Below are 72089 nucleotides of genomic sequence, written 5' to 3'. Positions count from 1 at the left end.
GCGACGAATGTTCATAAGCGGTATGCGTGGAGCAGCCATCCGTTCTCCCACGTCGTTTAAGCGAGGTGGGTATTCAAAGCCATTCGTAGAGCTAAATAGCGGTAACTTGCCTTTGAGAAGCGAGTCACGGCAAGACTTACACACCTTCATCTCGTTGTGGTCGGTAGCATCGGGGGAGGCTTCGCGAACCACTTGTAAGGACAAACTCCGCTGTTGAAAGTTGCGCACAAGGTTCATGGTAGACAAGTTCACGTCGAACCAAAGTCGGTCATGGATGCGACAGCTGTGCCCAAACTCCGTGCCCAGAAATTCGCGTTGGAATCGGCCGTTCGCACGCCCCATGTCTCAGCGGGCTTGACGCTGGAAGTTTTCGAGCAGTCGCAGGCCGGGATCGCTTTCTCGGCGACTTCGAACGTTCAGGCGCCGACTCTCGCGTTCCCAGGGCTGAAACTAGGGATCCTCGACTCGGCGTCCCCTATTCTAAGCGGCAGCTTCGGCGCGGTGTTCCCGATCAGCTCGGTGGCGATGCGTCGCTTCTCGCTTGACAGTACGGCGCTCCCCTTCCTTCCTCTCTCCTTCTTCCAGACTTCGGTCTTCCCATCGCAGCAGAACGTACGCACTGAGCAGAGGACATGATAGGTGTGCCGCCGCGCCTGCTGTTCCGAGATTTTCTGTGGCGTCACGACTCCACCCTGTGGGCGTGGGGTGGAGGAGGTTACGGGTTTGGTGCTCTCGCAGGTGGTTCGAGCAAAAGCCAGGAGTTTGGCAAGGAACAGCCAGCCATACAAGAGAACCTGGGGCATAGGTGGCATTTGGAAGTGAGTTGGCGCGGCTATCCTTCTACCGCAGTTGTTCTTGCAATGTAAAGGTGCGCGCAAGCTGGCGGCAATTTTCAGCTTGTCGGGCTGCTTCGTACACATGTAAGCACTCGGAAGCGTCATGACGGTATGGATGGAGAGTGTCAATTGTGTGCGAAGGCTAGCGTCCATAGAGGAGGAAGGAAGGCGAAAATTCCATAGTGCTGTGGCGACACACTCCGCGCATATTTCTGCGCACCCTCCATTTTCTTATCATCTGGCCCAGCATAACACAGCTGCACGCTGGACTGCATGTTCCATAAAACAGCGCCACCGCCACGTCACCCGAGGTATGTGTCACCGACGGTGGCTATAAAAACAGGCTGCCTGGGTGAGAAAGCAGGCCTTCTACCTTCCGCTACTGGGACGAACGTAGCGTTGGTATGCCCGTCCGCTGCCATCGTTAGTCGAATAAAGAAGGGTTACGTTTTTATGTTTGGATTCGTCCTTCGGCAGACACGACATCCCACATCTGGTGACCCGGACAACGAACAAGAACGCATCGCCATGGACGAACAAGACGCCCTTGAATCCGGCTGCTGCTTGCTGTTCGTCCTCCCACTTCGGCATACACGTGCCAGGTGCCCAGTTTTCCCGCACGTAAAGCATTGTGCTTGAGAGAACTGGCACTGTGAAGGGGAGTGGGCACCACCACAGCGACCGCAGGTACTGCCCTTTGTCGCGAATTTGTTGACCGCCGCTTCCGCCGACGGTGAGCCAGTCGCACGGGAAATCTCGCCGGCGTCCTTGGCGGCAGCTTCCATTGCCAGCGCTGCCTTCACGGCGTCGTCCAGCGACGGGTCGGGAAGCTCCAGGAGTCGCGTCTGCATGGCGGGGTTGTTGATTCCGCAAACGAAACGGTCCCGGAGCAGCGAGTCCAGTTGGTCCCCGAAGGCGCAGGCACTCGCTAACCCTCGTAGCGCAGCAACGAATTGCCCGAGGGTCTCTCCTTCCCGGGGGCTCCGGTTGTTGAAACGGAAACGCTCCATTAGCGCGGACGGTGCTGGGTTAAAATGCGAGCGCAGTATGGCAAGCAGCTCACCCAGCGTCTTAACGTGCGGCGTGGCTGGCTTCAGAAGGTCGAGCAAGAGGCTGAAGACGCGGGTCCCGCAGCTGGCCAGGAAAATGTCCCGCTGTTTGGCCTCGGGTGTGTCGTTTGCCCGGAAGAACACGTGGACTTGCTCCTCGTAAATTTGCCAGGCGGACCCATCTCCCTCGAACGGCTCGAGCCTTCCGTACAGCGGCATGGCGACAGCAACGGGGGGCGGTGTTTCGCCACTCGCGGCGGCGTGCGACGCTCCCTAGGTACTCGTCGCCAGCTTCGTCGCTAGAGTCACGAGGATCCCATCCTCGTCGCCAGTGTCACGATCCACCCCGGGTCGTGAACAAGGGAGGGCTTCTCAGCGTGGTGGTGCTGAAAGATTACTGACCGGCGAGCTGCCGTGCTCGTCGGTGTTTATTGTGGCTCGGCGACCAATGTTGCCTGCCGAGCTTTAGCAGGCCACCGAGCTTGGCGGGCTAACCAAGATTATGTCCGAGGGGGCGTCACATACTTGCTACAAGCTGAAACTTCTCAACAGACAGCTTCACGCGCAGCAAGAGGTGATCCAGAAGCAAGAGCAACAGCTTCAGGAACGGCACGACCAACCCGATGGTTCCGTGCAGCAGCTTCCTACCGGCTCCGGCGAGGACGTCAGAACCCCGGCAGATGGCATCCCGCACGCTGCCCCGCACGGCGTCTGGCGTGTCGCTGTCAAGCTTCCGCCGTTTCGGGCCGACTCGCCCGAGGTATGTTTCGCCTAAGTCGAGGCCCAGTTCTCCCTCGCGCACATCACACAAGACCGGACCCGCTACAATTATGTCGTCGCCCACCGCGATTCCCGCTACGCCAGCGAGGTCCGGGATATTCTTGCCAACCCACCAACGGCCAACCTTTACGAACAGCTCAAGAAGGAACTCATTCGCCACCTGTCACTCTCGGAAGACCAGAAGGTGCGACAACTTCAGTCCGCAGAACTTGCCGAGCGCAAGCCTTCGCAGCTCCTCCGCCACATGCGTGCTCTCGCGGGCAACATGGAAGTCCAGGATTCCTTACTGCGAGCACTTTGGCTTCAACGACTTCCACCGCACGTCCAGGCAATTCTGCAGGCTCAGCTTACGCTACCTCTCGACCAACTCGCCAGAATCGCTGATTCCGTCATCGACGTCTCTTTGCCGCCGTTGTCACCCACCGTCCAGGCTGTCACCGCACCGCTGAACACCATAGAGCTTGCGTGGCGTATCGACGATATCAACCGACAGCTCAGCTCCATTCAACGACGCCTGGATCAACACTTGCCGACGCGCCACTCGCAAAGCCGTGGCCAGAACACTACCCCGTCGCAGCAGCCTGGTGACGACGACCGGTGTTACTACCATAGACGCTTCGGGGACAGAGCACGGCAATGTCGACCACCCTGCTCCGCTAGAAAACAGGGAAACGCCAACGGCAGCTCGTAGCCACGGCTGCGAGCTGCCGACCAAATTACAAAGCAGCGGTTCCTTGTCGACAGCGGTTCCGACATTTGCTGCTACCCGCGAGCCCACCTTCAAGGTCCCCGTCCTTCTACGTCTTTCGAGCTCAGCGCGGCAAACCGGTCCACTATCAAAACTTACGGCTCGCTCCACCTGCACGTCCAGCTTAAAAACCTACGCCATGACCTTCATTGGAATTTTGTCATCGCCGACGTCACAGAGCCAATCATCGGCTCAGACTTTTTGGCGCACTACAACCTCCTTCCGGACTGCCGCCACGACCGTCTCACCGACGCAACAACGGGACATTCTGCACCAGGACAGCGAACGACTACCCACCAGCGAAGCATCAAAGTACTCAGTGTCGAACATAATTCACCGTACCACGCCATCCTCGCCGAATTTCCCGGTTTGACGCGCCCCAGCGGGTTGCCACGCGACGTGCAGCACACCACCTTGCACTACATCAGGACCACCCCAGGCCCTCCCGTTTTCTGTCGCGCCCGTCGCCTTGCCCGGGACCGCATGCGCATAGCCAAAGCAGAGTTCGAAGCCATGCTCCGGGAGGGCATCGCCCGCCCCTCCGACGGCCCATGGGCCTCGCCACTTCACCTCGTGCCTAAGAAGACCGAAGGCTGGCGGCCCTGTGGGGACTACCGTGCCCTCAACGCCCGCACAATTCCGGACAGGTATCCCGTTCACCACATACAGGACTTCGCCCATTGCATTTGCGGCTGCCACGTTTTTTCCGTGCTAGACTTGGTCAAGGCCTACACGCAGATACCCGTCAATCCGGACGACGTCCCGAAAACTGCAATTATTACTCCTTTCGGCTTGTTCGAGTTTCCCTTCATGAGCTTTGGCCTGAGGAACGCTGGACAAACCTTCGAACGCTTCTTCGACGAAGTCGTCCGCGGCCTCGACTTCTGCTTCGTCTATCTTGACGACATATTGGTCTTTTCCCGCAACACAGACGAACACCAAAGGCACCTTCGTCTACTTTTCCAATGCCTCGATGACCACGGCTTACTCGTCAATGTCCCAAAGAGCACGCTCGGCGCTTCAGTCGTAAAATTCCTCGGCCATGAAGTCTCATCAGAGGGAACTCGACCCTTACCTCAGCGCATCTCAGACATGCAAAATTACACTCAACCAACCACCGCTCAAGACCTTCGCCGTTTCCTCGGCATGCTGAACTTTTACAGGCGTTTCTTGCCACACGCAGCCGACTACCAGGCTCCCCTCCATGATGCCTTGGCTGGTCTACGAGGAAACCAACCCGTCACGTGGACAGCGGCTTTAATGGAACTTTTCGAAAAATGCAAAGCTGATCTTTGCACCACCACACTTCTCTCCCATCCTGTGTTGGACGCTACCTTGGGGCTCTTCACGGACGCCTCTAGCATCGCCGTAGGCGCCGCCCTTATGCAGCACGTAGACAACACCTGGCAACCCTTGGCGTTCTTCTCCGAGAAACTCTCAGCTCGCAAAACGACCCCTTCTGCGGCCAGTCCCACCGACGAAACCACGACCCCTGCGCCGTCGAGTTCGCCAGCTTACTACATAGAACTCCTGGCGATATACGAAGCAGTTCAGCACTTTCGCCACATTTTCGAAGCACAACACTGCACTATCTACACCGACCATAAACCTCTGACCTACGCCTTCTCTCAGCACCGCGACAAACTCCCACCGGTCCAGCAGAACCAGCTCTCGTTCATCGCCCAGTTTACCACCGACATCCAACATGTCAGCGGGAAGGACAACGTGGTCGCCGACGCGCTTTCACGTGTGGCAGCTATTAGCCCTTCGCAGATAACAGCTGATGTCCTCGCCGAGGCTCAGACTACGGACGCTGAACTGCAGGAGCTTCTTAAGGGCGCGTCCTCGCTACAGGTGCAGCAAGTCCCCATACCTGAATCGACAAAGACTACCTACTGCGACATATGAACAGCACGAAGCAGACCTTACGTGCCCCTTTCCCATCGCCGTGGCCTCTTTAACCAGTTACATAATCTCAGCCATCCCAGCATACGCGCCTCTGCACGCCTCGTGGCTGACCGCTATGTCTGGCCCTCCATGCAGCGGGATTGCCGCACCTGGGCGCTGTTGCATCTGGGTCGCAAGCCCCAAGGATAGCGTTGGCCTGGCGGCCTGGGACACAGCTGGAAGCATCCGAAGGTCCTGGCAAAAGATGAGTCGACTGCTAACAGAACAACTTGTTTATTATAGCATCGCAAAAGAGCGGCCGGTCAGGTCGACCGAAGTGGAGAGACGGGAGACTACGTTACTCGACGGAAGAAATCGGAGCCTCTCTCTTGGCGTCCGGGGGCAGCTGCTCTTATACTCTCGGAGTCGAGGGCAAGAAGGAACGGCTCGGGATGAGGCGCACGTGACGGCGACGCACGGACACGTTGAGACGAGAAGTGACGCATCCGCCGGGCCGGCGCCGGTCAGACCTCCTCGCTTCACAGTTGGGGAGCTCCTCTCCCCGGCTGCCGCGCTTTGACAAGCGTGGGCACCAACATGCACACACACACACACGCACACACGAAGACACGTGGCATTGAAACATGCCCGGACGCGCATGGCAGGAGGGTTGCGGCAGCGCTGAACGGGCCAAAATGCCCGCCGCTTTGAACGAAGCCCCGGCGCCCGTTGCATCCGCGCCGGCTATACCGCGCGTCGTAGGCGAAACGTAACAGCGCGCTCCTGCATTCAATGCCAGCGCGCTAAAGTCACCAGGCATGTCACTTCACCACTCGGCGCATTCCCCCAGACCTCTGGTCGGTTTCAACACGTCCACCTTGATATCATAGGGCCCTTGCCTCCAGCTGGACGCTATTGCTACTGCCTCACCGCCATCGATCGGTACACTCGATGGCCTGAGGCATGGCCCCTCGAGGGAGTCACTGCGGAAGGCGTCGTCTCAGCCTTCTTCGCCGGCTGGATTGCCCGCTTCGAGCCCCCTCGCCGCGTCACCACCGACCAAGGACGACAGTTCGAATCGCACCTTTTCCGGCTGCTCGGGCTGACCATCGGGTTCGAACGCTCGCGGACCACCAGCTACCACCCATGCGCCAACGGGATGATCGAACGTTTCCACCGACAGTTCAAATCAGCCATCATGTGCCACCCGGACTCAACCTGGCCTGAAGCCATCCCAGCCGTCACCCTAGGTCTTCGCGCCACCTTCAAGCCCGACATTCAGGCTACACCCGCAGTCAGGCTGCACCCGCAGAGCTCGTCTACGCGGAACCCCTCCGTCTCCAAGGCGAATTTCTCGCTGCACCGCCATCCACCACCGCGACGTCAGATCCCACCGATTTCATCGCCCGGCTCCGACGCACCATCGCTCCCCTCCGCCCGTCACCTGCAGCTCACCGCTGTAAGACCGCCCTCTTCGTCTTCAAGGATCTGGCAACGTGCTCGCACACTTTCCTCCGCGACGACACCGTCCGCCGACCTTTACAGCCACCTTACAGCGGACCCTACCCAGTTCTCCGTCGCGACGACAAAACCTTCACCCTTCGCATTAAACGGAACGCCGTCCGCGTCTCTATCGACCGACACCGATTCCACCGAACCAGGGAATACCAGTACACCCACAGGCGTCCATCAACGACCGCCGACATCGCAGCCTGCTTCTGTCACTACACGCTACAACACTACAAGCCGCTCTCCACTCCGCCGGGGGTTGATATGGCGACACACTCCGCGCATATTTCTGCGCACCCTCCGTTTTCTTATCATCTGGCCCAGCATAACACAGCTGCACGCTGGACTGCATGGTCGATAAAACATAGCGCCACCGCCGCGTCACCCGAGGTATGCGTCACCGACGCTATAAAAACAGGCTGCCTGGCTGAGAAAGACGGTCTTCTACCTTCCGCTACTGGGACGAACGTAGCGTTGGTATGCCCGTCCGCTGCCATCGTTAGTCGAATAAGGAAGGGTTACGTTTTTATGTTGGGATTCGTCCTTCGGCAGACACGACATCCCACAGCGCTTTAGCAGCGGTGTTGTATGCGAACGTTAAAAAACGAAGAACGCGGTCCCATTTACCATGATCAGATGCCGCGTACATCGCGAGCATATCACCGAGAGTGCAGGTAAACCGCTCTGTGAGCCCGTTAGTCTGCGGGTGGTATGCCTTGCTCGTTCGATGAGTAATGTGGCATTCGGAAAGGAGAGCTGCGATGAAAAGAGAGAGAAAGGAGCGACCTCTATCACTAAGAAGTTCTCCAGGTTAGCCATGTCGAAGGATGAAGCGATGTAGGACGAAAGCATCTAGATCCCACACTGTACAATTGCCTAAAGCAGCCGTTTCGACTTAGCTCGCCAAATGGACCACAACAACTGTGATCCACCGATTGCCATCCGGTGTCATTGGAAGTGAGCCGTAGAGGTCAACGCCGACGCGATCGAAGGGTTTGGTTGGGCACGGCACCAGACTCACGTAAAGATGGTAGTTTGCGGTTTTGACACGCAGGGAAGCACCGAATACAGCACGGGATATATGGATTGTCAATGATTCAGAGAGATAGGTGACACGAGGAGTGATCCAGGCGTCACGGCGTTGTTCAGTGTCAATTGAGTCAACATCGAGAGATGACATGGAGTGTGTGCAAGTGGTTCCGCAGGCCAAATCTGGAGGAAGAGGAGAACGGCACAGGGCGTTTGCGTCAGAGTGCTTGCCTCCGCAACGGTATATGACTCGAATATCATACTCCTGGATTCGGGGAGTCCAGCGCGCGAAGCGGCCAGATGGATCTTCCAACGTGGCGAGCCAGCAAAGAGTGCGGTGATCCGTTACTAGGTCGAATGGGCGGCCGTATAATTATGGGCGGAACTTGCCAAGCGCCCATACAAGAGACAAGCACTCTTGTTCAGTTACGCTTTAATTGACCTCTGATTTTGCCAGCGTGCTACTTACATAGGTGACGACGTATCCGGAGTACCCGGGTTTTCGCTACGCGAGGAGGGCGCCAACACTGACCCCGCTGGCGTCTGTATAGCTTGAGTTGCAGTTGTCGGGTCGAAATGGCTAAGAATAGGTGAAAAGGTAAGAAGACGATGCAGCGTAGCGAACGCGATGTCGTATGCAGGGGACCAGCAGGAGAGGTCCGTGCCAGCGCGTACGAGCTGGGTAAAGGGCAGCATGATTGATGCGAGATTGCGAACAAAGCGCCAGAAATAAAGCAAAGGTCCACAAATCAGCGAATTTCTTTGATGTTCGTGGGCTGCTGGAACTCAGCGACTGCATAAAGATTCGCAGTGTCGGGTATAACGCCGTGGTTGGACACGGTATGGCCCAAAATGGTCAGTAGCTGCGCAGCGAAGGGGCACTTTTCGGGCTCGAGTTGCAGGCCAGCGTTGGTTAGACACATAAAAACAAGTATAAGTCGAAGTAAAAGAGTAGTAAAATCAGGAGAGAAAAACCACGCTATCGTCGAGGTAGTATACCTACATATATACCACTTGAGGCCGTGCAGCGTATCATCTATGAGTCGTTCAAACGTGGCATTCGAGTTGCAAAGTCCAAAGGGCATCATGTTGAATTCATATAGGCTGTCATGCGTAATAAATGTATTTTCCAGGCGATCGGCTTCAGTCATCGGGACTTTCCAGTAGCCAGAACGCAAGTGTAGGGACGAACATAATTCTGCTCCTTCGAGGCTGTCAAGGGCGTCGTCGAGGTGCGCCAAAGGATACATGTCCTTGCGCGTCCCCTTGTTTATTTGATGGTAGTCAACGAAAAAGCGAACAGACCCGTCCTTCTTGCGAGTGAGAATGACAGGAGATGCACAGGGATTGTGGAATGATGGAATAACGCCACAGTGTAGGGCGTATCTTCCATTTGGTCATTAAGGACGCGATGCTGTTCAGAAGAGACGCGGTATGCTCTTTGACAAAACGGCTGGTGAAAACCGGTGTCAATGTAGTGCTGCACTTTCGCCGTTCGGTCCAGTTGCGGTTGGGGAACATGCAACGAGTTTCTAAGGTAGTTCAGAAGTTCAAACTAGGAGTATTTCGCAGGGGTTAGGTTATTGGGCGAGAACATATCGAGAACATATCACTCGATGACTCTTCAAGCGTTGAAAGGGCGCGTATTTCGTAGGAGTCAATATGGCAAGATTCGTCTGGAACGGTAACAGAGAACGAAGGTGCTCTACGCGCTCGAGACATTCACCTACAAGCAACGTAACAGACGCAGAAAGTGCATTGTGCATAAAATATTGCTGAGGCTGGCGGTGATGTCAAGCTATGCAAAATGCAGTGAAACAGCTTTGCTACTCATAAAGATGTCATGAAGATGTCAAGAAGACCGTAGCATCGCTGACGACACCGCAGAAGACCGGGACAAGGGTAAGTACCGGACTCTATCAAGGATATAGGAAAGGTATTACGGGCCGCGCCTGACCGCCGACGTCCCCCGTTATGGCAAGACATGACAAGACTGTCAGCGACGCAAGAAACCACCGACAAGGCCAGCGCGATTACTGCAGCCGATTAAGCCTCTTTGCTGACCATTCCAGCAGATCAGGATGGATTTGCAGGGACCCTTTTCGGCGTCAACATCCGGAAATAAGTGGATCGTCGTGGCGACGGTCTACCTCACCCGCTTCGCTGAGACTAAAGCTCTGCCGAAAGGTAGCGCAGCCCAAGTGGCGAAATTCATCGAGAGCACCCTGCTGTGACATGGTGCCCCACAAGTCCTCATCACCGACCGAGAAACGGCCTTTACAGCACAGCTCGCCCAAGCCATTCTGCAATAGAGCCAGGCATGCCACAGGAGGACTACTGCCTACCACCCACAGACGAATGGCCTTACGGAGCGCCTGAACAATGTACGTCGATTCGAGCACAAGACGTGGATGCGCTCCTGCCATACGTAACCTCAGCTTACAACACGGTGGTGGAAGAAACAGCACAGATCACGCCGTTCAAGCTGCTTTACGGCAGGAGCCCTACGAGGACTCTCGACGCCATGTTGCTGCACGTGACTGACGAAGAAAATGTCGATATCGCCGCCTATCTCCAGCACGCCGATGATGCTCGATAGCTCACCCGCCTGCTCATCAAGAACCAGCAGAGGACGGACAACCGGCTATTTCTATCTTCGACGAAGCTACGTGGATTACCAGCCCGGCGACCGTCTTTGCGTTTGGACTCCGATACGGTGACGATGACTTAGCGAGAAGCTTTTACGCCGCTATTTCGGACCCTACAAGATCATCCGACGCACTGGCGCACTCGACTATGAGGTCGTGCCACACGCCATTTCATTATCACAGCGCCCACGCTCACGACCTGAAGTTGTGCGACTTGAGCCATTCTACCAGCGCTAAAAAACTTTGGGACTTTGCATCGCTGAGCTTGCGACTTTCTTTGGACTTTGTTACTTTGGACTTTGTTCCGTTTTTGTTACTTTTGTTAGTATGTGTGCTTTTGTATTTCGTTCTTCTTTTATGTTTACAGCATCGGGACGATGCTTTTTAAGAGGGGGGTATGGATATGTGCACTTGTTTATCGAATGACCGCGTTTCATCGTCTAACAAATGTTATCGCTAAGCGCAGGATGTGCCTGCATGTATCGGAAGTTTCTGGAATGTTATCGATGGTTCTATCCCCTGTCTGTTGTCGCCGAATCTTCTGAAATCTCATAGCATGTATGCGCGACGCGAACGGCGTAGAACTTTCTGGAAGACACGCGGGCACCAGCGATTACCCTGGAACGCTCGATGGCTCATGTACAAAAGCTGACGCGCTTCACCCGCTAATGAGATTTTCGACGATCGCCAACTGTGTTCACCGGTATCGTTGTTCTTTAAGTGTGAGGGCACAGATTCGCCCAATAAAACGCTAGTTGCGTCAATCACAGTTTTGCTGCCTTCTTCACCGTCACTACTATGTGACAACATACAGGTTGTCGAACATAATTTGAGCCAACGTTGTAAAAATGAAAAGTATTTCGGACGCCAGTCGAACTGAATGCATAATGTTGGCACAGGCCTACAGTTATTCAGGGTATTTTTTATTATCCCCTTAACGGAAAAGTTAGGTTTAAGTAATATACTTTTTAAGTATTGGCTGCAGACCCCAAGTGTGACATGCAATGTGGTAGAGCATCTTGGGAAACATCTCAATAAATTGTTTCCAACACAACATATCTCACGTGGTCCTTTCTTCCGCGTTCCAAAGAAAGCCCGCGAAATATGAAAAGATACGATGTGACGGTGCGATTCTGCACTGTTATTGTACTGTTCTCAAGCGTGAGATGGATGAACAAGGCCGGCTGCAGAGAGGCTGGCCCGCGAAAGGGCGTTATGTCTGGTGCCGGTATCTGGGCATGCGGTGTTTGTCGCATGGCGGCGCGAATGCGTGCTGCTGGCCGAGCGTTGCCGAAGCGATAAAGCGTCTAAAGGCACGTCTTCACTTGCGGAAATAAGCGCGCGCTAGGCGCTTTCGCGGCAAGAATTCTCTAGAATAGCAGCTTGGCCTTGTTGGTTTTCCATCCTGGTGTTAACGGCGCAAAACGTAGACGGGACACGAGACGAGAAGACTGCACCACAAGTGCTGCCGAAATAAGCGCGCTGCCTTGCGCACGCTTATTTCCTCAAGTGAGGACTTACTATGTACTATCAGCCAAAAGAGTAACCGGAACGCGGCGTAGGCGGCCGGAGCGGCTGCGGGGCCACACCGGGGCGCTGCTATCTGGCTCAGCGCGCTGACGACGAGAGTGCACACGTGACGCCAAACTTCGTTCTCACTATAGTGCACTAGAATAATGTCCTAGTGGCGCGAGCAAGAGGGAGGGACAATGCCCCGGCTGAAGCAAATGCCAGTAGCCGCCGTCGGTGGCGCTGCTGTGCTTTTTTCTAGCTGCTGGCGCGCGGTCGAGCCGGCTCAGACACCATCAGACACGCTCTGCGGCTGTTTGCTCCGTGTGTTTTCCGAGCCGTGTTACGTTCAACGTGGCCATGCTTGTGAAAAACAGTGGATGATTTGAAAAGAGAAGGCGTATCCCTGCATCTACTGCAGCACAGGAGGTTCGATGCCAAAAAGAAAGACGGACACCCATTGTTACGCTCCGCGCTGCCACAGCGATTATCAGGGGGCTCCGAAAGCGTCATTGTTCGCCGCACCAAGAGAAAATGAACTTCGGAAGAAATGGGAGAGCGCAATCTGCTAACAGTAGACAAGCATCTCGCTGAATCTTCAGCGGTATTTCATTAAAACTTCTTTCTCGGCGAGTTGGTGCGTACTTGACATAAAAATTGCGTGCTTGTGTCTCGTGCTTGTTACTTTGTGGTTGCATGTGTTTGCGATGTTACAATTTTTTTATGTTCAGAAGTATGTGAGCGCCACTTTGAACCTCGATACATTTGGAGGGATTACGTCCACATCATCAATAGCACCGAAATGAGACTTCCACGTGGGAAGCTGTCGCTGGCGCCTGGCGCGGTGCCTATCCTCCTGCCCGACTGTACGTCCTACCTTTCTGTCGCACCTGTTGAAGAGAGGCTAGAAAGGAAGAGGCCAGCATCAGAAAGTGCACCGATGGTAAGCACGAAGCCACATAAGAGCGCACGGACCGCACAGAATGAAGAAAGAGCGGGAGATTGTCAGCTCCGCCAACCACTTCGCGAGATCCTGGTCGAGGCTGCGTAAGATGAAAACGGACAGTTTACGGAGAATGAACTATTCCCAATTAGCTCGCTCCAAGTAGTGAATGTTCCCTCAAGCTCTGGTGCCACTTGCAGTGACTAAACCGTAGTTTTCGCGACAACGTAGGTACAACAGCAAGAAAGGCTCGAGATATTGCATGAAAAAGTTCTGCATTTCAGTGGGCATGAAGACGAAGTCTCTGCTCAACTGTACTTTAGAGGTGCGCTGTGCCAAGACATAGTTGTACGCTCCCTTGCCGCTGCGAACCATTTGCTACAAGACTCTGAGAGCCGCATCATCTGCCAAGGAATAATGCCTGAAATTGACTTTCATGACCTTTCACATGTTTTAACTCGAGGTTGCAGCCTGCTGCTGTGGTATTTGGGACTCCAGCATCCGTGACAGCCGCCTAATTTTCTATATCGCTGGTTGTGGCGAGAAAGTGCATTTTAAAGACATGCTATGACGCCTGCCTGAACTTACTACTGATCACAAAATGGGCAGCAGCAAATTTGAGGCTTGCAGAGTTTACCATATGAAAGACAACGGTGGTTTGTCATATCCTGCTTCCCCTCTGTACAAGTTTATGATCAACTTGGACAAAGACTTCATAGTTTGTTTTAGTCTTCTTGAGTTGCACGCAGACAGTGTTTAAGGTGTTTTAGATGCTGTTAAAGCCAGGCTGCAGCATCAACTTAGCTGCCCTGATCACTTCGAATCCATCACAGCAGAACTCACTGCTTTCTACATCACAACCAGGCTACATTTCTTCACAAAAAGCGTGAATAAGTGCAATGAAAGAAGGCGCCAGGCATCAAAATATATTAAGCTCAGTTGATGTTCCTAGGACTCCATGCTACAAGGTGTTTTTGGTCATGTGTTTTAACAGTAATAGTTACTTATAATGGGATTAGATGCTCGGTGTCTAGGGAAGGTACACTTTAGGGTCCCTTTATAGCTGTGCTATTTTCATTGTGAATAAATAAAAAGAAACACTAACCTGGATTTGTTTTCGAGCGTCACTCTGACAGTATGTGCTGAAGATGCGGCGGATTTCTTAGGAGCCATAATTTCGGGAAAACTGGTGAGTCTGTATGTGCGCAATCGCATAGTCAAAAATGAATTCATTCCGGGGTTTAATGTAAAAACGCCCTAAGATCTAATTATTAGGGACGCAGTAAAGGGGGGGAGGGACACAGGAATAATTTCGACCAACTGGGGTTTTATAACCGGCAACACGGGCATGTTTGCATTTTGCCACCATGAAAGTGCAGCCAAAGAGACCATTATTTTTATCCTACGCCCTCGGGGTTAGCAGCGCAACACCGAAGTCGCTACGCACTTTCCTGTCATTCGCGATAAGCACGCGATTTAAACGGAGTGATAAATATAGCTCCATAGAAGCAAGGCAGGCCCAGATATATTGGGTCTTGAGCAGTAGATGAGCAACAAGAAGCTCGGTGAATTGCCAGCTGACACAGGCGATAGGACGAGCGCAATGAAAGCGCCGGACTGTGCGAGAATACGCTAGCAGACGACATTGTCGATACTAGTCTCGATGTGGCCTTCAAAATCTTCCTTTACACAATACTTTGTTAAATAGAATCATTTTCTGTTATAATGAAAGAACTATATCCGTGAAAAACGCTTAATAATTAAAGACGGACCGCCTCAAAAGCAGCGAATATGAGAGCACCTGGTCTGCTAGAAAAGGTCGCAGTGGCGACACCTGGTGGCGTCAACGAAAAGAGGCACGCGCGCCCCTTTCCGGTCGTGTCACTAGGACATTATTCTAGTACACTATAGTTCTCACCATGGAGGAAGGAAACTCAGGAGAAGCCCTGACGTCATTCTTTGTGAAGCTAAAGTGAAGCCGGAAGTTGGCGTTGCTCGTGGCGTTGCTCCGCCTCTCGTGCCAGCTCTCCTCTCTTGTTTACCTTTTCCGCGAAACCACGCCGCGCTGCGAGCAACCGCGCTGCTCGGATGCGCGCGCTCTGCAGCAATACTAAACAAGATCACGTAATCGCGATGTCTCAATGCATTACCGTTGCCGAAGTCATGTTGAAAGAAGTTTATAATGAACTTCGCAAATTGGGCCGTGAGGTCGAATCGGCATGCTTTTACCGGCTTTTATGAAAATCAACATGCTTTATCAGGCAAGCCAAATGAGCTATTCTCATCAACCGCGGCTACCAGCCGCTGCCCAGTTCTTGCGTGATTTTAAAAAAGGTCACCTTTATCGCTGACTTCTACTTGTCTTTCTCTGCTTGGACTTCCTGGGGCGCTCAGACGATCTTGCGAGCTAGACGTCTGGCGATACGAAAAAAATGTACGCATTCTCACTCCACTGCAAGAACGCACTGGAGACACGTACGTACGACACACGGATCCATTCCGAGTTTATGAGCACAAATACATTCTCGCTTGAGGAATCGTCGTGCTTTATTGAACAAAGTTCGGGTGGCCGCGCATCACTACGACAGCGCGCCGGCGAGGAGGCAGAACGTCATTTCTGACTTCGCGTTTAAATTGATTTACTGCGGCCTGAGGTGCCTTCTTACCACGGTAAGTGAAACATTACGTAACCAAAGTTTTGAGATAGCCGGCGCAAGGTTCAGAACAGTACGCGCGTACAACCGACCGACGTGCGACCACGGAACAGCCGTTTGATGTGTTCGCAGACGTACGTACACGGTCGTCCACTTCCAATTTGAACACGGCTCCGGGCGGCCGGCGAGGCCGGCGCTCCGCGGAGCGCCGCTCGTGGGCGCCGGGGTAACTAACGCGCCGGCGCACTGGCAGCCACAAGCGTGGCCTTAGCCGCGTCGTCTGCTACAGCGCGCCAGCACACACTAGACGACGCGGCTGAGGCCAGACCTGTGGCTGCCAGTACGCCGGCGCGTTAGTTACCCCGGCGCCCACGAGCGGCGTTCCGCGGAGCGCCGGCTTCGCCGGCTGCCCGGAGCCGTGTTCAAATTGGAAGTGGACGACCGTGTACGTTCGGTGGAGCCTTGCCGGCTCTTGCAGCGCATCCGCTAACCTTCACTTCCCTGCGCTTCTCGCGCGCACAGATAAGATACGCCCGCGGTAGGAAGGATTCGTTCCTCAAGTCAAAGCAGCCGCTTCTTTCACATCTTCCAGGATGAAGCGTCGGCTGGCAGGCGCACGGTGCCGAGGGCAGCAAAATGCATATATTCGGCGTAACGCTCTATCAGCACGTGTATTGAGGTACACCTGTGCCGGTGTGCATGAACCTCGAACGCACTCTGCTTAAAGGTCTTCGTGCTGTCGCAAGTACTGCAAGGAACAAGCAACAGTTAAGCAACATGTGTTTTAACATGCACAAAAGCAAGTTGCTACTGAACACGAACTATGTATTCATAACGTACGTCTACGTGCCGCAAATGCACCATATGCGCTGTCAAAAGCTGGAATCACTGGCCTGCAAGGCGTTCATTGTACAGATTCTGAAACGCATCGGTTTCAGCCTGCGATGGCACGTTAGCATGATTCCGTCAAAAAAGCAATATTTCCCACGGATATTCCTTCGTCCGTTGCCATTGCCGTGGCACGGTACATTGCGTACAGCGTTGCGTGCGCGTTCATTTAACGAACTTTCGTTCTTCCTGCCCCACCTGGCCACAGCAACATCCGGGAGAGCACGGTGCAGATAACGCAGTGCAACAAAACACGGAGACCAACGCAAACCTGCCCGCACGGCGCCTTTGCCACGGTACGAAGCCTACGGGGCAACACATGTGAGCGCACAGAACCAAAACAAAGCCGCCATTGTGGCCTGAAAAGCGTGGCCGCTACGGCAATGAAATCAAAAATGAGCAAAAAAGAGGAGAACCTATACGTCATTTCCTCCACACTTTTGTCCTAGCGCGCGGAAGGGGTAGGGCACGGAGGAAGGAAACTAAGGAGAGGCCCTGACGTCACTCTTTGTGAAGCAAAAGTGAAGCCGGAATTTGGCGTTGCTCATGGCGATGCTCCGCCTCTTGGGCCACCCTCCTCTCTTGTTTACATCTTTCGCGAAACCACGCCGCGCTGCGCGTGGTGTCGCGCGCGGAGCGTGCGCGCTCGCGCAACATCTGGCAGAGCACGGTGCAGGTAACACAGCGCAACAAGACACGGTGACTAACGCAAACCCGCCCACTCAGCGCCTTTGCCACGGCCCGAAACCTACCAGAGCAACACGTGTGAGCGCTCAAAACCATAACAACGGCGCCATTGTGGCCCAAATGGCGTGGCCACAAAAAAAAAAAAAAAAGCAGCAAGAAAATGAGAGCCTATACGTCATTTCCGCCACACTTTTCTCCTAGCGCGCGGAGGGGGTAGGGCCTCTCCTTAGTTTCCTTCCTCCGTGGGGTAGGGCCTCTCCTCACTCTCCTTCCTCCATGGCTCTCACTCTCACGCGGGCCTCATCACGCTTCATAAATGTCTAGTGCACCGTTCGGTTGCTCTGCTGTTGATGGTCGCGGCAAAGGGGACCGTGCATCGTCGGTAGTCCAGCACATGGCGCTGTCATGCAGTAGCGGATAGAGTTACTGTATATGCTACCACAGGTAGCATATACAGTAACTCTAGTAGCGGGTAGAGTCACTGGAAAGAATTTCAGAGTGTTGGAAGAGCTTGATACTCGGTAAGACATCGGGTTGAGTGCTTACTGAAGTACAAATACTTTGTGCACGGAGATAATGGTTGCTCATAACGAAAATAAAATGTTATTTTGTGCGAAGTAATGCAGCCGGTAGCTGTTTTGCACGCCGATCGTGTTTACCGCTGGAACTATGCTACGATTGTGGGCAGCAGCTCAGCGCTGCTATCGGGAGCTTATGCACGCGTTTTCTTTCCCCCTTCCGCGGAGCAAGCTACGAAGGAAACATTTCGTCATTTCGAGCCGGAATGAGGCAAGCTTGTGCTTTTGGGCATGAACATCGTGGACCGCCGTCGGCTTCTATTAAATGATTCCAAGCAGGACGAAACTAACATCTGACAGTGTCACAGGCACGTACGTTCATTGTATAATTTCACAAGCTAAATCGGATACATTTAATTTGGTTTGTAAACTGATACCGCGCGTTCTCGATTCTGCCGGGCGACTTCTTCCGCCGTATACGCACGACACACTGCGACTGCCGTGTGCGCACCGGTGTTTGGCCGTGATCGTAAGACGATCTGTGCGCAGCAGGTGTAAAAACCAACTTCAATCACCATTTTGCGCACTAAATTTTGTGGAAGGCCAATATGAGCCATTTGCGTAATTGCAGCAACGTATGTGTACTTCTGTACACTGATAATGAGCGAGAGTTTGCTACATTGCGATTTATGAACGCGGCTGTCTAGTGGGTTCATGAGCGGCTACTCTTCTCAACTTATTTATGACTGCTTTCTTAGACTGCCAAGATTTGCTGCCTGTGTAAAAAAAAAAGAAGCAGGAACGCCTGCTGGTGACGCAGCACTTTTTTTTTCTAAGTTATATAGGCGATACATAAAATTCTTGTGCTTTTAGAGCGGTTTATGTAACATGCATAGTGACAGAGTGAAACTAAAGCTACTGGGTGTTCTGTTGTTTTGTATTTCTTGTTGTGCATCAAGCACAACATTATTTGGGTATGCACCGTAGCATTTCAACATAAAACATGATATGTATGCTGACTTCAGTTCATTGCATGTGCTCGGCTTACAAGCTCAAAATTTGAAGCATGTGTAGCGAATATCACCTGGCCATTGGTTTCAAGCTGGAAATGCGTATGTATAAATGAGCAAAGGATAAGTGCAAAAAAGGAAGTATCATGGGCCTCGCATTGACCATGTTTTTATTGACTGCGATCGTCACGATCTGCTAAAAACAAGTGCCATATGGGTCGAGTGACTCGAGGCGAGAGCGCACTCACGTGCGCGGAGAAATCATGCGAGTACCTGGTTCACGTGAGGACGCGGAATTCTCGCGCGACAAGTGTGCCTTCGCGTGCCACGAGCACGGAATAACCACGTGTGTTGAGCAACAAACCCGTAAACGTGTGCCCGCATCAAGCCTGCAAGACGCGAACGATCCGCGCAATGAACTTCTATTTTCGTAGCATCGCTAACACCGCGTGCACTCCGCTTAAATATCTTTTAAAACAGTGCCGAAAAGCACAATCAAGGTGACCTCGCAGACGCGGGTGTTTTTTGTAGGCTCGAAGTTCTCCCGGCCGATTCTGTTTAACCACGCAGAACGACGGTATCGGTCATTTTTCCCGGTCGCAATCTAGAAAAATGTCTTTCCAGACTCAGTTTAGTTGCTGCATCAGAAGGCGCAGCAGCCAGGCATGATTTCCTTGCAGTCAAATGCGAGCGCGACAATCGAAACACAAAAAACGTAGGGAACCTGCGCTGCCTGCGCTCTAACTCAGCAGGCCCGCCCGGCGCTTGGAAGGTATATGGCACCCCAAAGTCACGTGGTACGGTTCGGCCAATGAACGCGTCGGCGGCGCGGGGAAAACGCATGCGGTATTCCGAAATTTTTTCCAGTGACTCTAGTAGCGGGCGGCCGCAGGACATCAAACCGCGGCTCTGAGGAGGAACAAATACCCGTTCTGATTGTCGTTTTGCTTATATTCACCTTATCTTTCATTTTAGTGCATGTCGCCGTCGTCCACCGCCGCTCGATTTTATGCAAAATGCACACTCTCAAGTTCAACAAATGGCCAGAGAGGGCGAAAAAATCGACCGCGCGGCGCTGCTAACAGAACCAGCATAGTAGAATCACTTCGGGATGCTTACGTTAGTTCGAATATTTCCCGCTAGAGGCGCCGTAATAAACGCAATTTTATTTTACAAACTTTCTCTTACAATTACCGAAGTATCTTTATTACATAAAAAAGAGGGCAAAATTATCATTGCTAATTTGATATTGCACGATTTATTAATAAGTATATTGCTTCTTTGTCACTATATATGCAAATGGCGTTCAGCATCATCGATCTTTCACGTGACCTCTGGCGTGGATTTAAAATTTTTACTGGTATTTTCGAGTGCGCGGCCGCACGGATTCATTCGTTCGTACACTTAAGGCCCGTTTATAATCCGACGTTATCGGCGCGCGGGCGAGCGTCGTTCACGGTCAGTCACGCTACGTCGGTTGCGCTGCGCCAGCCGAGATGCCATCCCCTCTATACTTCAACGCGCGCGCCGTCTACTGCTATCTTCGGAGCATGCGCAGAGCATTCGCCAAGTCGCGCGCCGTCCGCAAAAGCCGTCTGCCGAGTTGTGTTGGCACACGGAGGAAGGAAACTAAGGAGAGGCCCTACCCCCTCCGCGCGCTAGGAGAAAAGTGTGGCGGAAATGACGTGGTAGGTTCTCATTTTTTTGCTGCTTTTTTATTTTTTCTGTTGTATGGCCACGCCTTTTGGGCCACAATGGCGGCGTTGTTATGGTTTTGAGCGCTCACACGTGTTGCTCTGGTAGGTTTCACGCCGCGGCAAAGGCGCTGAGTGGGCGGGTTTGCGTTAGTCACCGTGTCTTGTTGCGCTGTGTTACCTGCACCGTGCTCTGCCAGATGTTGCGCGAGCGCGCGACACCACGCGCAACGCGGCGTGGTTTCGCGAAAGATGTAAACAAGCGAGGAGGGTGGCCCAAAAGGCGGAGCATCGCCATGAGCAACGCCAAATTCCGGCTTCACTTTTGCTTCACAAAGAGTGACGTCAGGGCCTCTCCTTAGTTTCCTTCCTCCGTGTGTTGGCACCTTTTTCTTCGCGCGCAATGCATTGTGGGTCGACGCGGCTGGCGGCGCCGGCGCGCGAATGGAGCAGGAGCCAAAGTTGCGCCGAGCTCGTCGGGGCACGCTGGCAGCCGCCGGTTATGTCGGCGCTGCAGTGCGTCGCCAACGTAACGTAGCGTGCGCCAGCGCGCGCGCGCGCGCGCGTTACGTCGGACTATATTAGACTGGTTGCTTCTTTGTTGCTAGAACTAGTACATTGCGCTTCTATGTCTCGCGTTATTTAACTTGCGGTGAAGTGACGTGTTTGCAAGCGTACATGTAAGACCAAAAGCTAGGTTTCGGTCGTGAGCCATTTGGAACACGGCTGCATCGAAACGGGAGCTGGATTCTGCTGCGACTGACAACGGCAATAACGGTTGGTCGTTTAACACCGCTCCTTGAAACGTTATATAATGTTCGTCTCATTAACTTACAGGCGGTGACACGTTAACGAACTAGATCCTGCATTACATAGGGGCAGTCAGGATCCTCCGTTGCTGTTTCCTAAATAAACCTTTACTTGCGAGGCTGTCGTTATACAGACATAATCAAGAAAGAGAAAGCGATATCGGAACGCGCGTCGCATTTTTCATCTCATTGTAGCCGTGGCCATAGGTGACTGAATAGCCTAATCACTATACATATAAAACTGTTTTTCGAGTCCGCCCGCAACTTCTTTCGTCTACAAAACCGAATAATGCTTTTCTGAAATGAAGTGAAAGTGCATAATTTAATCTATATATTAAACAGTTGGCAAGCATTATAATTATTCACCCATATTTCGTACTTGTTGGCTCCAAATGTTCTTGCTGTTCAGTTTGGTTTACCTCAGGGCATTTATTCTTGCAGTAGTGAAGTGGTCCATCACGTTCGTGCAGAAAAATAATGCATCTGTTCCTATAGCTTCATGACTTTCATGCATTTGCTTGTGGAACCAGCAGTGTGATCTCTTCTAGTGTACAAATGAGCGCACAAATGTTCTCATTTGTGATTTTAATAATACTTCAGCTGTTGACATGCATTGTAGTTAGGCCGACATCAATTTTATGGACAATATCAACATTTATTTAACATGCTGCTTACGCACCCTAGAACAGACAGGGTACATTTGCATGTGTTCTGTAGTCGCAAACAATGACGATATATATGTCACACCTTTTTGCATTTCATACTGCAAAATTGTGCTTTTTCAATTTCTGATTGAGTCAACATTTCTGTTCCAGAAATGCAATAATGAGGATGGCACCAGTATAAAGCAATACACTCCACGCACTAAACAGAAGCTGCTGCCTGCTACAACAAGGCCATTGTGTGGACATTGGCTGCTACTACAAGGTAAACAACACGTGGTTCAGGAATAAATATGCCTGATATATTCTGTATTGGCGTGCTAGTCTAGAGATACATGTCATTTGTTTGCTGCAGAAATGAATTTTGTTCATATTTATGGTTCAGTATAATTGGTTCGAATATAAAAGAAAACACATATCAGTTTGGCTAATCTGTTCTGTATCTACTGTGTCACCGTTCTGCCCCTACAGAGTCTATGCCAAGCATATCTTGGTCATCATAGGAGCTCCTATCTACATTAACAGAAAGGGGCTGGAGACGAATTTGCAAGGCTTTTACACCACTAACAAAGAAGCGCATGCAGAAGAATTTGCATGATATATCAAGTCTGCAGAGCACTGTGTCAAGACTGAAAAGAGCTTCAGCCACCATTCCACCAGCGCGGACAAATTGGCTGAGTCATCCAGGTAACTCAAAAAGGACTTTCTAGAAATTCTTCGTCTTCAGATGCACCTGCAACTTCTGATCAAGCACGGACGACGCTGTCCGAAATAGTTCCGTCAGTTTGCCCTTAATCAGCTTCCTGGCCATGTCAATTCCATTTGTGCCAAATGTAATTTTTCTTCTACAAATGCAAGCTTTTTCATTGCCCATTCTCGTTAGAGGTCATTCATCCTCATCCAAACATAAAGGTCAACCGATTCTTCGCTGATACTTAATACCAGTTACTGCCTAGTAGCATAACATATCTGTAGCAGTAACTTCTATCATGCACAATTCCTCTCCTGAAATAGTTGATGCAGCATCGACATGTGTCTTGCATTAACCTACGCACCGTGTGATATGCACCATTTTACTTTTCTTGATGTTTTTGGCCTTCAATGCTTGCAGAGCAGAGTGGTTTCTCTCTTGAATGCAAGCTTTCTCATTTTCCATATTCCTAGTCTCGCTGATGATTGCTCTTCTTCCTCGATAGCCTGGGTCTTTGCGCAAGCTACACTGAATGATTGATTGCAGAATCTGGTTTTGCTGCCCCACTTGGTTGTGGTCGCTGTGTTACATTTCTCGAATGTGGGGGCCTGGTCAGTTGCAGTGGTAAGCAGTCTCTCGTGGTAAGCATTTGCTCTTGCAGTCCGCACAGCGACATAGACTCCCAGTATACACGCACCGTAACTGGTGCTCCCGTTCGTTCTTTCCTGCTGCATCCATGGGCAAATTGTGCTTGTGGCCTACCTCGGCCATGATTTGCTCAAAACTGAGACCAGCATATGTGCTTACATGGTTCGAAGTGTATGAAGTTGATAGCCGTATGGGTGGAAAGGCCGGCAAAAAGGGCTGCCGAAGGTGATGCCCACGAAAGCGACTTCTCCATATTGAGACAAAGTGGGACACCAAATGTGAGCTACACATTACAGGCCCTCGACAGAAAATAAACGTGCAGGTTGGAAAGGAGTTCACGCTAAAATGCCGCATAGTCCATTTCGCTGTCTTGGTTGCGGCAGCAGATGCCTGCGTCACCTGATTGCTTCGTAATGGAAGCTGCTCATCTTCAACGGCAACTGTCGGTTCAAACAGGTGCGACGCTCTGTTCAATCTGTTTGTACTGCTGGTTGTCGCTCGTTACCAGACCACCACATGCGACGAAGTCAAGCATTATGCCTGTAAGTAGGCGGCTGAATGTATCCTAAGAGACCCGTGTATGTGAATGCCCACTGTTGCCATGTGGTTCGTAGCCAATGTATAATGTATTCTCTGAACCTCATGCGTTGATTGATTGCTGTTTAATTTCACTGTTATCTTACTTGGTTACGGTCGCCGTGTTATGCTTTTCGAATATGGCGGCCAGGTCAGTTGCATTGGTAAGCAGTCTCTCGAAGTACTGCATAACACTAGGAACGCCTTTGCGGGCTACGTGACAGTGCCCACAGAAACAGTTTGTGTGTACGTGCGTGTGTGTGTAGTTTTTTTTTATTATTCCTTCTCTCTCTCACCTATCGCAACCCCTTGCCCCTCCCCCAGTACAGGGTAGCCAACCGGAGATAATCTCTGGTTAACCTCCCTGTCTTTCCTTTTTCCTTTCTCTCTCTCGAAGTAAGCATTTGCTCTTGCAGTCCGCACAGCGACATTGGCTCCCAATTTACACACAGCGTGATTCGTGCTCGTGCTGTCGAGGATGTATGAAAGGAACGGCTTTGTAGGTGTCTGAACACAAGACGCAAGAGCCTTCCTCGCGGCAACCTTGCGGCCAATGAGGTCGTCGAACAGTTCCCGTAGCTTTTATTATAAACTGTCCGAACTGGCTATCTCGCCGTCATGCGTTTGGTGCCACACGCGTGGGGTGCCACCCAGATAAAAGTTGACATAATCGTTGAGCCCCACCTGTTATTAGCACTGGCGTCTTCATAGAGCTTGATTCATTCGTCAACGTCCTGTCCCTCCAGACCAGAGAACATACGAGGGTCTCGATGCTGGGCAACGAACGAGCTAAGAGCCGCGGTATCACACACCACATCACGCGGCTACCCAACACTGCTGCTACGTCGACATGTGAGGGTCGACCGCGCAAGACCGGCACTTGTGACGACGTAACCCGTATTGTTCGCTGCGAGCTCGAGGCCACCTGTTCGCCAGCTTTCTCCGCGACGCCTCCCTATCCGCCAGGAACCACGATTGCGATGATTCAGGCCGTCGTCAGATAGGAATTTGTTATCATGGGTCTCAACTCCGTGTGTTCAACGTCTCAACCCAGCGTTCCCCAGTTCTCTAGCAGCCCTCCTCGCCCCGTCAGTCCGTTTCTGCCACATCTAGCCGCAACCCGACCGAATGGCGTGCCCCTGATGACAAGCCGATCTGCTTCCGCTGCTGTCGCATCGGCCACGTCGCTTGTCACTGCCTCGACCGATGGCCACCACCTCCTCGGACATACGCCACCGCCTATTCCCGCCCCTTTGGACCTTCTGTTTCCTATGCCACCCACCATGAACCCACTGCCGCTGATGCCCCTGTTCCGAACCTTCGCTACAGCCGCTCGCCTTCACCTCGACGCGATCAGTCTCGTTCACCCCAACCTCGTCGCTTCTCTTCGCCGCCTATCGCCTCCTGGATCAAGCCGGAAAACTAGGCACTGCAGCTTCTAAAGGTGAAGCTGAGTTGTCGACCCTGCCCTGAAATCCTCTGCTCACGTTACCTTCGAACCAAAACCTTCTTCACGTTGACGTTTACTGCTATCCTGTCACTGCGCTCATCGATACAGGCACACACCTTTCTATTATGAGTTCTGCTTTCCGACGACGACTCAAAAAGCTCCTCATCCCAGCGTCCGCAAGCGTCGTCAACGTTGCGGATGGCGGTACTGTGCCTATCATCGGCATGTGTACGGCGCGCGTCAGCATCACCGGCCGCCACACTCCTGTCCTTTCACCGTGATTCCTCATTGCCCCCACGACCTAATTTTCCGCCTCGACTTTCTCTCCACGCATTCCGCTCTTATTGACTGCTCTGCCAGTACCTTAGCCTTTCAGTTGTCGATTCTCGCAGAACCTTCTGGCTTACCCTAGTGCCGCTTACGCGCCACCGGCTTTCTTCGCCTGCCGCCAAAGTCAACAGCCTATATTGAAGTGTTGTCTTCCCCACCAGTTCCTGTTGGCAAGTACCTCGTCACTCCTCTGCCCGAAATTCCACTACAGTATGACGTTACCGTGCCCCACAGTATACTTACTACTGCTGCGAACAGCACTCACATGCCAATGTTTAACTTTGGATTGGCAAAGCGAATTCTACCTTAACGTATTTGCCTTGCTAACATTGATTGTCTCGGCGACCATCACGTGGCAGCGTTATCAGCAGGTGGTTCTTGCGAGCTTACCAGGCCCCTTACGCTAACCTCGGGCGCCGACCCCAACATAAAGAACATGGCTGCGACGGACCTGTGCTCTGCGGAGGCTGAACACCTTTGTCAAGTATTGTCATCCTACCGAGATATTTTTGACTTCGACGATCGCCCCTTAGGCCAGACGCTCGCGGTCAAGCATTGGATTCTTATTGGCGATGCTACGCCTATTCACCGACGACCATATTGAGTTTCAGCATCGGAACGACGAGTAATTCAAAGTGTAGTGAACAAAATGCTATATAAAAACATTATTGAGCTTCGAGTCTCCGGGCCGGCGTCACCTGTGGAGTTTGTTAAGAAGAAGAACTATTATGTCAAACACTTGCCTTTGCTTCGAGTTGTTGAAAAAATCGACTTCGCTCTGCCATCTGCTAGCCGCCTGGTTAGCTCAAATGGTAGAGCGGCTGCCCCGGAAAGGCGGTGGTCCCGGGTTCGAGTGCCGGACCAGGACGAATTTTTCTTCAACTGCGACGCTTTTCTTTCGAGGAACCCGTATAGGTTTCCTGTGTAGCAATTGCTACGATTGGGTGGATGTCTCATTTTCGCTTAATGGTTAAGAAGAAGGACGACACATTGCGCTTCTGTGTGGACTACCGTCATCTCAACATTACTAATAAGGACGTCTACCCGCTCCCGCGTATAGACGATGCCCTTGACTGCCTCCATAGTTCCAGCTATTTCTCTTCTATTGATCTTCGTTCTGGATACCAGCAGATTGCTGTTGACGATATGGACCGAGATAAACCGCGTTCATGACACCTGGTGGCCTATACCAATCTAAAGTAATGCCGCTTGGATTATGCAACACCCCTGCCACCTTTGATCGTATGATGGAGCCCTTGCTCCAAGGTTTCAAATGGTCCACATGCATCTGCTACCTCGACGACGGAATCGTCTTCTCGCCAACGTTCGACACTCACCTTGAGCGTCTAATAACTATACTAGATGTATTTCGAAAGGCGAAGCTGCTACTTACTGGTCCAAATGTCCTTTTGGCAACCGCCAAATTATTCTTCTGGGCCAGCGGAGTACAGCGTGATCCCGACAAAACTCGCGTTGTCCAAGGCTTCCTGGTTCCGAAAACAGTGGCAGACGTTCGAAGTTTTGTAGGACTATCGTTTCATCGTTTTTTTTTTTTAAGATCTTGCGGCAGTTGCTGGACCCTTCACTAACCTTTTGAAGAATGGCGTGCAATTCTCATGGGGTAGTTCAGAAGCCGCCGCCTTCTCTCTCGTCATTCTTCAAACCTCACCGCCCATTCTCGCCCACTTCGACCTTGATGCCCCTACAGAATTGCGTACAGATGCCAGCGGTCATAGCGTAGGTGCCGTCGTCTTAGCCCAGCGTTTGCGTGGCCAAGATCGCGTTATTGCTTATTCTAGCCGCCTCCTAGCACCATCGGAGTGCAACTATTTCACTACGGAACGAGAATGCCTTGCTGTTGGCTGGGTGGTTGCGAAGTTCCGTCCCCGTCCTTACCTTTACGATCGCCCTTTTTCCGTAGTCACTGACCATCACGCTCTCTGCTCGCTCTCATCGCTAAAGGATCCTACAGGCTGGCTTGGTCCATTGGCTTCAAGAATGAGTTACAAGAATTTTCATGATGAGGAAATTGCGGTCACTGACCAAATCAAAGTGAAAATAACACAAAGACGTTTCGAGACCCGTATGGGTTCCTTGATCACACTAAAAGCGGGCAAGAGCCACAAGTCGCTTTTATGCCAAAATGTGACGTACAGAACTGGTGTAGTTGGCAGGCAGATTTCCATCAGTCCTGTTAATACTGTTGTCCGTAGTTTGAATAAATATAGATTCTAACAAGAGTCGCGTCATCGGCTTTTAGTATGATCAAGGCACCCGTACGCGTCCCGAAACGCCTCTGTTATTTTCACTTTCACTTGGTCAGTGACCGCAATTTCTTCATCATCATGTTACCTGACAAGACGAACTTTTGTCGAACTCTTGACTGCATTTCCTACAGGATTTTCATATTCCGTCGTGTACAAATCTAGCCTCCTGCACCAAGACGCTGACAGCTTGTCGCGTTACGAGCTGTCAGCGTATTCCAATATTGCCAGTGCCTCCAATATTGCCAGTGCTGCTTGCGTATTCTCTATGTCCCAGCTGCTCCATTTCCCTTACGAGCAACGTCGTGACGCCTACATCAGCGCACTCATCAGCCGTTTTGAACACTCTCCGGCTGATGCTACTCTACGCCTATTCGTCCTCCGCGACGGCACTCAGTACCGTCGTAACCTTTATCCGGACGGCTCTGAGTTCCTACTCGACATACCTAAACCCCTCCACTCAACCATTCTTGAAGAGCTTCACGACGCACCAACAGCCGCACACCTCCGCGTATCTCGAACCTATGACCATGTACGTCGCCGATTTTTTTTTTTTTGGCCGGGCCTTGCCCGTTCGACGTTACGTCGCTGCTTGTGAACTTTGCCCTGGACGCTTGTGAACTTTGCCCTGGACCCAACGACGCAAAAAGCCTTCCCAGCTCCCCGCTAGTTACCTGCAGCCGCTCGACATCCCGGCCGAGCCCTTCCATCGTGTTGGCTTATACCTTCTCGGCCCATTTCCGAAATGTACATCAGGAAAGAAGTGGGTTGCAGTCGCGGCGGACTACGCGACCCGCTACGCTGTAACCCGGGCCCTTCCGACAAGTTGCGCAACTGATGTGGCGGACTTCCTCCTACAGATATCATTTTGATGCATGGTGCTCCGTGTCAATTGCTAACAGACCATTGCATCACGTTCTTGGCCAAAATCATTGAAGACATCATGCGTGCCTGCTCAATACAGCACAAATATACCACCGCCTACCACCCTCAAACGAATGGCCTCACGGAGCGTTTGAACCGCACCCTTACAGACATTCTATCGAAGTACGTTTCAGACGACCACCGTGACTGGGACCTGGCTCTACCTTACATTACCTTTGCGTACAACCCTTCCCGTCTCGAAACTGCTGGCTTTTCCCCGTTTCACCTCTTGTATGGCAGAGAACCGCAGCTTCAACTAGCGATTATGCGCGTGATGGAATCGCCCGTGCTGACCATACTCGCCAAGCTGCGCGCGCTTGTCTACAAGTGTCTCAAGACAAACAAAAGCAACGCTGCGACCTCCGTCACCGTGATGCCCATTTTGTGCCCGGCACGCTCGTGTTGATTTCGTCACCATCGCATGACCAATGTCACCTATGAAAGCGTTCTAACCACACCCACTACGTCCTCCGCTGTTACCACCAGTGATATTGTCCCCGTCGCCCGACTCACTCAAGCCCTACAACCCTCCACGCGCCTTGGATATTCAACAGCACCGTGACGGCGCTTTTGCCAACAGGGGGGGGGGGGGAGGGGGGGGCAGTATTACGATATTATCGAGAGACGCGCAAGAGACGAGCCGCCGCGAGAACGACGATGAATTTGGCCTGTGCCTTGGTGCGAGCGAGTGTCGGCCTGGCTGTCTGGCTCCAGTGTAAATAGCCTCTTTCGCCTGTGTTTTTCCACACGTAACAATCTAGAACACCCCTTAGGCAAACTGGTTGGAAGAACTTAAGCTTCTCTTCCATGTTGACATTTTGAAAACTGTGCCACTGATTGCTACAAGCACAGTGTAATAACTTGAGTTACATAAATCAATTATTTAATAATAATTGAAATAAGGTAATGGTTACATAACCAGCAGCAAATGCAGCTGTTGTACTATAGCTCGATTCACAGCCTGGATTTAAGTACATATGTACCACGCTACGCCGTCACCATCCATCCTACCACCGAAAACCTGGTTGCTTTCGGCGCCGGCCCCCAGGAGGCGTTGGCGCTGCCCCAGGGGGCAGCGCCATTGAAGAACGAGTGAGGAATATGGAAGAAGGAAATTGGGCTGGGAGAGTGTTGAGGTATCTGTACAGGAGAAACATTGATTCACAGTGGAGGAAAAGAACTAGGAAGCTTACCAGCAAGTATGTGGCCTGTAGGGTGGGCAACACAACAACAAAAAACGTCAAGCAAAAAGTTAGACAAACAGACAGACAGACAGACAGACAACGAACTCTATTTAATCCTGAGGAGCTACTGTCGGGTCCTCCTAACGGGAGGCCTTTGTAGCCGCTGGCCGCGCCCGCGTAGAGGACAGAACGCCGTGACGCTTCACCCTTTCACGGGCCCTCTGGATAGCCTGGGCTTGCTTTTGGAGTACAGTGCTTCTGATGGCCACCTCCCATTCGGCTTCGCTGGAGAGAAAGTCGTTAGGCAATGCGGGACATCGCCAGAGTATGTGAGTGATAGAGCAAAAGGTTTCATTGCAGTCGGGACAACTCGCGTCTGCAACATTCTAAGAGTAGCTTACTGACCTCTACTGAGCTTCGAGTGAGTCAGAGGATAAACTCTCCGAATTTTGTAATATTTAGTAATTTCATTCAATGTGAGGAGTGGATCGTTCTGCTCAGTCCCTTCATGCCTCTTCGAAGCCTCCAGACCATCGCGGCGCGTAAGTTCTCGCGCAAGGCCGTGGGCCAGCTCGTTGAGGTTTGGGAAGACCTCGAGAACGTTCGTCCCCATGTTTGCGAGGAACCACGGGATATAATGAGAACCGGGGCAAGCCCTTTTCTCTGGAACAGAAGCCACTTCTCGAGCGAGGTTACACGATTCGAAAGCTCTGATTAAAGGAACACTAAAGGTTAATATTAAGTCAACGTGGACTGTTGAAATACCATCCCAGAAACCTCTAAACGTTTGTTTCGTGCGAAGAAGCGACTTATTTTAAGAAAAAATGCGTTCTGAAGCGTCCGCGTAACTCTAGCGCCGTTCAAATCACCCGCCCTACGATCGAGGATATTGACGTCATGGTCTCATAGCGACGTTGCGCCGTCGGTGAGTAAAACGGCTTCCGCAGACGGCGCTACGGATGTTCTGCACAAAACGCAAACGCGTGGCCAGAAACAGAGCCAAGACAGAGCCGACAGCAGCGCGAAAGCGGAGCTGTGGTGGCTAGCGGAAGGAAAAGCGCACGACGATAAGCTGGTTCTTTATTTTATGACGCCAACTTCGACGCTCGTTGCAATGGATGACCCTCACAACGATACATTAGCTCGCGATGCTGGGCTCGAGTTCAGCGATTTAAGCACTGATGAACGTTACCAGCTGTTGAGGGCTCGGGCTGCCGGCGTCGTTGCGTACTACTACGACGACGGCCTGCTTTGAAAGGCACTTCACGTGACATCAGTAAGTCGGCGTTGAACTTGTAATTCTCTGGACGAAAGTGCAGCGAGCACAGTACGTGATTTTTCGGCTCTTTTCCAGCGCGCTGTGGCAGAGGTACGGCACTTAACCACTTCGAACGGAGAGGTTCGCTCGTTGGCACACAGTGATAAGTAACGTTGGATTCGCCGCTGCAACTGCCCTTGGCCAAGTTCCGCGGACAGTTCGCGCATCCCACGACATCACATGGGCGTGGCATTCTCGCTGCTTGTTCCAAATGCAAGTTTCGCGAGCCAGCAGGACCACCGCAGCACGACGCGATAAAGAAACAACTGAAACTCCAAAGCGCGCGCGGCGCAAAGTCGAGCGCGCAGAGTCGAGCGAAAACGAAACCTTTCGATCACCCATACTACTCAAGGGTAACGTCAAAATGTTACTTTTTTTTCTTAGAATCGAACAGAAGTAGACAAGTAGCATTTTCTTCCGTCTTATAATCTAATGAAATGATATTTTTAATACGGGTAGTTGAGTACCACTGATATAAATTATGATGAGGAGTGCTTTCGTCATCGGGCTAGTACCGGAATCTCGCTGCGGGGTCTCAAATCGTGTCGTGCGTTTACCTCAATTTCTCGGTTACTAAAGCTCTGTTCGCGTTTATATTGACGTCTTAGACGTTCTAGAACATTGATTTATCACTTTAACTTGACTTTCTGGTAACCTTTAGTGTCCCTTTAAGTATCTCGAGTCGAAAACGTAGGGACGCTCTGGGTCACACAAAGCCAGCGCCACCGCAATTTGTTCTCTATACTCGCGGTGGCCGCTCTGACCGAGGCCGAGAGGCGAAGCACCCTCCGCCTGTGTACAACCAACAACGCGAACACTCTCCTGTTCCGTACTGCGCCGCACCGACAAAGACCGCGCAATCTCTATCATCTCTTAAACTTTCTTCAAGATGGCTCGTGCACGGGCTTTACGTCTACCCTCGTTATGCTGTGGATGTACGTTTCGCGGGAAGGGCCTCACCAGGTAGTTCGCCCTCGTTTCTCGTGTCAATGTTATGCGCCTGTCCTCCGTTATCGTAGGAGCCATGCCAACCTCGTCGAGAATTCGCCTGCCAGCTTTGGTCGACGATAGCCTAACCACCTGGGCAGTGACCTGTGCTTCTATGATCTCGTCTATGCTATTGTGCATCCCGAGTTGATCCAGCTTGTCGGAGCTCGTGACAATAGGCAAGCGTAGCACTTTCTTAATGCTCTTGCGCATGAGGGTATTTAATTTGGCCTTTTCCGTTTCTGTCCATGCTAGAGCTGACACCACATAGTGAATATGGCTCATGAGAAACGCGTTGTACATCGCAAGGAGGTTGCCTTTACCAAACCCCTTCTTTCGGTTGGACACCCTAGCGATTAGCCGCAACACCCCCTCACGTCTATGAGTAGGTTGTTAGGTTAGGTTATTAGCAGACGCAATTTTTTTAAGGGTTCTGCAGAGTGCGTAAATTACGCAAGTTTAGTTACTCGTTTAAGCTACGTGTCCGGTAGGGACTAAAGGAAGAAACATAAGTAGGCGTAATGAAAAGTTTGCCTACGACGCAAGTACGCGTTCTGAATAGTGACCACAAATCTAGCGCGCTTGTGATTACGTACTTGTGAAGATGGCCAGACTGTTCAGTGGCACCAATACGTGCGATAAGTACGCCACTGCGATAGGTTGGGAACATGCGGTTCGTGTAGTTGGGCGGTGCAGAAGCTAGCTTGCTACATCACTACAAGAAGGGTCAGCTTAACGGCAATGCCGACGGTTTAAGTCGTTGCCCCTAGAGTATCGAAAGCCTCATGCTCATCCGGGTTTCCATGGCATTTTTTCGTGCATTCATATGTTTTTCCGAAGTGAAGCCGATTGTTAGCTCATTTTAATAGCCACGTCTTAATGCTTTCAAGAAATGGCTGTTTTTAGTGTTGAGGGGGGGGAGGACGCGCGTAGGAAATGGGAAAGGTTTAGCGGGTTTTCTTTCGTTAAAAGCCGGGTGTGTCTTGGGGGAGAGTGGCCTTTTGCTCGCTGCTTTTCGGTTGTGGGTCCGGCACTGTTCTGGGGTGGTTGCTTGCCCACGCAGGAGACGGAGGCCTGCTTGCAAGACCAATTTCACCAGACCGGACCAAGGAGAAAAGTCACAAGAGCGCCACGAGGACGGATGACCACTCCCCGGAATCTACCTGCTACGAACGAACGAACGAAGGGTTCGTGACCTCTACGGGGAATCCTAATACAGAAACGCCGATCCCTCGTACAGCGGCTGCTGGCCCCTACACGTCGGGATCTTCCACCCCCGCCGGAGAGTCTGTTAGGTATGGTCGGACGCCAAGGGCCATACGTCATCCCCCTACCCTCTATTCGGGCGATACGTCATCCCCTTACCCTCTACTTGGTCGGGCACCGCGGATGCTACGTCATCCGCGGTGCCCATCCGCGGTACCCTCTTCTTGGCCGGAGCCCACGGCACTGAAGAGGTCATTCACGCGATCTTCTCCCAGGATTCGTCGAAAAGAGGATCGACTTCTCCTTCCCGTGCTCGGTAATGCAGGAGTGCCTGTCACGTGTCATCGACGGAAGCAAGATCCCGCCCACACGATTGTAGAGAGCCTATTTAAGGGGCTCCGAAATGTACTTTTGAGAGACTTCATACTTCATACATCATGCTTTTCTTATTTTCTTTCAACTACCTTTGAATAAACAGTGCAAGTTTCGCACTAGCAAATCGTCGTCTCGCCCTTGCTCGGTCGCCATGGTCTACCGGATGCCTGCAGCCCACCGACAACGCTACGCTACCCAATAAGTAAGGTCGGTCGAGCTTCGTTAGGCAGGCGTCGCTACTTCTCGGAAGCAGTACGGTACGCTACCCTGGAGCACGCAAGAAAATGGTTGCTAGCAGTGGGATCGCCCTCCAAACGCAACAAACTGGTTGCTAACGGTGGGATCGCCCCTGAAGTGCAACAAACTGGCTGGCAGCGATTGGGATACCGAATCCTGGAGACCCCAACTTGGACGACAACTACGAGATCGTAGCCTCTTCGTCCTGGCAACAACGTTCGTAAAGAAGGTGTCTGGATCATGACTGCATATGGTGAGTGCACGGCTTTTCTTCACTGAGATATCACTTGGCTTTTACGTATTCTTTGAAAAGTACATAGCAGTGATTTTTCTTTAAACCGTTGACGGAAGTTTGAGTACGTCAAGGTTGTATAGAGTGAACGTTTAGCAGCACTAAGGACAGCCATGAACTTGAAGGCAATAAAGAAGCCGGAATTGTTGAGCTTGGCCAAAGAATTGGGCCTCCAAATTGCGGAATCAAAGAGAAAACCGGAGATCATTGAGGCGATCGAAGCGACCGGGGCAGACGACGAGGAACTGACGGAATGCCTAGAGAGCAATAAAGAGAAATAGGAAGAGCGTAAGCGCCTAGAGTAAAAAGAAGAGCGTAAGCGCCTAGAGGAAAAAGAAGAGCGCGAGCGCGAGCGCTGCACGTGAGGCTAGAGAAGAACGTAAGCAAAAGCACGAGAAAGCGGTAGCGGCATTGGACAAGCAGATACAATATTTTCAGCAGTTAAAGGAACAAAGACAACGCCTGTCTGAAAATTCTGTAGGCAGTACAGAGCAAAAGAATGAGAATGTATCTAGCAGACTTTCGTCAAAAGCCGACGAGAAAAGTATTGCCTGTGAGATTAGCGGCCCAGTCATACTCGAACGGAAAGGGCTAGCTGCTAACGATGCCTTAGTGGCAATAGAGGCCTTTAAAGGCCAGAGTGAGAGCGACGAGGTGCTGTGCCAACAGAAGACTGTAGAGACAGCTAGGCCAGCTGCGAACAAATTGGCACAGTTACCGCGCGTGTGCGTTGCATCTCATGATAGCGAGGTCGTTAGCGAGGTACAGAATACTGCGGACTTGACAGACACGAGCACCCATGTCGAGTCAGACCTGCGTGCCGAAGTAAGGTGCCAGCTGGACGATGCAGTTGAGAGTAGTTCTCGGGATGGCGAGCTCCGTAGTTCACGAGAGGACAACTGCATTGTTCAGGGATCGGTGCGGCTCTCCGCCAGTCTAGGTAGCTTAGAGATGGATGATTTAATTAGGAATCATTCGGACTGTGCGTGTGAGACAGCACTCGAGACCGACGGGCTGGGTGTCGATGCACAGCGTGAGCTGGGCAATGCATTAGAGGGCAGTTCGCAAGAGTGCGAGTTGCATAGCTCGAGTAAAGCCTGCTGCATTGTGCCAGAGTCGGTTGAGCTGTCCGCCAGTCGAGGCAAAGGTAGAGTCGATTTAAATGATAATCACTCAGACTGTGCGGGCCAGAGACCGATCCAGGCCGATGAGATGTGTAACGGCCAGCACGAGGCGCCAGAAGGCGATATGAAGGAGAATTCAAAGAGAAAGCGCCGCAGAAAAAAGCGCCGTAAGGATCGGAATGCGGTGACTAAAGTAGCGAAGCCAGAAGGCGACATGAAGGAGAATTCAAAAAGAAAGCGCCGCAGAAAGAAGCGCCGTAAGGATCGGAATGCGATGGCTAAAGTAGCGAAGCCAAAGACGGCAACAGGCGCGAAAAGGCAGGGCGCAGCGAAAAGAAAGGTGAGGTCGTCACGGACGATGTTGACGCATCAAACACGTTCGAGCCCCCGGTCAAAAGGGGACCGAGAAGCATATTCTGCACGGACGCGGAAAAAGGGAACGGGGCAGTTAAATTCCTCATCGTTCCGTCGTTCTTTTCGAAGCTCAGCGTGCAGTAAAAAGAAGCGCAAGGTGGCAAGACGAGACCAGGTGGGGAGTAGCGACGCGGTCAATCGAGGTCATGATGAAAGCGGGGCGCCAGGACGCAAATTGGCAGGGGACTCTAACGTCTTGCGGGAGCTGAAAGTGAGTCAGCCCTTTTGTTGTTCCTCCGTAGCCAGCGTAGCTTTCGGTCCGCGACCCCCTCGAGTACGGCTCAAAGTATGAGTCAGTCAAAAACGTTTGAAACGGGAGGCCAAGGGAGCTTCCGTAGAAATGAAGTGCTTTGTTTTATCTTTTGAGCATCGGATAATTTTCACGATTTGAGACTAAGAATTTCTTTCAATATGTAAGGTATGAGCTTTGTTTGTTTTCATTCGAAAAGCTCCGAGATTGGAAAGATGCCTTTTACGTAAAAGTTTAGTCTCGCGAGGTGTTCATAAATAAGTAGATAGGCTTTCAATTTTTGTGTGTAAGTAACCTGAGTGTCAAGGTTATCGTTGAGAGGCCTATGGTAACGCGTGTGTGTTTTAGTTAACCTTCTTTTCTTTATGCGTTTTTTATTTTCTAAGGTTAACCGCGTAAGTTTTCAGTGGGTGCATGATTTGCACCGAGAAGCGTTCTTAGTTCCATTGGCGCGTGTCCTGTGTGGACGGAAGGAAGCAGAATTATGACTGGGTTGCTCGTGTGTGTTGAGGGCAGCCGTATTCTGACTTCTTTAGTGAGCGTGCGTAGAACGAGTTATTAGCAGACGCAATTTTTTAAGGGTTCTGCAGAGTGCGTAAATTACGCAAGTTTAGTTACTCGTTTAAGCTACGTGTCCTGTAGGAACTAAAGGAAGAAACGTGAGTAGGCGTAATGAAAATTTTGCCTACGACGCAAGTACGCGTTCTCAATAGTGACCACAAGGCTAGCGCGCTTGTGATTACGTACTTGTGAAGATGGCCAGACTGTTCAGTGGCACCAATACGTGCGATAAGTACTCCACTGCGATAGGTTGGGAACATGCGGTTCGTGTAGTTGGGCGGTGCAGAAGCTAGCTTGCTATATCGCTACAAGAAGGGTCAGCTTAACGGCAATGCCGACGGTATAAGTCGTTGCCCCTAGAGTATCGAAAGCCTCATGCTCATCCGGGTTTCCATGGCAATTTTTCGTGCATTCATATGTTTTTCCGAAGTGAAGCCGATTGTTAGCTGATTTTAATAGCCACGTCCTAACGCTTTCATGAAATGGCTGTTTTTAGTGTTGAGGGGGGGAGGACGCGCGTAGGAAATGGGAAAGGTTTAGCGGGTTTTCTTTTGTTAAAAGTCGGGTGTGTTTTGGGGGAGAGTGGCCTTGTGCTCGCTGCTTTTTGGTTGTGGGTCCGGCACTGTTCTGGGGTGGTTGCTTGCCCGCGCAGGAGGCGGAGACCTGCTTGCAAGACCAATTTCACCGGACCGGACCAAGGAGAAAAGTCACAAGAGCGCCACGAGGACGGATGACCACTCCCCGGAATCAACCTACTACGAACGAAGGGTTCGTGACCTCTACGGGGAATCCTAATACCGAAACGCCGATCCCTCGTACAGCGGCTGCTGGCCCCTACACGTCGGGATCTTCCTCCCCCGCCGGAGAGTCTGTTAGGTATGGTCGGACACCAAGGGCATACGTCATCCCCCTACCCTCTATTCGGGCGATACGTCATCCCCTTACCCTCTACTTGGTCGGGCACTGCGGGTGCTACGTCATCCCCTTACCCTCTTCTTGGTCGGGCACCGCGGGCGCTACGTCATCCCCTTACCCTCTACTTGGTCGGGCACCGCGGGTGCTACGTCATCCCCTTACCCTCTTCTTAACCGGACCCCACGGCGCCGAAGAGGCCATTCACCCGATCTTCTCCCAGGATTCGTCGAAAAGAGGATCGACTTCTCCTTCCCGTGCTCGGTAATGCAGGAGGAGGGGCCCTCTCTCTGTGCCTGTCACGTGTCATCGACGGAAGCAAGATCCCGCCCATACGATTGTAGAGAGCCTATTTAAGGGGCTCCGAAATGTACTTTTGAGAGACTTCATACTTCATACATCATGCTTTTCTTATTTTCTTTCAACTACCTTTGAATAAACTGCAAGTTTCGCACTAGCAAATCGTCGTCTCGCCCTTGCTCGGTCGCCACGGTCTACCGGATGCCTGCAGCCCGCCGACAACGCTACCCTACCCAATAAGTAAGGTCGGTCGAGCTTCGTTAGGCAGGCGTCGCTACTTCTCGGAAGCAGTACGGTACGCTACCCTGGAGCACGCAAGAAAATGGTTGCTAGCGGTGGGATCGCCCTCCAAACGCAACAAACTGGTTGCTAACGGTGGGATCGCCCCTGAAGCGCAACAAACTGGTTGCTTACGGTGGGATCGCCCCTGAAGTGCAACAGGCCTAGGATCTTAACTGAGTCGACTCTACGAATTTTCTGCCCATTATTCGCGTATAGTCCCACGGCTAGCTGGTTGAGGGGTGTCAGACCCGTAACCATTTGCCTTGCGGTTCTGTAAAGTAACAGCTCCGATTTACTCGTAGACAGCTTGAGACTCGTGTCCGCGAGGTAAGCCTCCGTCTCGTCCAAGGCCGCTTGTAGAGCTTGCTCCATTTCTGCTAGGGAGCCCCTGGGCGCTAGATCGTGATGTCATCTGCGTAAAGTGCGTGGCCTATGCCCTGGAGGCCGCCCAGCCTTTCTGATAGACCCTTCATGACTATATTGAAGAGCAATGGCGAGATTACTGATTCCTGAGGGGTACCCCGGAGCCCCAATCCGTACACGCTCAACCGAATCTGCCCCACCTGAATAGTAGCAGCTCTATTCATGACAAAAGACCTCGCAAAGGCCTGGAATTTGACTCCCAGGCCTTTTCCGGCCGCGGCCTCCAGAATGTATCGATGTAACACTGTGTCGAACGCCTTAGGGAGGGCGAGAATCCCTCTCACGTCCCGGGTGCCGCTATCAAAGATTTGCTTCCTTAGCATAAGCACAACGTTCTGCGTCGATAGGCTGGGCCGAACACCAACCGTATTATGTGGGCATCTGCGCTCTATGTACCCGGAAACCTTGCTCAAGATCGCGTGTTCCACTACCTTGCCTATGCACGAGGTTAGTGATATGGGCCTCATGTTGTGCGAATGAAGGGGTTTTCTGTTTAGGGATAAGTGTCACCATAGCCGACCTGGATTCGTCATGCACCTGTCCTGTCTCCCATACCCTGTTAACCTCCTTATTCAGTAATTCCACTACCTTATCATCCAGGTTTCGTAATAGCCTGTTACAAACTTTATCTGGACCCGGAGCCGATCTGCTGTTTAAATTGTAGAGCACCGCCCTGATCTCAGATTTTGTGAATGGCGCGTCCAGCTCCTCTACTGTCGCGTACCCGACCTGCGGATAATCCTCTTCCTGCGTCGGCCCTATGGGGAGGTATCTATCCGCGATCGCATTCAAAAGTGACTCTTCAGTATCTCCCTCCTGTTTGTACCGGTGTATGACTTTACTGAGTGTTTGCCTTTGATTCTGCTAAGTTTGCGTGTCACCCAGGAGGTGCTTGAGGAGGTTCCACTTCCCTCCTGAGCGCATGCACCCATCTACTGCCGCACAGACCTCGTCCTATTGTAGATTATTGAGCTCCGCGCAATATCTCTCGATCTCTCTATTAAGCTCCGCAACCTTTTCCCTTAGCCTGGAATTTAACCTTTCAGTTTTCCACCTCATCAGAACGACCGATTTGCCTCCCACAGGTGCGCTAGGTGCGGATCCATTCTTAGGACCTCCGTTTCCGTTTGTACTACCTTAGTAGCCATCTCTACGTCCTCCGTGAGCGAGTCGATAGCCTCGCCAAACGAGGGAAATGTGATCGTTCGCTTCTTCCTAAGTTTCCTGAACTCCTCCAAGACCGTGACTAGAAATACCCTGGCCGGTGGGGCGTCCACCCTTTAAGTTACCGCCACTATGACGTGGTCACTGCCCAGGCTCTCCTGCTTATTGGCCCACGTCACGTTACCTACGTTCCTCATACATGCCAAATAAGGCGTTGTATCTCGCGCAACTGACATGCCCAGCCTAGTGGGGAAGCCTGGGTCCGTGATTACCACAAACGCGAGATCATCCAGAATCCTCGCCAGGTTCTCTCCTCTTACAGTCTGTCTGAAGAAGCCCTATGCATTATGAGGGGCGTTAAAGTACCCGGCAACTATCAGGGGAAAGTGTTTGGCTATCGACGTCGCCTTTCTAAGCAGGGAGTTAAACGTCTGTCTCTAGTCCGACAGAGGGTTCTAGCCATTCCGCACAAAGACGCTCTGCTTGAGACGCCCGTGTGGTATAACCTCCACGAAAAGGGCCTCCATCTTACCCCGTCCCGATTGGATTGGATGTTCAATAAAGGCTAGATTTTTTTAATCATCGTAGCTAGACCTCTGCCTCCCTGGTTTCTGACCGACACAGTGTTGAAGCCAGAGAGGGTAGGGTCGTCACATAGTGCCTCCTGTAATAACAATATCTGCAGTTTTTCCACCTCATTCGCCAAAACTTGCCGTAGCCGAGCCTTGCGCCTTCGAACACTAGCGCAGTTGGAGTGCCATATTACCAGCTCTTTGTGATCGCCCGCCATGATGCTACATTAACATGCCTTGCTCCACCCCCGGAGCAACCTCGGAGTGATTCACTGCCTTGCTTTGCGCTCGTACCTTGGCTTTGGCCTTAACCGCCGACTTTTTTTCTAGTACCGTCACTCTTTCGACCAACAGCTTTACGCTTTCCTGTTTCTATCTACTTATTCTGAGTAGTTCCTCCAACATCTTTCTTTGCTGGACCTCTCCCTCAGACGTTTCCGAGTCGCTCTCGTCGTTAGGAAGGGGGGCGTTACGCTTTGCTTTTGTGAGTTGTACGCGGGGCATATGTTCTACTACCTGTGGCGTCTGGCCGTTCGCCTCTATTTCAATGGACTTTGGGTTTGCCTTGGCGGCTTTGAGTCGGCGTACCTCCTCTCTAAGCTCCTTAACTTCCTTAAGTAATGCGTCCACGTGCGACCTACTACCATGCTCTGCCGAAGACGACCGCCTTACCCCCGTGGGTCTCTGTAGCTCCGTCTTCGTCTTCCCTTTGACACAATCCGCCCAGGCAGGCTCCTCCTGGACACTCATGCTGGACACCGAGCGCTTGATCTGGAGCGCTGCCTGATTGCGCCGCGCTTCCGCGCAGCTGGCTTGCGAGAGCGGTTTCACTCGGTGCTGCGCTCCTGCACAGCTAGCGTACACGAGCGGCTCCTGCCGCCCGCCGTGTTGACGTCGTTCCCAACTGCAGCTATTCGGCGCGTCGACGCCGCTGCCGCCGTCTTCTGACGATATATGGAACTTGAAATTTGTCCCTACACTCTTCGGCCGCTGTGGGGTGCGGGCCACCGCACAGCGTGCATTTCGGATCGCACTGGTAATTTTCCGCCGGCGATCGTTTGCCGCAGGTGCGACACCACTTGCTTCCCAGGTTGGGACATACGTCAGCCCGGTGTCCCAGTCCTCCGCACCCGTAGCAGACTTCCGTGTGGCGTCGGTAGAGCGTGCAGCGAAATATGCTCGCGCAGCATGCCACGTAGTTTGGCACCCTCATTCCCTCGAAGAGCACCACCACCGCCGTAGTGTTCTTGATCCGCCTGGCCTCCAAAGGACCCGGATTCCCATGATTTGCATTTCTCGCTTTGAGTTGAGCCTCGCTGACTTCCACGTGGACTCCTCTTATGACTACTCCACACGTATTCTATGGCGGGGCCAGGTACGCCGCCAACCCAAACGTGCCTTCACCGAACCTGATTTGCTGCGCTCGGGCGTACGCGTCCGTGTTTTTTTCGTGAGGAGTACACACAGCAAAAATGTTCTGAACTCCATTGGGATTCATCGTGTCCTCTTCGATTGCGGCCGGAGCCAAGGATGCCGCCATGGCCAAGGCTTGCTCAAAGCGTATTTTGCTGACGTAGTTGACATTCAGGCCGTCGCGCGGTCTGACAATGACGTGAATAGTGCTCCTCGGCAGTCGAGGCAGCCTCGAAGCAGCGGTGACGCGTCGTATCGCGTCTCGTGGAGCGGCGGTGCGGCCGCCGTCCCTCCGTCCGCCACTCCTATTTCCACCGTCTTGAGTCGAAGAATATTCTTCCCTGCGCCTGCCGGGCTGGCGGCCGTACGCCGCCTTCCATGCCGTGTCGCATGCCTCTTCTTGAGTAATCTCTTCTCCGTCCACAAGGTCGATCCTGGATTCAAAGTCCCACATGCGCGGGAGTAGGCCTAAGTCTACCCTCGTCGTGTTTCAAACACTCGCAGAACGGCGAAAAGTCCTCCAACCGACGAAAATTTGGTATCGGCAGAGTCCTCTTGATGTCCCACGGCGACTAAGGCATAACTCGCCCGGTTTCGCAGGTAGAACCACTGGAGAGCATTGCTGAAAGCTGGAGCCGTTGTCAAAGCGTCCGCACTAGTCGAATTCTTCCACCGCGGAAAGGCAGAGAGGCTGAAATCATGTCATCGGTGACGGCAATGGAAAAGAAGCCTGCCATGAGTAACTACTTAAGAGGAAAAAGCTAAATCAGGAAAGAAACAATTCATGATAACTCAAACGGAAGCTGATTACTTTTCGAAGCGAGGTCAGGATGCCTGAGAACACGCACCTATAAAGCGAGATATAATAAGGAAGAAGCAGGTGCTTGCTGCGGTAAAGCTGGGGAAACGATGGAGCATCTTTTATTAGAATGTGAAGACGTCTGCCCAGCGGTCGATTTAGGCACCACTGGCCTCCTTGAAGGCCTTGGGTTCAGCGAGAGCAGTGAAAAAGTAAACATGTCCGCAATAGAGATTAGCAAGAGGCGAGTGGAAGAGTGGGGGAAGAAAAGTAGGGAAACGATAAAAAACGGAGACGTTCGGAAGCAAAGTTTGCAATAGGGGATCAGAATATTTGGTTGTGGTGTTATTCATGGTGTTATTTTCATTCATGGTGTTTTTTTTTTCTTTTTTTCTTTTTTAAGTAAGGTAGGACCTTAGGCAGTATTATAGCAAGAGCTTGGTGACGCAACCCACCGCCCCGTTCCAAAGGGGGCGCTCATAACATCCATCCATCAATCCACCCAGGCATCAGCGGCGGTAAAATTACGGGTGAGATTATTTTCCCGTCTTCAGCTGTTATGATCATGTCACGGCGTGCACGCCGCTCTGACGGCGGCCGATGAACTAGTGTAATCGTGGGTATGCAGTGCCGAGGGGAATTGTGATTTTTGTGTGTATTAATGATCCAAAACCGCTGGGACCGCGTAATGTAGCTCTCGGTATTTTTCGTGTGGTGCGCCGATGTCAGTTATCGTAGTTATGGCCCGTTCGCGCCTTTGTTCCCGGCTCATGGAAAGCTCCTGGTACTCTCGCTGCGCTCGCATTGGATCACAGTGCGCGGAAAAATTTGTTGAAAGTTGTGCTATCACGTCGTGTAGTTCATCTGCAATTCTACACTGTTTACGCCGGAAGCACCATACACCGACTGTCCTTCCCGCGGTACCTGTGCGATGCGGCAGCACCTGTGTCACGAAGAAGCGTATACCGAGTGCGCCTAGACAGGTAAGTCCGGCGCGTGCACGCATTCTTGTAGTCAGGGAAGTGTGCGTTTCTGTACGGATAACAAGATTATTAGTAAAGTGACAACAAATGACTAATGTGCTTTTCGAATGTTTATTCTTTTCACAGGGCACATTTAGCGAACAGTTTGATGAAAATTACCCTAAAACGTGATGTTGCCAAAACCTATCGAATATTTTCTTTCTGCTATGAAGTTTCCTTGCGCCGGGGACTGTTTTCTTTGAATGGGCGCAAATATTCAAGCAGAGAAAGTTGCTATTTGTGTACGTGATTTTTCAGCGAGAAATCGTGTAGCCATTTCTAGAGGTGCGTCGATGTGTCGTCTTCACAGCTAACGGCTGCGCGAGATGGCACCCGGTTGTCGTTTCTGACGCATGGCCAGATTTTAGCTTGTATGCAAGTTCTTTTATTTATATAGTGTCTTCAGACAGCCTGTATTTCTTGTGTTGGGTGTCGTGTGCTTTCGTGTATTTGTAATGGTTTCCAATTTTACAGAGAAGCCGAGATTTCAACAGCAGAATTTCTTTTTAATCGATAAAATAGTTTTCTCACCTGAAAAAGAGGGAGTCTGTTCTTTTTCACTGAACTGTCAGCTTACACAACCTACAAAGATAACCAAAGTGATCAAAATGTATGACAAAAACTCGGAACTCGTACATTTTGCTGCTTCATTCCACAGCAGTTGTTTGATGCATTCTGTCGAAACTAACTGGCTGCTTTTTAAAAACAATATGCTCGATGTCTTCGCGAGATACGTACCCGTTATCACCCTAACCGAAAAACAGTCATCCGCATGGTTTAATATCGCACTAAAGCGTCTTAACAATAAAACGAAAAGGCTTTTTCGCTCGGCTGAACGATTTAACAACGCAGGCGCATGGAATAAGAATTAACCTGCAGAAAAAGAATTCGAAGCTCTAGCAAATAAAGAAAAACGCACTTTTTTTCGCAAACGCTGCCGTCTATGCTAAGAAATAACCCCCAAAAATTCTCGAAGGTTATTAACCCTAATAACTCACAGCCATTAGCTCTGTTTGATGAACAAAACCGTCGTATTCCTTCTTGCGAAATTGCTGAACAACTTAACCGTACTTTTTCTTCTGTCTTCACAATTGAACCTGTTAACATATTACCTCGCTTCCCTCTTTCGGATCATGCAGTGATGCCTGATATTACCTTTTGTCCTTACGGCATTGAGAAACTAATCGATTCATTAAAACTCGCATCATCGTCTGATGTCGACGAAATAAATGTTAAAATGCTGAAAAACACCAAAACAAATGTGAGCGCGATGTTATGTGCTATTTTTCAGCGATCATTGTCATCTGGAGTGCTGCCGGAAGACTGGAGAGTAGGCAAGATTGTTCCAGTCCCCAAAAAAGGTCCTCCATCGTTGTGCTCAAGTTATCGTCCCATTTCACTCTCCAGCGTCTGTTGCAAACTAATGAAGCATGTTATTTACTCTCAGATCGTAAACGTTTTAGTATCCAATAACCTCTTTCACCCAGCTCAACATGGCTTCCGTAAAGGTCTTTCATGTGACACCCAACTCGCTTTATTTTTTCATGATCTAAGCTCTAACCTCAACTTGAACGTACCTGTAGATGCGATTTTCTTAGACTTTGAAAAGGCATTTGACAAAGTTCCGCACCAACGGCTACTCCTAAAACTTTCCCGTCTCAAGATTAATCCATTTGTACTAGACTGGATACGTAGCTTTCTCACTAACTGACAGCAGTTTGTATTTGCTAACACACAGTCATCTAAGAGCTCTGTCCTTTCGAGCGTACCACAAGGCACAGTTCTCGGACCACTACTCTTTCTAATTTACATTAATGATCTTCCTACTGAGATCTCTTCTAACATTCGTTTGTTCGCGGACGATTGTGTAGTTTATCGACGCATAACTAACACTGCAGACATGCATTTGCTTCAAAATGACCTACAACGCATTGAATTATCGTGTAACGAATGGTTGATGTCTTTAAATACTAAAAAAACCTCGCTAGTTTCTTTCCATCGCAGACAGCATCACTAATCAAGGAAATACGTCATATACGGCGCCGAAATCTCATCCGTAAACTCGTATAAGTTCCTCCGCATAACCTTTTTAAGTACCCTAAATTGGTCGCATCATGTCTATAACTTAGCCAATGCCGCGAATCGAACCGTCGGTTTTCTCCGCCGGAATCTAAGGCTTGCTCCCCCATCAGTAAAATTGTTAGCTTATGTTACATATGTCCGCCCTAAGTTAGAATATGCATGCTCTGTCTGGGATCCTCATCAACATAACCTATCTAATACACTGAAATCAATTCAAAACCTTGAAGCCCGGTTTATCTACTCTGAATATTCTTATCATGCAAGCGTGTCTGAACTAAAAACCCGTGCCGGTCTTACTAATCTAAAATCGCGACGTCTTATTTCTAGACTGTGTCTTTTTCACCAATTCTATCATTCGCCACTCCACATTTCAGCTGTATTACCAGCTCATCGTCAGTCCAGCCGCATTAACCACAGCAAAGCCGTGTATCCTCCCCCGGCGCAGACTACCTCTCATCTACGACCATTTTTTGTGAAAACCGCCAGGGACTGGAACGGTCAGTCTGCCGACATCAGGCACCACTCCGACGCTCATCACTTCAAGGCTGCTCTCGAATCACTGTTTTGTTAAACTAACCCCATCCCTCATGTAATACTCCATCTCTGGGGCCTTTGAGGTATAATAATTAAAAAAAATCGTCCTTTGGGGCAGTGCTTCGTGGCACTGCATAAATAAGTTAGGTTTTCGAACGCTTATCATCTGTTAAGGACTTTTCTGCTTGTACAATTCACATTTGGCTTAGTTCAGACGTGCCACCCGCCGTGGTTTGCTCAGTGGCTGTGGTGTTGGGCTGCTGAGCACGAGGTCGCGGGATCGAATCCCGGCCACGGCGGCCGCATTTCGATGGGGGCGAAATGCGAAAACACCCGTGTACTTAGATTTAGGTGCACGTTAAAGAACCCCAGGTGGTCGAAATTTCCGGAGTCCCCCACTACGGCGTGCCTCATAATCAGAAAGGGGTTTTGGCACGTAAAACACCATAATCTAATCTATCTTAGTTCAGACGTGCGTTGTGTGAAGATATTTCAAAAGGACTTCTTCTTGGGCAAGTTGGTGCTTACATTTCCTAGGTATACTTTGTGGCGCAAAATACATTTCTTGAAGAAAGGCACAGAAGAAAGGAAGACAGTGAAGCGCCAAACTACCAACTGTTTAATGACAGCCTGAACAAACATATAGAAGAAAAGACAACTTCCGTTCATGCGCAGCGAGCCAAGGTGTGACAGGACAACATGATCATGATAACATACTTTGGATAAAGCACATTTCTGTGGAATGTAATACGATAAATGTATCGCTGACACAATCATACCCTTTCTTTTTAATATAAAACGCTTCCAACAACTCCCTTGTAGTTTGGTCCCTACTTTTGCCAAGAATCAATACATGTTCAAAGCATGGCGTACAACGACAGGCTTTCCAGTGCGCATGAAGAAGCGCCTTATCACACTTAACGATACTATTAGCGTGCTCCCCCAGTCTGTCATTAATGCAACGTCCCGTTTTTACGACGTATGACTTGCCGCAATCTAGGGGTAGCTCGTAAACCACCCCTTTGACACAGTCCCTGAAATGTTTGGCGTGCTGCTTCTGGCAGCCCCGCGGCCCCTCGCGTGTGACCCGGGGGCACTATTGAGCTAACTTGTTGGGAGCCGAAAAGACAACCGGAATGCCATATCTGGTACCTACCTTCTTGAGGTTATGGCTCACACGGTGCACATAAGGTACTACTTCTGGTTTTACTTGCTCCCTTTCCTTCGAGTGCGTTTTCCCACTCACAGCGCTAGTTTGTAGCTTCTGTCGGAGGGACTCGACCACGGCATTGAAGGCAGACTGAGCAAGTCATGTGCAAGTCATGTGTGCATTTGCTGCAGGCGAGTTTTTGCCATCAACTTGAGAGACTTCTAAAAGCAGGCTACCCTCAGCACGTATCGGTTCGTAAACAGTTCGTAGTTTGGCGCTTCACTGTCTTCCTTTCTTCCGTCCCTTTTTTCAAGGAATGTATCTGGCGCCACAAAATATACCTGGGAAGTTTGTGTGAAGTTTTCGATAGTCGATTCACTTTACATTTAACCGCCTGTGATGTAATAATCGGCATTTGTGCAAATATGCAGCTTCATGTAGCTGTTTGTACGAGACTCTTCACAATGTCACAAGTTTACAGTTTCAGTAGGGTTTACAGTAAACTGAACATTTCTTATTGTTTAGGGACGTCAATATTTTGTGAGCCAAAGGAACCTCTACACCACTTGGGATCCTGCGGCACTTCTGCTGCCTGAACAGCGCGTCAAAGCACTTGATCTGCATGCTGCGACAAGGTGTGTGCAAGACGGTCACTGCCACTCACTTGAGCTGTGGTTTTTCTCGGTAGAACTCATAGCTGGCAACTCTTCTGAATTTTCATGGAGTTGACAAATTTGCTCGCATTGTACAATTTTACGAATGTCGCATTAGGTTTTCACTAGAAGGAAGTTCCGTTGTTTAATATGTTTTAAAGCAGTTGAAAGATTAGCGATTGATTGATTGCATTATTTGCTTCGTCACAGTACGGTGCAGCAGAAGGCGTAGGGAGAAGCCGTTCAAATGAAGGCTTGAGAGATCCTCGGTCCCCTTTGCCGGAAATTGCGAAAATACATGAAACAAGATTATTGTAGTGGTACTTGCACTGCTATCTTATTATCAACAAAAAATCCCTAACGAGTAACCCAGAGGGCACTCCTGCTTTAAGCAAGTTTGTTCAGATAAATGCCTGCAGCAGGATAAATCAGCAACAGCACTGAAAAAGCTCTGTGATCTAAAAACAATGTTATCATTTTGTACTTTTTGAAATTCACTGCTGCTTTGTGTGCTGCATCTCAAGTTAAATAATGGTTAAAAATGCGTGTATGTATTCCCCAATGTGGGCGCTTAGAGCAAGCATTAAGAAAATGTGTGCTATCTCCCCAAGAAACGATTTCCAGTCTGCGACATTTTAACAGAAAACAAGGTCGCAGCTTGGCAGGTATGACGTATTATACAACATTTTTACTGTAGTGCCATATTCATAATTTTCAGTTTCGGTCTATTTGAATCGTATACTTAGGATCTGGCCTCATCATCATCATCAGCCTGGTTACGCCCACTGCAGGGCAAAGGCCTCTCCCATACTTCTCCAACAACCCCGGTCATGTACTAATTGCGGCCATGCCGTCCCTGCAAACTTCTTAATCTCATCCGCCCACCTAACTTTCTGCCGCCCCCTGCTACGCTTCCCTTCCCTTGGGATCCAGTCCGTAACCCTTAATGACCATCGGTTATCTTCCCTCCTCATTACATGTCCTGCCCATGCCCATTTCTTTTTCTTGATTTCAACTAAGATGTCATTAACTCGCGTTTGTTCCCTCAACCAATCTGCTCTTTTCTTATCCCTTAACGTTACACCTATCATTCTTCTTTCCATAGCTCGTTGCGTCGTCCTCAATTTGAGTAGAACCCTTTTCGTAAGCCTCCAGGTTTCTGCCCCGTAGGTGAGTACTGGTAAGACGCAGCTATTATACACTTTTCTCTTGAGGGATAATGGCAACCTGCTGTTCATGATCTGAGAATGCCTGCCAAACGCACCCCAGCCCATTCTTATGCTTCTGATTATTTCCGTCTCATGATCCGGATCCGCCGTCACTACCTGCCCTAAGTAGATGTATTCCCTTACGACTTCCAGTGCCTCGCTGCCTATTGTAAATTGCTGTTCTCTTCCGAGACTGTTAAACATTACTTTAGTTTTCTGCAGATTAATTTTTAGACCCACTCTTCTGCTTTGCCTCTCCAGGTGAGTGAGCATGCATTGCAATTGGTCCCCTGAGTTACTAAGCAAGGCAATATCATCAGCGAATCGCAAGTTACTAAGGTATTCTCCATTAATTTTTATCCCCAATTCTTCCCAATCCAGGTCTCTGAATACCTCCTGTAAACACGCTGTGAATAGCATTGGAGAGATCGTATCTCCCTGCCTGACGCCTTTCTTTATTGGGATTTTGTTGCTTTCTTTATGGAGGACTACGGTGGCTGTGGAGCCGCTATAGATATTTTTCAGTATTTTTACATACGGCTCGTCTACACCCTGATTCCTTAATGCCTCCATGACTGCTGAGGTTTCGACAGAATCAAACGCTTTCTCATAATCAATGAAAGCTATATATAAGGGTTGGTTATATTCCGCACATTTCTCTATCACCTGATTGATAGTGTGAATATGATCTATTGTTGAGTAGCCTTTACGGAATCCTGCCTGGTCCTTTGCTTGACAGAAGTCTAAGGTGTTCCTGATTCTATTTGCGATTACCTTAGTAAATATTTTGTAGGCAACGGACAGTAAGCTGATCGGTCTATAATTTTTCAAGTCTTTGGCGTCCCCTTTCTTATGGATTAGGATTATGTTAGCGTTCTTCCAAGATTCCGGTACGCTCGACGTCATGAGGCATTGCGTATACAGGGTGGCCAGTTTCTCTAGAACAATCTGCCCACCATCCTTCAACAAATCTGCTGTTACCTGATCCTCCCCAGCTGCCTTCCCCCTTTGCATTTCTCCCAAGGCTTTCTTTACTTCTTCCGGCGTTACCTTTGGGACTTCGAATTCCTCTAGACTATTTTCTCTTCCATTATCGTCGTGGGTGCTACTGGTACTGTATAAATCTCTATAGAACTCCTCAGCCACTTGAACTATCTCATCCATATTAGTAATGATATTGCCGGCTTTGTCTCTTAACGCATACATCTGATTCTTGCCAATTCCTAGTTTCTTCTTCACTGTTTTTAGGCTTCCGCCGTTCCTGAGAGCATGTTCAATTCTATCCATATTATACTTCCTTATGTCAGCTGTCTTACGCTTGTTGATTAACTTCGAAAGTTCTGCCAGTTCTATTCTAGCTGTAGGGTTAGAGGCTTTCATACATTGGCGTTTCTTGATCAGATCTTTCGTCGCCTGCGATAGTTTACTGGTATCCTGCCTAATCGAGTTACCACCGACTTCCATTGCACACTTCTTAATGATGCCCACAAGATTGTCGTTCATTGCTTCAACACTAAGGTCCTCTTCCTGAGTTAAAGCCGAATACCTGTTCTGTAGTTTGATCCGGAATTCCTCTAGTTTCCCTCTTACCGCTAACTCATTGATTGGCTTCTTGTGTACCAGTTTCTTTCGCTCCCTCCTCCGCTAATTCGAGTTCTTACCATCCTGTGGTCACTGCAGCGCACCTTGCCGAGCACGTCCACATCTTGTATGATGCCAGGGTTAGCGCAGAGTATGAGGTCTATTTCATTTCTAGTCTCGCCGTTCGGGCTCCTCCACGTCCACTTTCGGCTATCCCGCTTGCGGAAGAAAGTATTCATTATCCTCATATTATTCTGTTCCGCAAACTCGACTAATAACTCCCCCCTGCTATTCCTAGTGCCTATGCCATATTCCCCCACTGCCTTGTCTCCAGCCTGCTTCTTGCTTACCTTGGCATTAAGGTCGCCCGTTAGTATAGTGTATTTGGTTTTCACTCTACCCATCGCCGATTCCACGTCTTCATAGAAGCATTCGACTTCCTGGTCATCATGACTGGATGTAGGGGCGTAGACCTGTACAATCTTCATTTTGTACCTCTTATTAAGTTTAACAACAAGACCTGCCACCCTCTCGTTAATGCTATAGAATTCCTGTATGTTACCAGCTATATTCTTATTAATCAGGAATCCGACTCCTAGTTCTCTTCTTTCCTCTAGGCCGCGGTAGCACAGGACGTGCCCGCTTTTTAGCACTGTATATGCTTCTTTTGGCCTCCTAACTTCACTGAGCCCTATTATATCCCATTTACTGCCCTCTAATTCCTCCAATAGCACTGCTAGACTCGCCTCACTAGATAACGTTCTAGCGTTAAACGTTGCCAGGTTCATATTCCAATGGCGGCCTGTCCGGAGCCAGTGATTCTTAGCACCCTCTGCAGCGTCGCAGGTCTGACCGCCGCCGTGGTCAGTAGCTTCGCAGCTGCTGGGGACTGAGGGCCGGGGTTTGATTGTTGTGTTCATATAGGAGGTTGTGGCCAAGTACTGCACCAGGGTGGCCAATCCTGCTCTGGTGAGGGAGTGCGTTACCGGTTCTGGTCACCGGGATCAGGCCACACTCCAGGCCTGTTTGTGCAATTTATCAACACGCGGATTTTTTTTTTTTTTTTTTAAATCCGGTGGAAAATTGCCGGCACCGGGATTCGAACCACGGACCTCTTGCACGCGAGGCGGGTGTTCTACCTCTACGCCACCGCTGCACATCTGGATCTGGCCTACCTTCACTTAATCGATTTACGTAAGTAGCCTCCTCTGAGTGAAATATGATTGTCAGCTTGAGTACATATGCATGATACGCCCCACACTAACTGTGTTCCTCGGATGAAGAGTGAATGAAAGGACTGCGATTTCACAACGTAGAAGAGGTGATGGAAAAACGAGAGAGGAGCTATTAGGCCATCAAAGCAGACGAGTTTAAAAGATGTATCGAAGAATGGAATCACAGATTGGACAAATCTAATAAATGTAATCGAGAGTATCGTCAAGGTAATAATTTATTTATTTATTTATTTATTTATTTATTTATTTATTTATTTATTTATTTATTTATTTATTTATTTATTTATTTATTTATTCGGTATACCTACATCGCCTGCACGGCATTATCGTAGGGGGGTTAAAATACAGGTGGTCACAATGGAAACATATTCACCAACATCAAAAGAATACATCAGTAAATAGAACATAGTTTAAGCACTGAAATTCGCAAAAGCGGAATAGAAACTAACAAAGTACAAAACAAAGTGAGTGACAAAGTAACTAACTAACAAAACAGAAAAAAAAGTTGCGTATGTGCAGAGATGAATAACAGAACAATCAAAGAATATGACTCTCAATAGCATTTTCAAAACTAGAAGCTGCCATCACTTCATTAGGGAGCTCATTCCAATCGCTAATCGTGTTAGGAAAAAATGAATACTTAAACACATTGGTACGGCACTGATAAGTTCTGATTTTGTTAGCGTGGTCTCTCCTAGATGAAACGTAATGCGGCTCCTTGATGAACAGTGTTTTGTCGATACCAGTTTTACTTTTATATATATTGTAAAGGAATTTCAATCTTAGGATTTTCCTGCGTGAAGAAAGAGTTTTCCAACCCAACCCTTCCCTGTAATAAGCTTGTTTTGTAAAAAATAAATACTACATAGCTTTTTAAAAATAATTCCACTTACTTTTGGGTACCCTTTCTTATAATGCTTCCTGAGTGCAGTGTAGTATCAAGCTTCATGCTGATCTCTTTACATGTCACAAAAATTGCAGGTTCTGATAATGTGGTTCCATAAACGTCTGGTTATGCATGTCACTCAGCCTGTTCCAATGCTCGCAAGTGAGTAACCGAAAGCTGCGTAGGCTGGGCCCTTCCGCTATGACACAGGATAAAGCTTCAACTCTGCTATTGCTTCTCTTATAGCAGGAGCACCCCTCCTTCTCACTTTCCCTTATTATTCTGTCAACTTTCTAATATGCACCAGTTCTGGAGACTTCGTTATGGTGTTGACTGCTGAACTTGGCCGACGTGTGCCTGAATAGATAGTGGCGCCCTTGAAGCCACGCTGTACTTTGCATGCATTTTAATATGGTCAAATTAAAATATGCAGTTGACTGTGACATTGTTAGGGAATCGAGGTTTTGTGTTTTGTATAAAGCATAGCCAGCTCCCCTTAAGAGGACTAGAAACAACATTTTCTTACCTAATAAAATGGGTTAGGCATGCCATGCTCGAGCCATGATTTCTTAAAAACATATATCGTGTGATGTCGACAAAGCTACACACTTCTAAATGTGGCAAACAAAGGTCATAACGCGTTATAATTTGACGGGTAAAGTGCGTGCGACCACTTCTAGCCTTAGCCCCTTTTGGCATAGACACGATCATGGCGCAATGGGAGGCCCATGTAATTTCCAAGCTTCTGGGATAAATACAAACTGAATAGCCACTTGTTAAGGTATTGAGATAGTACTATAATGAGCCTCATCCAAAGCCCCCTTTTTTTAATTTAGGAAATGAAGCCACTTTTCTCTTAAAGGGATAGACAACCATTCAGAACATAAATTGAGGTATCCTCGCTGAGATTGTCTCTCGCATTTACTGAAATGAGCCACGCACCAACTGACTGACGCATCAAGTTTGCGTGGTCACGCAGCCAGTAATTTATTATTGGCCTGTTTGGCCAACTAAACAATCCTATTTCGTGGGACATGTTTGAAAACAAATGGGATTTTTTAGTAGGGTGATGCTTAGGGAAACAAGCGTCGCTAGCAAGTCTTACCGCACAGTCCAGCTTTATATTTACTGTAATACAGCACATTGGATTCCAGTTCATCTAGATTCCATGTCATCTCCGTTGACTGAACAAAATTCAAGCAATTGCCCAAACTGCATGACCCTTGTATTTTGCCAATATATATTTCTGGAAGTAAAATTCAAAAAATATATCTCTAAATAAAAATTTCATTCTTTTACAGATATGCAGGCAGCAAGTGCGCAGACCTCAAATTGAAGAGGCGCACAAGTTCCACGCTGCATAAAATGGGGCCCACGAGCGACTGCTTCCCAGGAATCAAGTGGCGTGTAAAGATGCCTACTCACTGCTTCTTCGTTCGCTGTGCTGTAACAGGCACAGTGGCAAACAAATATAGTGGATACAGGACTACACGACGAGTGAAACGCAATCTGTCAGCTAAGTTTGATGAACAAGAAGGAAGAATTTATGCCTTTAGCTGCTATCATCTGCTGCAGGTTGCATGTGGTAAAAGAGCAGAAAAAGATACTCAGAATGAATCAGAACTGACAAGGCCACCAACTTGAATCATATCAAGGCGATATGTCATAAATTGTATTTGATGATGAGTTGTGACACACGTGGTCCCTCACGCAGCAGCCGCGATGTTGAAGAATGCTCTAATATCTCTCATCACTTTTCACTTGCTTCAGAGCAGGATTTCCGGGCAACCAACGATTGTGAGCAACCCTATCTCGCTCAGCGTGCATCCAAGTTATGCGGTGCATTTACTAGGCTGACAGCATATCTGTGATCCCTCAGCCCGTTATTCCAGCACTGGAGCCCTATAACGTAAAACTATTCCAATATGTTTTTATTCGAATCTCCTGACGTCAAATTTGCATAACCACCGACGCAAGGATCGGGTGGTCACCCGCAGGATTGTCTGAACAGACCAATGAAACGCTCTCCTCGTTCATAGGAAGTCACTTCTGTTCGCTTGAGAAACGAATACCACTGCCTACGTTGAACGGCTTGTCTTATCTAATTGGCTGACAAGAGGTGAGGAGCATGCTCAAGTGGAGAGGAATTCGATGGGGCCGAGCCACTGCACTGAAAATCGATACCCGAATCAAGAGGGTGGTGCCGGCGTCTGCGGTTGGTCCGCTTTGCCTTACTTAGCTTGCGGTGGCTCGTCGAAAATCGCGGCGGCATGCAACGGTAGCTTAAGAATGACGCTGAAACGGATCCTCAGCAAAGAAGATTTGGCAGAACGAGCTCGTAAACGTGCCGAAAGCGCTCGAAAACGTTACACCCTCACGCAAAAGGTTTTATTATACGCAATTAAACCCATGCTCTCCGGCAGATGTGAGTCGCCAGCGACTAAGCGATCGGTGGCAGCCATCTCTAATTCCTTTGGGAACGGGGCAGCTTGCGGATATTCCGCAGAAAATTCGGTTTCGTTCGGCATATTAATGCATCTTTATCGCGTACACGTCACTTTGACTCGTGAGGTTTTGCGATTTTGTGACATCGCATGACAGGCAGGTGAAATGGGTTCAGCCCAGAAACTTTTGACCAATAGCCGAGGGCTAATGGCGAAAAGGGGTTGAATCAGAAATAACTATTTTTCTTTTATTCGATCAAATCATGCATAATCAGTGTGTACACGTCATATCAGATGGGGAGCTATCACGGTTTTCGTGACGTCTCGTGACAGACAGGTTAAGTGGGGGTGGTCCAAAAAAGTTTTGACCGATCGTGGAAGGTTGATTACAGAGTTGGAATAGAAAAGTTTGGAATAGTTTTACGTTATAGCGCCCCTGGTCCGTTTGTCCAACGTAAGCACAGTTGCATGTGAGCGTACCTTGTAAATGACTCCCTCTTTTATGTTACATGTGTGCAAATTCGCCATGTACTGATACTGATCATCAGCAACCATGCTTACGTTGGATAAACGGGCTGATGCTCGAATGAAAAAGGCTCTGGGGACGCACACACTCAGCCTAGTAAATTCATCAGACAACTTGGCTCCGCGCCGCACGAGATGCGGTTGCACACGGTCTTTTGACGGGACAAAAATCCCGCTCAGAAAAAGGACGAAGTGGCGAGAGAGCTATGCGAAGCATTTTGTTAAGTTGCGGATAGTGCTGAAGCCTACATGGGCGAGCCGTATATGTCACTACCTCATCAAGTGAATTGCCTTTTCAGTTCTGATTCATTCCGAGTTTCTTTTCTCCAATTTTTGTGCATGTAACTTCCAGCTGATGCTAGCTGCCAAGGGTGTAAATCCATCTCATTCATTAAATTCAGCTGACAGTTGGCGCTTCACTTCGGTGTTTCAGTTTCGCCTGTATGTCACGATGCAACAATGAAGCTACACTAAGTAGATGCTTTCTTAATTAAGCTTTGCTCACCGTCCTTACTCACTACTTCATTCCTTGGAAGATATATTTTTAGTTACAACCAAGCAGCCAGGAAGAAATTGTAGACAAGTAAAGAGTACAAAGAACACTATTGCATCTGTTATTTAATTGTATGCGTGCATGCCAGTTCCCGGTAGGTGGGCTACACAAATTATCTCTAATGTCTGCTTAAATGCTGCATAGCGTGACCACAATCACGACAGACTTTCAGCTGAAATGCTGTATCCTGCTGCTACACAGATTGAGCAGTCTCTCTGCAGAAAGGGCGTACCGATTACCCGCTGAGAGGTGACAGGGGGTGACAGAAAATCTGTCACCTGCCGTCAGATATTCTGCATCCCGGGTGACTGGTCGTCTTAAAAATTTCTGTGGCACGTCTGCAATTATTTTTCTAAGGGATGCATGCTATCATGTAAACGTTCCCTGGGTCCTCTCAGATCCCAGTAAAAACCGACCGTTTCGCCTGCGCCTCTAAGGAACCGCACGCGGTTTAGTTTTAATTGCCGTCGTACCTTGCGAGATTTCAAGGCGTATCCACTTCGAAGGACTTTCTAGAATGACACAAGTTTGGACATATACGTCATCAAACTCGCCGTAAACATGCACCGTTGTTCCACTTACTTTTCTAACGGAACGCTATTTTTACTGTGAAGAGAGAGCGGCGGCGTAAGCGTACCATGAGCTTCAGGTGAGGCAGGGCGGGGCGCGGTTCTCGGAAGCCACACGCGCGGTTGACTGCAGTGGCGAAGGTGGCGCGAGTGGCTAGAGTGAGGTCTCTGAGTAAAACTTAAAAGGTAGCGACATACTTTTACGTTGCCGCCGTTGCGAGAAAGCAGGAGAGAAGGTCTGCGTCTCCCAAGTGGCTGAGCGCTGTCACGTGGGATTTTTCGCGGCCTTTTCTCTATTTTTTTCTTGTTTTCGGCGTATCGGCGCACTCACCACCATGACAGTTGGCCATCGAGTTTCCGCAGCGACGCTTTCGCTAGAGATTTCGGATGTTTTGTGGCTGACCGCGTCACTCAGTATTTGTTATGTTAGGCATTCATTTTAAGAGTATTGGAGGTGCGAATGTGTACGATAGAAGCTTTTTTTCATTGTTGGCGGGGTAAGGAGCATGGGTAAGCTTATGCACGGGTGCTATTCTCGGTGCTCGTTCAGGTTTGTTTCCTGATCTCGCTATCGCCAACAGGTGTATGAAACTATGGAGTGCGTAGGCTGCGTTCTCTCATATATCGTGCTAGAAACGTAACACCTGTTTATTGTAGTACTGAGAGTGCGCAGCTTTGTCAATCCATTCTTTTGTTAGGCGCTGCAAATATATTTTGCGAGGACAAGCGGTTCACTACCAGCGCTAATGCTTTTGACTATTATGAGCAGTCTTCCTCCTCTTCGCCGTCTAGGCAGGATAAAGTGGTGCACGAGTTTGTTGTCTCATATTGACTTGGAACTGCGCAAATGGGGAAAAGTGCTCATTGATGGAAACCATTTCTATATGTAACTTCCGTGCTTGCATACGCTTTGTTCACAAATGAAGGGCAGGTTCCATTGTGATGTTTGCGCTTGAGAGCCAACGGCACCAGTTTCTCATAAAAGCGTAGGGCCTGTTTCACTGCATAGAGATGCCATCGTCATGACGAAAGGACGAGAATAGCGAGATGTTCCGCGTTGATCGCGCACGTTTCTGCATCATGCTCGCGTTATTCAGGCGAATATGTCACACGCCTTGCTTTCGGTCATCATGGCACCAAGACGATTAAATTATGCAGCTGCACAAGCTGGACACGCGGCAGTCGATTGGGCACGCGCGTACGTACTTCCAGCAGCGCATCCGAGTTGAATCGGTAGCTGAGTACGGGGCTGCACGCACATGTACCGGCGAAACCTTCGTCGCACCCGTTTCACGCCGGGCAAGTGTCCTTAAAAAGCCAAATAAGGAATGTGATCAATGCAATATAAATAACTGGCGAAGCGGGTTGATCCGTGCAAACCGCGACAGTGTTCTTTTGCCTACGAGTACAATGCATGGCCGTGGACGACATAACACTCATACAAAGCTTTGGCATGTATGTAAAGATTGTGTACACTACGTATAGATTATTGGCAAGATAAAGAATTCTGATTTTTGCGTTACTCGATACTAAAAGGAATTTCTCCACCAAACTAGTCTCAAAAGCCTTCTGCTAACTGGAAGCAAGCAGCCAACCCGAAGCGCAAAACAACCGCGCAGTTACGCGTCGAAACACCTGTTTCTGCCAGTTTAATAGCGTTCCATCGTCGCTCCTAACACAGCACAATATAATCAAGCCCCAAATACGGTAAATATTCAGGCGCAAGCACCCAACAGCAATTTTTAATGTCTCACCATGTGTAACTCTATGAACGGCTTCCGAGCGAACGACCAAACTGCGAGGGTGAGCTACGAAAGAACGAGTGAGCTACAAGGAGAGGCCGGGCTAGGAGGAATGGCGCTACCATTTAATTTTATTCAGGGACCTTAGGCGAAGGGGAAAGGAAGGCGCGAAGTGTGGTGAGGTGTGCGCGAATGGACGGCGCGGTGGGAGACGGAGCGCGGTAATGAAGTGAATGTTTGCTACGAAGGTGCTCGGCTTGTCACCGTTCGCACCAAGTAGGGGGTTCGTCCTGGACAGACGGTGAACGTGCGTGAGAATTTTCTGCTGCGTGTGGCGGTGCCGTGGCTTAAATCTACTTTCACTGAAGGAAAGGCCAGCATAGTTATATATATATATATATATATATATATATATAAAGAAGCACCGGTTTTCCATGACACTTTTATTCCCAATAGTACGGGCTCGTGCGCCCAAGATGAATACGCCAAGCGATGGTTATGGTTATCTACAGATGAGAAAGATAATGTCTATAATATAAATGCTTACACTAATTGGCCTCCTGGACGGAAGCGGCCAGCCCCGCCACAGATTAAGCAAGCGTAGAGCGCCGATGGAATGGTTTCAAGCGGGAAACATGCATGGTTTCTGTCCCGCGGCAGTGTCGGTGAGTCGGTGCATCAACAGGTGTAACGCGGTAGTTCACTGGGAAGATCTCTTCTATGATTTTGTAGGTGCCGACGTACCGAGATTGAAGCATTTCACATAAACCAGACATTCGCACAGGGATCCAAAGTAGTACGTCGTCACCAGGGCGGTAGTAAACGACACGGTGAGTGACATCATAACTACTCTTGCGGTCTTCTTGGCTCGCCTCGGTGTTTATGCGACCACGGCGACGACATTAGGCGAACAGGTCGCAAAAGAATGGTGAAGTGCTGACAGGACCAGAAAAGACAGAATCGTCACGGGAAGAGGTTGGAAGTCGCCCGTAGACGAGGAAAAACGGAGAGTAGCCTGTGGTTTGCTTGACAGTGGTGTTGTAGGCAAATGTTACAAAAGGCAGAATGGCATCACAGTTACGATGCTCTGGTTGGATATGCATGGACAGCATATCACTGAGCGTGCGATGAAATCCCTCTGCCAGACCCTTGGTTTGGGGGTGGTAACCGGAGGTTGCCTTGTGCATGGTGTTGCAACCTCGGAGAACGTCATCAAAAGTGTTTGAGAGAAATGCTTTGCCGCGGTTGCTCAAAAGGACGCGAGGGGCTCCATGGAGTAAGTAGAAAGCTTGAAGGAAGAAGGCAACCACTTCCGAAGCAGTCCGGGGCGGGCAGGGGTAGTTTCCGTGTACCGCGTCAAGTGATCCACACCAGTAACAATACATCGGTTTCCGGCTGCAGTGGTCAGGAGATGGCAGTAAAGGTCAATGCCGACGACAGCGAAGGGTTCTGCTGGATAAGATAATGGTTGTAGCATGCCGGGGGCTGCAGTGCTACGTCGCTTGCGGCGTTGGCAAAAAGTGCAGGAGGCGACATATCGTGCTACGCTGGTTGTAAGACCTGGCCAGAAGAATCGGCTGCGTATTCGCTCACGGGTTTTGTGGTAACTCAAATGGCCAGGCATCTGGTCATCGTGAGTAACCTGGGGAACTTCAGCACGAAGAGAACGCGGAGGAACAAAGGAACCCATCGATAGCCCTCCGGGTGAAAAATGCTGCGGCACAGAACATCGTCCTCTAATTTGGAAAGCTTGAGCTGTCTTCGAAGTCTGGAGTTAGGTGGGATTGAAACACCAATCAGGCGATCAATGGTGTCGTGGCAGTAAGGAACAGTGTGCTGGTTTGCGAATAAACAGAAGTGCGGCTGGATGGCAACTGGGTCAGGGAGCCAATACGAAATACTGAAGACGAATCGTCCGCTCGGCCAAGTTGACAATGCCACGTAACGTGAACTAAACATGGCGGTAGTCGGCAGCGGGAAAGTGCGTCGCCGTCTTGATGCTTTCTTCCAGACTATAAACGACATCGAAATCGTATGCTTGTAATTTGGGGATCCAGCGGCAAAAGCGTCCCAATAAGTTTTTGATCATTCACAAATCCAATGTACTTGGCGCTTAGCTACCAACTGTAATATTTTTCTGTCTGTGCTTTTATGAAGAGTAAAACTCCACATTACCACAATACCAACAAAGTACACAAAATAGACTGGCTTTGAAGCTGTGACCACGCACGGCACTTTTGTACATGTAGCCCATGTAGTATTGGGGCAACACGTTTGAGCAAAATAATTAGGTTTTCGGTCAAAGCACTGTGACAGGCGGGACGAAATCGTTGTCATGCCCGGTCTAAACAATACCATCTGAAATCTTATTTACTGATGTATATTTTTTAAATCACTATAACCGTTTATACATTTGCTTCGTATGAGTTATATACTAGCTTGCCTCGTCAATCTCAAAAATGTATTGCCTTTTCGGGAGACGGCCTTCGTGAAAAACGATGCAACATGACAGTAAAACATCCAGCAAGGTTCTATCCAATGATGGGCGAAATTGTGCACTGAGAGCGTGTCGACTAGCGCGCGAGTGAAAGTTGAATTACGATCGTTGTAAGCTTGTGTTGCCTCTAGCACGAGCGAGGAGTGTTAGCGATGACATTGGTGTGAAAATGGTCAGCTCGGTCTGCGATAAGTACTTGTGGATCTCCACATTGAACGTCGCAGTCGTCACGATGGGAGCACTCCTGTGACATTGTTAGCCCAGTGGGCTGGGAAGGCTCGAGTGGTAGCTCACCTTGAAGGGTATTGGCTAACAATTATAATATACGTACTTTGCGATGATGAAAAGTATGCAGAAACACCACTGGTGTTGTCTAACTATTCGTAAACAGGCCCCCAAATTTCAATTAGCCCACCCCCAAACATTAATTAGGCCCAGCCTTAAACTTCATGTTGGCCCGATCCCAAATTTTAATTAGGCCACCCCTAACTTTGAACTTGGTCCACCCACAAATTTCAATAAATCACCCCCAAATTTCGAGTCGACACACCCCACAATTTAGATTGGCTCACCCCTATATCGCCCCCGAATTCCGATTGGCCGACCCCGAGATTGCCCCAACATTTAGGTAGGACCAACCCTATATCACCCCCAAATACAGATTGGCCCGCCTCCACAAACCACCAAATTTAGATTGGCCCACTTCAATACCACCTGCAAATCTAGGTTGGCCCACCCCCGTATCAGCCACAAACTAACGCTGGCCCACCCCTCGATCACCTCAAATTTAGGATGGGCCACCGCAAATCACCCCCAATTAAGGTTATTCCACCTATATATTACCCCCCCCCCCCTCAATTCAGCTTGGCCCAGCCGTACATCACCTCCATGGTTAGGTCAGCCCGTCCTCATGTCACCCCCAAATTTAGGTTGGCCCACCCCAATATCATCCCCAAATTTAAGTTCGCCAACCGCCATATATGCCCCAAACATAGCCTGGCCCACCCCTCTATAACCTCAAATTTAGGATGGCCCACCGCAAATTACTCCCAAATTTAGGTTATCCCAACCCCATATTACCCCCGATTCAGCTTGGCCCAGCCCCATATCAGCCCCATCGTTAGGGTGGCCCACCCCCATATCATCCCCAAATCCAGGCTGGCTCACCCCCTATATTCCCTCAAACTTAGCTTACCTTAGATCCTATATCACCTCAAATTTAGGTTGGGCCACCCCCATATCAGCCTCAAGTTCAGCTTGGCTCACTACCATTTCACCCCAAATTTAGGTTAGGCCGCTTCCATATCACTACCAAATTCAGCTTGGCTGTATCAGGCCCAAATTCCTGTATCAGCATCCCTGTATCAGGCCCAAATTTATGCTAATGCCACTTCCAACTTCAAGTTGGCCACCCCAACCCTTTTATGAAGACCTATGTATGTATATGGGAAATGCGTCAAGTTTTTTGGCGTTACAGACACGATTTTGCACGATTCTGCTACCAAATTGCTGGGGTACTTACCAAAGAATGCTGGCCTATAAAAGCAAATGCACCGAACGAGGGACGCCACATGTTGATCCTAAATGCTGACGGCTAGCCAAGCTAGCTTCTCTGTAGAGCGACCGGAGCAGACACAGCACGGGACATTTATTGAAATAGTTTTTTTACGGCCACGCCTACGGATTTATACCACTTGGCTGTAGAGAACACATTAACAGTAGCAATTAATCCAGACGCTGCACGTCTTCTCCTAGTTGGTGCATTTCTTGTTTGGATGAATCTTTAGAAATAATTAACGTTCGTACAGCGCCTCAGCCTAGCAGACCCTTTGTTCCACACGAATGTTGCATAGGAATGGCACTGGCCACCGGGTGGCATTGTGGCCCAGGTGGACTTGATTCGGTCGGAGTGTGTGGCATTAAGTGGCAATTAGTGTGTGCCATTCCAGAACACGTCTTTCACCTGCTTTTTTTCAATAATCAGCCTGCAGCTTTTGTTATTCGCGAAAAACCTACCCGTTCCATTGAAAAGGCGCTAGCTTCGTGCCGGACCGGCTTGGGGCGCTAGTTGGTACGTGTCGAGAAAAGCTGGATATGATAAAATCGTTCTCGTTCACTAGGACTGATATACCAGTAGCTGCCATCAGAAGTCGCGCGATAATACACAATACGGTCACTAACAATTTTTCGCTCACTATGTGTCAAGTTAACGACTTCAGGGAGGGAGCTGCAATTTCGCGCCAAGTCGAATTCGGAAAGTACGCAAAACATGATCACTTGATCAAAAGTGCCTACAGCATTAATTTTGAAAATTACAGACACCGCTGGCGGCGACTTGCACTGCTCTCTCAGTAAACCTGTTTTAGCCCTGAAAGAAAAAAAAACAAGAAGTATGCCGTGAAGAGAACTTTCAACTGCACATGGCACTGCGTGTGTCTCCACGACTGGTTCCGCCGCACTGCTCGCACCGCGCTGCCTATATGCAGGGTGTCCCAGCTAACTTTAGCCAGAGTTTAAAAATTTGCGAGTGCCGCGAAGCTGGACATAGCCAAGGTAATGTTGTTTGCCGTCGCTTGGAGTACCTCAATTCTTTTTTTCATTGTCTCTGACTAGATAATTACTGCTAATTAATTATTCAACTTCACAAATATTATAAATAGATCAAATCAATGACAGAACTGTTGAGCGACATGAAATACTCCCGATACAGCTTTCTGTTGTTCAATACGTGCTACATAGGTGTTTTTCCGAGCGTGAAGGACGCCCGTGAACGCACGTGCCTCGAGCGGCCAGCCGCGCGGCACGTCGCACTTGTCGCTCACCGGAAACGTCAGTCATGCGACCAACGTTAGTCATACTCAGCTTGCGGCTTTTCTAGCGATAGCGCGTGTTTGCGTGTTCAGTGTAATGCTGGGTGACAAACGTGCCGCTAGCGTTTCTTTGTTCCCGAGGAGAGATAGATGATGTTGTTCCACTCTTCCGCCAGCTGCTGTCCCTGCAGCAGCCAAGTGAGTCATTATCGCACGAGCGTCATGGAAATTCTGCGCTCGAATCGTTTGTCTGCCCGGCTTTGTTTCCCCGTCGGCCGGCATGTGAGCGAGGGCGGCGGGTGTCGCCGGTCTCTCTCCTGGGCTGCTGGAGCCTTGTGTCCGGTCAGCATCTATGCGTCTACTTATTCAGTATTTTACAACATCATACACTATGTACACAACGCACAATATGTCTTGCACTTTGTAAAATTACTCCCTTTTATAACAATGCCCTGTGCGGGCAATGTAGGTTACTTGTAACTAAAGATAAATAAATAAGCAAGTGAGCAAATTAATAAATAAATAAATCGTTTCTTTCATCCTATGCTATCTTCTCGTTTTCTGTCCTCTATCTCCGCGCTAACCTTTGCTTAGCACCATCCAGGAGTCAGCAGATGAAGCTAGACAGTCACAGTGGTCAGTGGCGAACCGACTATATTTCGAGTGGTGAGGCAAGCCATCTCTCTCTCTCTCTCTCTCTCTCTCTCTCTGTCTGTCTCTCACACACGCACACACACCCATTTATATATATATATATATATATATATATATATATATATATATATATATATATATATATCTGTCTCTCTCTCTGTCTCTCACACACGCACACACACCCATATATATATATATATATATATATATATATATATATATATATATATATATATATATATATATATTGTAGTGGGTAATATGCATGTGGCACTGTGCGGACGGCCACCGCTGCGGCGCGAGACACGAGCGCGGGCTGTTGATGCGAAGCGCTAGGACTCGTGATCTAGAGCTACCTGCGATCCCTCGAACGAGCTACAATAAACCCCATTTCATTTGGTGGAGGTGCGGCGTAACCTCGAAAACTGGAACTCCGAAGCCGGACGCTACCGACTGCTGCGACCATGCCTGACGAAACCACCCAGGAAGATGCACCACAGCCTCCGACGGTCATCGTTTCCGGTGCATTGCGCCAGCGTGATCCTGCCATCTTTAGCGGCACCGATGATCATGACGTGGAGGATTGGTTGTCATCTTACGAAAGGGTGAGCCAGCATAACAAGTGGGACGACGTCACGAAGTTGCACAATGTGCTGTTTTACGTAACCGGCGTCGCGCACCTCTGGTTCCGAAACCACGAACACGATTTCACAACGTGGAGCAGATTCAAGACAAGTTTCACAGAAGTGTTCGGGCGCCCCGCTGTGCGCAAGCTTCGCGCAGAACAACGCTTACGGGGGCGCGCGCAACATCACGGTGAAACGTTCACAAGTTACATCGAAGATGTCATTGACCTGTGTAAGCGCGTGAATCCGTCAATGGCGGAACAGGACAAGATAAAACACATTATGAAAGGCATTGATGAGGACGCATTTCAAACGTTGCTAGCGAAGGATCCGCGTACCGTGGTCAAAGTTATCAACTTGTGCCAAAGTTTTGACGAGCTACGGAAACAACGCATCTTAGCTCGGCGCCCACCGCCTACGGAAGATTCGTTAGCAGCATTGGTTATTGGCGACAACCACACAACTTTGCTGACGCAAATAAAAGAATTTGTGCGCGAGGAGGTCGCGCGACAGCTCTCGATTTTGCCGACCACGGAGAAGCCTTCTCAATATTTGGCTCCAGCGATCCGACAGGTAATTCAAGAGCAAGTGACCGAAGCTCTTCCACCTCCGTGTCAGCCGGCTCCCGTGGCCGCGCCTCTGACGTATGCTGAAGCCGCTGCACGGGCGCCTCGTCTGCCGGGATTCTCACCTCCTCCTTCCGCGCCTCTCCAGCCGGTGTTCTCTCATCCGCCCTCGCCTCGCCAGCAGGTCGCTCCCTTTTTCAGCGCACAGCAGCAAGGCACAAATCCTTGGCGCACTCCTGACAACCGCCCAATATGCTATGCCTGCGGTACACCGGGACATGTAGCGCGCTTCTGCCGCCAGCGCTTGCCGGCCTGCGTGGGCACCGCGCGACCACCCAGCTCCGGCTTCCGACCAAACCGTATGCCTCAGCGACCACCACCGGAAGTCTACGCTGCTGATGACATACCAGCACCGCAGTCACAGCTCTACAATACTCGTCGCTCGCCTTCCCCTCGTCGGCGCTCTACCTCACCCATGCGTCGTAGGCCCAGTGCCAGTACTACTGAGGCGGAAAACTGATTTCCGCAGTTCCTGAGGCACGAACTGCGTCATCGTCGGAACATCAAAGTCCTCGTTTTTCCCCCGCTAACGTTATTGAAGTGTCTGTTGATGGCATCAAATGTCTTGCGCTCGTCGATACAGGTGCTGCTGTATCTGTGATTAGTGAGAAACTTTGCCGTGAATTACGGAAAGTGACCATGATGCCTTCGGTATTATTGCTTAGAACAGCCAGTGCACAACGAGTTCAGCCAGTCGTTATGTGCACTGCCAGGGTGTTGATTCGAGGCATTTTGTATTCGATTGATTTCTTTGTGCTAACTTGTTGCTCGCACGATGTGATTCTCGGTTGGAATTTCCTGTCGCGCCATCACGCCGTCATTGACTGTGCACGTGCTGAGGTTCAGTTCTCCGTTCTGTGCGATTTGCCATCTCACGACTTTCAAGTTCATGATGTTACCAGCATCTGTGTAGCTTCAGATACTGACCTTCCCCCTCACAGCGCGGTATTTGTCCCTCTTTCATGCGCATCGCTTGCCGAAGCGACGGTCATGTTTTCACCCGCTGCCGTCTTCATTCGCCGCCAGCCTATATTGTTGCCTTTCGCCCTCCTCACGGTTAACCATGGGGCTGCAGAAATACTGATTTCTAACCCAAATTCGTACACTTTGGCTTTGCACTGTGGCGAGACTATTGGTACCATCCAGACTGTGGACGCTGACGTTATTGTGCATTTCCCTGTTCCCGACGACGTGGATACTGCCAACGTAACAGCACTGGCACCCCACGTGCCATCTAACCGAGTACCACCGGATGTTTTTTGTCGCTCTATTGCCGATGACCTCGAGCCGACACAACGTGAGCGGCTTATTACTCTTTTAACTGATTTTCACGCCTCTTTTGACTGCAACCAAGCATCATTAGGCCGCACAAGTACCGTCTCTCACCACATTGATACGGGACACCACGCACCATTACGCCAGCGTCCGTACCGCGTGTCATCCACCGAGCGTCGTGTCATCGCCGAGCAAGTTGAAGACATGCTTGAACGTGGTGTTATCAAGCCATCCTGCAGCCCTTGGTCATCTCCTGTAGTTCTCATTAAGAAAAAAGATGGCTCGATTCGTTTCTGTGTGGACTATCATCGCCTCAACAAGATTACACGAAAAGATGTCTATCCTCTACCGCGCATAGATGACGCCCTGGATTGTCTTCATGGTGCCGTATTCTTTTCTTCTTTGGACTTGCGATCGGGCTATTGGCAAGTGCCAGTTCATGAATCCGACCGCTCGAAGACCGCTTTTATTACGCCTGATGGCCTGTATGAGTTTACAGTAATGCCATTCGGCCTCTGCAATGCACCCGCGACATTCGAAAGGATGATGGACAATCTTCTACGAGGCCTCAAATGGAAGACGTGCTTGTGTTATTTAGACGACGTGGTAGTTTTCTCCCCTGATTTCATCACTCACCTCTCTCGTCTACGCGAAGTCCTTACTTGCCTTACCACCGCCGGCCTTCAACTTAACTTGAAAAAGTGCCGCTTCGGAGCCCGCCAGCTGACCATACTTGGCCATGTCGTGTCCAAAGACGGCGTCCTTGCCGACCCTGACAAACTTCGTGCTGTCGCAGAATTTCCGCGGCCGACTACAGTGAAAGAGCTCCGCAGTTTCGTCGGTCTTTGCTCTTATTTTCGCCGCTTTGTGCGCAATTTTGCCTGCATCATCGCTCCCCTGACGAAGCTCCTGGCTGGCTCTGGTGACCTTCGCGACTGGACTCCGGCATGTGACCAAGCCTTCACCACTTTGCGTCGTCGGCTTACCTCACCGCCTGTTCTACGCCACTACGACCCGAGTGCACCGACTGAAGTTCATACCGACGCCAGCGGCGTTGATCTTGGGGCCGTCCTTGCACAACGGAAGCCTGGCTTTCCAGAATATGTGGTTGCATATGCGAGTCGTGCTCTCACGAAGGCAGAATCCAATTATTCTGTCACGGAAAAAGAATGTTTAGCTATAGTTTGGGCCTTAAACAAATTTCGCCCTTACTTGTATGGCCGTCCGTTCGACGTTGTGACAGACCACCACGAGCTCTGCTGGCTTGCGTCACTGAAAGACCCGTCGGGGCGTCTTGGACGTTGGGCTCTTCGGATCCAAGAATTTGACATTCGCGTCATTTATCGATCCGGGCGCCAACATTCTGATGCAGATGCGCTCTCCCGTGCGCCCATGCGATCCGACGAAAGGCCACCTTCAACCATAGAGTGCCCGGTTGCTAAGCTTGCTGTTACTGACATGCCGTCTGAACAGAGAAAAGATCCGTGGATTGTGTCTCTCATTGGCATTCTTAGCAGTTCTTCAACGTCTACATGCCCTCGAGCCATTCGTCGCCAAGCCACCCACTTCGTGCTACGGGACGCCATCTTGTACCGCCGAAACTATCAGCCCGACGGTCGCAAATGGCTGCTAGTCATCCCTCGCCATTTGCGTTCCGACGTATGCACGTATTTCCATGCAGACCCACAACAAGCTCATGCTGGCGTCCTGAAAACCTACGAGCGGCTCCGCCAGCGGTACTACTGGCGCGGCATGTATTCTTATGTCCGCAAATACATTCGGTCATGTGCAGCCTGTCAGCGACGCAAGACATCTTCTCATACGACAGGCCCTCTGCAACCTTTACCGTGTCCTGCACGTCCTTTTGATCGGGTTGGCATCGACCTTTATGGGCCTCTTCCATGCAGTGCTACCGGAAATCGTTGGATAATTGTCGCAGTAGACCACCTGACAAGATATGCTGAAACTGCTGCACTTGCTTCGGCTGCTGCTCGCGACGTCGCCGCATTCATCTTACGGCATTTCGTCTTACGGCACGGCGCACCGCGAGAACTGCTCAGCGACCGAGGTCGTGTCTTCTTGTCCGAAGTTATTAATGAGCTACTCGCCGCGTGCCGCACTATTCACCGCACCACTACGGCGTATCACCCACAAACTAACGGTCTAACGGAACGATTCAACCGCACCCTTGGGGACATGCTCACCATGTATGTTGCGTCGGATCATTCCAATTGGGACGATGTCCTCCCTTTTGTGACGTACGCATACAATACCGCCGTTCAGGCTACCACAGGCTTCTCACCATTTTTCCTTCTTTATGGGCGTGAACCATCCACTACCCTCGACACCGTACTACTATATCACCCGGATGCCTCTGAATTCACCCCTCTTTCCGAAGTTGCTCGCCATGCTGAAGAGTGCCGCCAACTGGATCGCTCGTTCACGTCGAATACCCAAGGAATCCACAAAGATCGCCACGACAACGATCAGCCCACACAGTCCTTCGCCGTGGACTCTCACGTCTGGCTTCGGCTGCCCTTCCAAGCTCCAGGCCTTAGCCCAAAGCTTGCTCCGAAATATCAAGGTCCGTACCGGATCGTCGCGTGTACTTCGCCTGTGAATTATGTGGTCGAACCGGTGACGCCATCTTCGGACAAACGCCGCCGTGGCCGCGAGACTGTTCACGTCAGCCGCCTGAAGCCGTACCACGACTCCCTTATCGTATCATCGCCTTAGATCACCAGGATGGCTCCTCTTCGCCCCGGGGGAAGTTGTAGTGGGTAATATGCATGTGGCACTGTAGTTGTAGTGGGTAATATGCATGTGGCACTGTGCGGACGGCCACCGCTGCGGCGCGAGGCACGAGCACGGGTTGTTCATGCGAAGCGCTAGGACTCGTGATCTAGAGCTACCTGAGATCCCTCGAACGAGCTACAATAAACCCCATTTCAATATATATATAATAAGCCAGCAAACATAGCACCAAGGACAACAATGAGGAAATTACGCGTTGGTACTAAATGAAATTAAGGAATATTAAATTTCTCAAGGTTTGCGAGTCATGGCGCTGGCTAACACTCCGAGGGTTAGTTCTAGTAGCAAAACATAAATATTGTCACGTGGTAGTGACGTTAAAGAACACAGTAGCAGTACTGTGAAAGACAAAACTAGCTTTTATTGGGCGAACGTGTGCCCACAAAACAGGCTACACTTAAAGCACAACGATAGCGGCGAACACAGTCGGCGATCGTCGAAAATCTGATCAGCGGGTCAAGCGCGTCGGCTTTTATACAACAGTCGTCGAATGTTCCAGACTAATCGTTGGGACCCGCATGCCTTCCACAAAGTTCTACAACATTCGAGTCACGCGATGAAATCAGATAACACAAGGTTCGGCGAAAACAGACAGCCGGGTAGAAGCATCGATAACTTTCCAGAAACGTCGGATACATGCAGGCGCGTCCCTCGTTGTGCGATTACATTTAAGCGGCGAAACGTGGTCGGCCGATAAAGATAAGCACACGTGTCAATATCCAAAGAAAGTGCATGGGAAAATGGCCCCGCGTTGGTAAGGGTATCGCACGGGCAATAACTTCTTTAATGTTAAAATGCATAAGTTTCTGACTACAGAGGCCGCAAAATCTTGGACACACTTAACCCAGAAGAAGGATCCAGTTAGTAAAATTCGTTCGGATCATAGGGAAATTAATGATCCTTATTGCATTGCATCAGCTTTCAATTATTACCTTTCTTCAGTGTTTACAACGGATAGTACGTACACCCCCGAATTCCAGTCTCCGTGCCTTATCTTGCCAGACTTACTAATATCTGTCGAAGCAGTTGTTGCTGCCCTGCTTAATTTTTACACAAGAAAGTCTCCTCGACCAGATGCCATCCCAAATACGTTTCTCTCCTGCTACGCAGAATGGTGTGCTAGGTACCTTGTGGTCATTTACAATGAAAGCCTTTTAAATTCGGAAGTTTCAACTGACTGGAAGGTTGCGAAGGTCGTCCCCATTCACAAATCCGGTGACAAGCTTTGTGTAAGTAACTACAGGCCAGTTTCATTACTATGTACTTCGGGTAAGATTCTGGAGCATTTCATTTTCAAGCACTTGAGTTCTTTTTTAGAAAGTAGCAACTTCTTTTCTAGTAGCCAACATGGGGTTCGGCGTGGCCTGTCCACTGTAACACAACTAATTCACACAACCAATGAATTGTTGGCACGCCTTAATAACGGTGGGCAAATAGACGCAATATTTCTAGATTTCGCGAAGGCTTTCGATCGTGTTTCGCACCGTAAGCTGATCGTAAAACTCCGACATCTACTGCAAAATCAGCGTCTTGTTGAGTGGCTTGGCTCCTACCTTTCTGAACGGCACCAGTACGTCCAGACATCTGGTTCCAACTCTCCGCCAGCTTCAGTTCTTTCGGGAGTCCCCCAAGGCTCCATGCTTGGTCCACTTCTGTTCCTGATTTATTTAAATGACTTGAGTTTCGATTCCCCAGTGCGATGCCATTCTTTCGCAGACGACTGCGTTGTATACCTACCTATTCAAAATGTTGAGGATCATAGTATATTAAACGATTGCCTGTCAGAGGTTTCAAAGTGGGCTTTGTCCTGGGAAATGTCTTTAAATATCTGAAAGTGTGCAAAAATGACAATTACACGCAAGAAGCATGTTCATAATTACACATACAAAATTAACGGCACAGCCATTTCTCATGTAAACGAATACAAACACCTGGGGGTTGTATTTAGCAGTAACTTAAGCTGGAGCTCGCATATCGGGCATTTGGTTTCAAAGGCGTCGAGGAGGCTTTGGCTGTTAAGAAACAGCCTAAAGCACTGCACAACTAA

The 72089-nt window shown here is 49.9% G+C and overlaps 1 protein-coding gene and 1 long non-coding RNA gene across 2 annotated transcripts; one reads left to right on the top strand and one right to left on the bottom strand.

Annotated features, from left to right (window-relative positions):
• The first annotated feature begins 632 nt into the window (after positions 1–632).
• Positions 633–10874, top strand: LOC140216640 (uncharacterized). The gene is made up of 6 exons (XM_072287020.1): positions 633–818; positions 2454–2645; positions 2802–3298; positions 3482–5267; positions 6151–6759; positions 10854–10874. The coding sequence occupies exons 1-6, from the start codon at positions 633–635 to the stop codon at positions 10872–10874; spliced, it is 3291 nt and encodes a 1096-aa protein (XP_072143121.1).
• A 19140-nt stretch (positions 10875–30014) lies between these two features.
• Positions 30015–41224, bottom strand: LOC140216856 (uncharacterized). Its single transcript, XR_011893563.1, has 2 exons — positions 41017–41224; positions 30015–30212 (listed from the first exon to the last, which is right to left on the bottom strand). It is a non-coding gene; the product is annotated as an uncharacterized lncRNA (long non-coding RNA).
• Positions 41225–72089: the final 30865 nt, after the last annotated feature.

The sequence above is a fragment of the Dermacentor andersoni genome, chromosome 3 (genome assembly GCF_023375885.2).
Source record: "Dermacentor andersoni chromosome 3, qqDerAnde1_hic_scaffold, whole genome shotgun sequence".
Lineage (NCBI taxonomy): Eukaryota > Metazoa > Arthropoda > Arachnida > Ixodida > Ixodidae > Dermacentor > Dermacentor andersoni.
The sequence above is the reverse complement of the archived record's forward strand: the minus strand, read 5'-3'. Positions and strand labels throughout refer to the sequence as shown.

Bases quoted from the DNA above. Each gene is read 5' to 3' on its own strand.
- LOC140216640 (XM_072287020.1), top strand. From the start codon at position 633: ATGATAGGTGTGCCGCCGCGCCTGCTGTTCCGAGATTTTCTGTGGCGT. The intron at 2,646-2,801 runs GTATGTTTCGCC...CTTTACGAACAG, and splicing joins TTCGGGCCGACTCGCCCGAG to CTCAAGAAGGAACTCATTCG. The intron at 5,268-6,150 runs GTGCAGCAAGTC...GCATTCCCCCAG, and splicing joins AGGGCGCGTCCTCGCTACAG to ACCTCTGGTCGGTTTCAACA.